The 65989-nt window shown below is 39.8% G+C and overlaps 2 protein-coding genes across 6 annotated transcripts in view; both read left to right on the top strand.

The window, feature by feature from the left end:
* Nucleotides 1–7139, top strand: part of CD5L (CD5 molecule like) — a 10624-nt gene extending 3485 nt beyond the window's left edge. The window contains exons 3-6 of the mRNA XM_007976639.3: nt 1979–2299; nt 3391–3732; nt 4620–4940; nt 6160–7139. Coding sequence (XP_007974830.1) covers nt 1979–2299; nt 3391–3732; nt 4620–4940; nt 6160–6164 — 989 coding nt within the window. The 3' untranslated portion in view covers nt 6165–7139. The remainder of the gene's footprint in view (nt 1–1978; nt 2300–3390; nt 3733–4619; nt 4941–6159) is intronic.
* A 10529-nt stretch (nt 7140–17668) lies between these two features.
* FCRL1 (Fc receptor like 1) lies at nt 17669–42047 on the top strand. Of its 5 annotated transcripts, none has more exons than XM_007976642.3 (11): nt 17669–17806; nt 30983–31003; nt 34013–34279; nt 35459–35746; nt 35930–36208; nt 36542–36658; nt 38025–38052; nt 39350–39432; nt 39654–39725; nt 40466–40497; nt 41421–42047. In XM_007976642.3, exons 1-11 carry the CDS (start codon nt 17770–17772, stop codon nt 41490–41492), a joined length of 1296 nt encoding a protein of 431 aa, XP_007974833.1. In that variant the 5' UTR covers nt 17669–17769; the 3' UTR covers nt 41493–42047. The 5 variants fall into 5 exon arrangements, with proteins under 5 accessions (XP_007974833.1, XP_007974834.1, XP_072864350.1 ...); XM_007976643.3 differs by having other exon boundaries at nt 40469–40497; XM_007976646.3 differs by having other exon boundaries at nt 17717–17806; nt 34093–34279.
* The last annotated feature ends 23942 nt before the right edge of the window (nt 42048–65989 follow it).

A 65989-nucleotide genomic window follows, 5' to 3' on the forward strand; every position in this document is an offset into this window, starting at 1 on the left:
AAATGCCAATCCAAACTCTAATCTCAGATACAATGACCCCAAAATTATTTATGGTTCATGCTACTCATGAAGATAAAAAACATTTTTGGGTAACTGCTCTTAAATCATATTTTTATCCAGATCTATGAGCCTTAAACTCAGTTGTGCGGAAATGAAAACTTTTCTTAGTTTTTTATGGTTTATATAAAAGTCTTATTTTTTTATGGTTAACTTTTAATTGCTATCTATAGCCTCCATTTTTATATATTTTTTTCCCAAAAAAATTTAAGGAAGAAAAGGAAAGAAACAAAAAAACAAATGTATGAACTAAACATAAGCTTCCTGATGTAGTTTAAAATTAGCCAGATTAGAGTTTTCTCACTGAACTACTTCTCTTAGATTGATTCTAAACTCTGGGGAGTTTGTGTGCAGTTGAGACAAGGCAGTCTGTGGGAAATCTGGTCCTCAGCAGTCATGTTCTATCCATGCATGCAATCTGGCTCATCCCATGTGAACCATGTTGGCCCTTATTAAGCTGTTCATCTTCCAATAGGCCATAGACTTCCAGTCCAAATGTGACCTCTCCTGGTGCACCAGAACTCTCTCAGCTAACTGTCTCTCTCCATGTAAACATGGAAAATTCAGCCTCTGCTATATTGCTCTGAGGCTGCAAGAGGCTTGGTGGGATTGCCAAGCTTAATATAAGCTTCTTGAGGGCAGCAATGCTATCTCTCTTGTTCATCACTGTTCTCTGAGTTCACTAAAAACAAACAAACAAAACAGAAATATTGTACTCACCTAACAAGTGTTTGCTGTCTAATAGGCTCTTCCCTGGTCTCCCTACACAGCCATCTCTACTCTCCTTGCATGTCTTGGTGGAAGGAAGAGAATTTCTGTTAGTCTTTTCTTTTTTTCTCTTTTTTCAAGACGGAGTGTCACTGTTGCCCAGGCTGGAGTGCAGTGGCATGATCTCGGCTCACTACAACCTCCAACTCCTGGGTTCAAGCAATTTCTGGCTAATTTTTGTATTTATTTATTTATTATTATTATTATTATTTTGGTAGAGACAGGGTTTCACCATGTTGTCCAAGCTGGTTTTAAACTCCTGACCTCAAGTGAGCCACTTGACTCAGCCTCCCAAAGTGCTAGGATTACAGGCATGAGCCATCACACCCCACTTCTGTTAGTCTTTTCTACTTCCAGAGTTCTAGTCATGAAACTGAACCAAGTCCTAGATTTCTCACAACTTATCTGGAGGTTCCATGGATCCTCTTTTATGCTTCTAGTCCCTAGAATGAGATCAAACTCTTGGGGCTCTGAGACTCTGACTCTTCCCTTTCCCAGTGCTCTGTATTTCTTCTGAGGTGGGCACTCAAACAAGGAACAATTTCATAGGAAGCAGCAAGGATGGGCATGGATTGGCCACTGAGAGTGAGAGATAGTTAGGTTGTTCAGCCTGAATTATAGACACTCTGCCTCAATCTGGCTGCCATGGAGAGAGACAGAGTCAAGAAGGAGAAAAACACAACAGATATTCTCTTTACAGCTCTGTTCGGGCCTGGGACTTCCTCTTTTTGACAATGTAGCCATAATACCACCACTTTCATGAGGACGATTTTCCTCATCTGTGAAATAATGTGGTGGACTTTATGATCTCTTTAGGTCCTTCTGATTCTGACCTCCAGAGAATCTAAAACTCTGCTGGATCTTCAACCAACCTCTTTTCCTTAATCTTCAATCTGAAAATGCCAGCAGTCATGTCCAGGTATCTTGAAGTAGAGTTTCTTGGCAGGGTACCATTAAGGCTGTAGCAGAACCAGAACTCAGAGATGGAGTTCTGAAGCTCCTCTTCCTCACCTTTTCTTCTGATCCCTCATTTCTAGTTCCTCAACACTCTATACCATTTGAATGGTGGAAGAGTCCCAGATTGACTGACTACATGCCTAAGGGCTCTCTGAGCTCCTCTCAGGCCTCTAGCTAACAACCTGTCTCTTTGTAGCGTCTCCATCTGGAGTGCGGTTGGTGGGGGGCCTCCACCGCTGTGAAGGGCGGGTGGAGGTGAAACAGAATGGCCAGTGGGGCACCGTGTGTGATGACGGCTGGGACATTAAGGATGTGGCTGTGGTGTGCCGGGAGCTGGGCTGTGGAGCTGCCAACGGAACCCCCAGTGGTATTTTATATGAGCCACCAGCAGAAAACGAGCAAAAGGTCTTCATCCAAGGGGTCAGTTGCACAGGAACAGAAGATACACTGGCTCAATGTGAGCAAGAAGAAGCTTACAATTGTTTACATAATGAAGATGCTGGGGCATTGTGTGAGAGTGAGTATGGCAGGGGCCCCGGACCACTTGCCAGCTGCCATACCCCTCGTGGCCACTCTTGTTTGTCTTCACTCCCCACCATAGACTTTCATACAATGGCTAATTGGCCCCTCACCCCCCACATTTCATACCTTCCCAATTGTCAGTGCTGGAGATAAACAATATCTTCACCTAGAACTGCTATTTCTACTTAATTGACCAAATACTTTTATCTTAGTTTCAATCTATACGAGAACTTGTTTCTCTTGTTTACACACATGCCAACATACACACCACTAAACATTTGTTGAATAGAGTATCCTGTATCTGGAGCTGGGCATGGAGTTGTGGGGGGAGAAATGAGCTCACAAAGTACAATGTATGCTTTTTAAAAAATAGTCTCAATTTTCCAGGAGTTTATCTTCTAGTCAGGTAGACAGGAGATACTCATAGGAAACTAACACAATCTAATAGACAGGTGGATAGATGATAGAGAAATATATAGACAAACAGGTCTGTGTTCCTTTACTTCCCCCCAGTATACTTGCTTTCTATGTATGAATAGTCTCTTCTTTTTTGTTCATTAGACAGTGATGTGACTGAGGAGCTAGTCCATGACTCCTCTTTCTTTGTCTCCCCACAGAATTTGTTTCTAGAGAAACAGTCACCTTTTGCCTTGACATTGAAGACTCAGTCCTATTTTTTAGAAAGATTGAGGGTTGGGAGCACTAATCTGATATATTTAGTTTGCAACGCCAACAGTGAACCAAAAGGCATTTGGTGTTGGACATATCTTGTATGTTATTGAATTTATTTTTAAAAGTCTATGCAAGATCTCTTGTGAGGATCAAATGACAAGTTGAATGTGAAAACAATTTGAAAAACTAAAATGCTACAGAAATGATAATGATTCAACTTGGAATTTGGAAATTACATTTTCTTCATTAATTCCCTCATTCATTCTTTCAGCAGGCACCTATGAGGCAGTGTTAAGCACTTTAGCATGCCTTGTACTGAACACCAAGAACTGAGAGATGTGTCCATTGGGCCCCCTTTACTGAGAAGACCATGTTCTGGCAGGGAACAGACACACTCTCTTTCTTTCCCTTCAGACCCAGAGAGCCCTTTATCCCCAGTGCCAGAGAATGTCAGGCTGGCTGATGGCCCTGGGCATTGCAAGGGACGCGTGGAAGTGAAGCACCAGAAGCAGTGGTATAGTGTGTGCCAGACAGGCTGGAGCCTCCGGGCCGCAAAGGTGGTGTGCCGGCAGCTGGGATGTGGGAGGGCTGTACTGACTCAAAAACGCTGCAACAAGCCTGCCCAGGGCCAAAGATCCATCTGGCTGAGCCAGATGTCATGCTCAGGACGAGAAGCAACCCTTCAGGATTGCCCTTCTGGGCCTTGGGGGAAGAGCACCTGCATCCATGATGAAGACACGTGGGTCGAATGTGAAGGTAATGCCTGTGCATCCAGAGACTAGGTTTATTCATGGATTTAATTATGTGGAATCTCATCCAAACAGTATTTACAAAGAGCTACTCATGCACCAAAGGACCATTGCAAACTTATTTAATTGGGCAGATAGCTAATTCCTTTGTTTTTGAAATGGATATAATGATACCCAATTTTGTATCTGAAAATGCTTTAAATATTAAGCACTATATTAATATGAACTCTTACTATTTTGAATTCTATATTGTAAGAACAAGGTACATCTTTCTATATATCTGTTAAGTTCTTCAATTTTTAAAACTTATTAGAATGTCATTTATAAATATTAGATTTATAAAATAGATGGGGAAGTGAAAAGATCCTTGTGAGGGAAGCCGACCTGGACAACAGGGGTTAGAACCTGATGGAGAGCGAGAGAAGGAGCTCTAATCACAGAAATACAGGTGGAGAGTTTCAAATGTGCTTATGGGGGTGGTGAGGATGTAGATGATCTTCTCGGCCAGTGCAGTGGCTCACACCTATAATACCAGCACTTTGGGAAGCCAAGGTGGGAGGAGCACTTGAGCCCAAGAGTTTGAGACTAGACTGAGCAACATACATAGAACCCTGTCTCCTAAAAAATAAAAAGAAAAACTGAGCTTGGTGGCATGCACCTGTAGTCCCAGCTACTCAGGAGGCAGAGGTGGGAGGATCACTAGGGCCCTCGAGGTTGAGGCTGCAGTGAGCAGTGATCACACCACTACATTCCAGCCTGGGCAACAGAGTGAGATGATATCTCAAAACAAACAAACAAACGAATACAAAATGAAAAAATTTTTAAAATAAATGATCTATTTTTTCTCCTTTCCCTTTCTGTCTCCAACCCCTGACTTCCTCCCCCATCCTGCAGATCCCTTTGACTTGAGACTAGTAGGAGGAGACAAGCTCTGCTCTGGGCGACTGGAGGTGCTGCACAAGGGCGTATGGGGCTCTGTCTGTGATGATAACTGGGGAGAAAAGGAGGACCAGGTGGTATGCAAGCAACTGGGCTGTGGGAAGTCCCTCTCTCCGTCCTTCAAAGACCGGAAAAGCTATGGCCCTGGGGTTGGCCGCATCTGGCTGGATAATGTTCATTGCTCAGGAGAGGAGCAGTCCCTGGAGCAGTGCCAGCACAGATTTTGGGGATATCACGACTGCACCCACCAGGAAGATGTGGCTGTCATCTGCTCAGGTAAGTCCTACAGATGGAGAGTTCACAAGGGCTGGCGAGGAGGATGATAAAGGAAGAGGAAATGATGGGGGTGTACTCTGGGGAAAAGGGTATCTCCACAAGCGCCATGAAGCTGCTCATAGTCATCACCTGCTCTGTAAGTACTTCCAGGGATATGGCTGGAAGTCCAGGTCCTGTGGTAGGTTTTATTCCTGGGGCTGGTGGGTAGAGGTAGGGCTGACACTATACAGGTATTGATTGTGAGAACATACAGGTATTGAATGTAAAAACAGGTGTTCTGAAAATTATTTGATCAATGTCTTTATATTAAACATAAAGTGAAAGTTGGAGAAACTAAGCAACTCTTCAAAATCATTAAAATTGCTTTCAAATCATATGGCAGAACCATAATAAACAGTCTTTACTCTCAACCCAAGGTTATTCTCTTAGATGACCCTAACCTTGAAACTCTAAGTTAAACTATGAAAGATGGTTCTACCTCATTCTATTTGCCATCACCCCTAGATTTTAAATTAGTCTGTGAGAGTGGAACTATGGTAGGGGGCTTTCTGAGAATGCCCATGAGAGAGTCTTATTAGAGAGACCACAATACCAGCCCTGAACTATAGACTTCTTCAGGGGATTGAAGGAAGAAGCCCTGTCCTAATTTAGTTAAAAAATGCAAGTGCAGCCCCTGGGTGGCTGACTCAAAAGAGCCTCAGGTCTGAAGCCCCATTGTGTAATCCATGTGGGGCTACTTGGTTAAACCACAGACTCTGGAACTAGATAAGAACTGATAGTTGATCAAGGAATATGGGAAGCAGTTAGTGCCCAGAGATGAATAAATTTAGCTGTAGGAGGCTAGGGTTTGACCCTGCTGCTGCTACTTTGAAGCTGTGTAATGTTAATCACTTAACTCCTCTGAACCTAAGTGTTTTCATGGGTAAAACAGAAAGACGCTTGTCCAGTTTACCTCAAAGACTTTGTGATTATTTGAGGATAAGACATGTTAATAGATATCAGTACTGTTTGTGACTCACATGGAGCTAGCTGAGTAAGTCCCTGGGATACTGCCCCAGGTTCTGGCCTGGCTCACATCAGTGTGGGATCTATACATAGCTTAGCTCTTTTTTCTGTGTTGAGCCCCAGACTTCTCCCTTAGCTAATGTGAGTTTCAAGTGAATAATTCCTTCCTGGCCTTTATACCCATCCTTACTGCATTTTCCTCTTCTCTTTACAGGATAACATCCTGGTGTTCTTGATGCTTGACCTGGCCCCACTAGCCCTGCCTGCCCTCTGCTTATTCTCCTGAGCTCTGATTATCCTTGTACTCATTCTGGGGCTCAAGCTTGAGCCACTACTCCCTCATCCCCTCAGGAGTCTGAATACTGGGCTTATGCCTTGTTCTAAGGGACAAGCAGCCCCCATTGCTGCCTGTAGATGTGAGCTGTTGAGTTCCCTCTTGCTGGGGAAGATGAGCTTCCACGTGTCCTGTGCTCACTTCTGACCCCTTGATGTTGGTTCTGGCCTTTCATGCCTCTTCCCAAGCTGCCTGGAATCCTCAGACCTGTCACTTTGACCGAATGTACAGACCATTACTAAGGCAAGATCTATGTCTGCAAACAACATTAAAGAAATGAAACAATGAAAGGAACATTTGAAGGAAAATGTGGGTAGACATTTTCTTGAAACTTGGGGGAAAGCTTAGAATTCTTTTGATCGAACTACTTTTTTTTCTCCTCAAGTTTCAGGTGATCATAATAGCAACACCTCACTATTCTGTTACTTCTTAGTGTAAGTAGACAATTCTTTCAGGAGCAGAGCAGTGTCCTATAATCTTAGACCTTTTCATGACACTTAAAAAACGATGTTTCGTCCTCTGATTGCCCCAGTAAAAATCTTTGTTTTCCATCCCTGTACAACCTGCCAACATGGTTGATGTTTAATGAGAGGTATGTCAAAGATACATTTTATTTTATTCAAATAAAAATAATTGGTTACTGGGAAAAGGTCAAGAAAGAGGCAGAAAGAGGTCAGGGAGGGATAAAGTTGTGTCTTATGCCAAGCAAAGTGAAAAATATCATTTTCACTTTATCAACTGAGTCTTTGGGGCCTGTAAGCTTGAGGCAAGACAGAAATAAGAGAATCAAGATTTGATTGTAAAAATTGACAACTTCAGACTCTGAGGCTAGACTGAGTACTTATTATATGGCTACATTTATATATTTACGCTTATCTAATAAATCAGATTTCACAGTCTCAACAGTTGCTTCTCTGTGTGATATGCTCTTTCTGCACATGGAGAAGCAGCTGTGTCAGATTCTCCACGGCAGTCTCCCATACAGGGTTAAGTAGAAGAGAACTTTCCAGCAAATACAACCATATGTGTAAAAAGCTGTCCTCTGGGTGTGGAACTGTCTCCCAGTCTATTTCTGCTCCAGCCTGTGTTCCCAAAGTCAGTTCTGCTGCTCCTGCACTTCAGGCTAACACATCTCTGATAAGCCAACTCTAATGCCATGCCTGTATCTGACATTTTTTTGTTTTTTCTTCTAAGCAATGTGTTTATATTTCTAACCCAGAATCACACGGGTCTCTGGCTCCTTACTCAATTAACCCTGTCAAAACAGTTCAACAGTCAAGGAAAGACAGAGAGTGGGAGGAGGGGTGCAGTGGGATGGGAGGAGAATGGGAGGGAGAGAGCCCAACACTTGGCTGGGAGTCCGGAGGCAAAACTATGATTCTGTAAGTCACTACCTGTCCTAGAGGATTCATTCTTAAGGCACTAGATTTTAACGAAGGATGAAAAAACACTGAAGAGAGAATGAATTTCTGACACTGTAAAGCTGAAATGGTGGAATAACTGGGTCCTCTGAAAAAAGAGTCCCTAAGGAAATGCATGGAACTGATACTATTTTCTGACAGACTTGTCCATTCATTAGGTTCAGGGCATGCTTGTCATGTTTATTCTGCATTATTCAGATATGAAATGTGAGACAGATTGCCTACAGAAAGAGCTAGACTCTTGAATACTGGCTATGGGATCCCATGACTGCTAATGACACTGGAGTGTGTTTCTGTATCCTAACCCGTGGCTCCATTGTAGTTCAATTTGTTTAATAAATATTTAAAAGCTAGCAGAGGAAAATAGGTAGAGAAACCTAGCTTTAGAGAAGGGAAGAAAATGCTTTACCACATGGATCAGAGAATCAGAGGAAGCCCTTCCACAGAGATATATGAGTAAGAATGAAACAGATGCTCAGAGGGGAACATAGATGAAACACACAGAAAACCCAGAAAGTATTTTTGGTTTCTCATCTGTGTCTCTTCCTGAGGTCAAATGGCATTCTTGGCCTTGGGTTCTGTGACAAACTTCTGTATTGTACATAATAATTTTTTTTTGAAGTTTTTGATTGACTTATGTTGCTTTTTATACTTCCAACCAAAAGAACCCCAGATAATATATTTATTTTAAATTCATAAAATGATAATTCATAATTTTTTGTAAGGCTGAGTAGCTAAACCTAGTTATTACTAATGAATTGACTCTCATTGCATTTGTAAAATCTTGTTTATGGATCTGAAAAGATAAGGACCAGGGGCTATAAACACAGGTCTATTTCTATTTCTATTACTCCAAGATATTACTTTTATGTGGACCTGGTTGTATAAATGCCCGATAATTCTTTTACAAAGGTGACATTTAAAGCTCATGGCCTCCACATTAAAACACAGATCAATTAAAGGTCTAGTGAAAGTGGTTTATAGAAGATAGGCAAATCAGAACTGACAGCGATTCATGCTTCCTGTTTCCTCTGTTGGAAAAGCCCTCTTCAACTTTGTTACCTGATGAACTTTCAATTATTCTTAATGTCTCATTTCTGTGTTAAAACGTAATTTAAATCAGGTTATAACCCTGCTAAAGGGCCTTTGAGAGCTTCTCATTGCACACGAGTTAAATGTAAACTTCTTACTTTGACTTAAATGCCTGCGCGTGATCTGGTCCCTGCCTACTCCTCCAACCTCATCTCATGCTACTCTTGTCCTCTAACAACACATTCCCTCCACATGGGTTTTCTCTCCTTTCCTCTAACGCATCAGATTTACTAAATTGTGGTAAATCTTCCAGAGGAGCAGATTTTTTGGAGAGGAGCTATCAGAAGCTCTGTTTAGACATGTTAAGTCTGATACCTATTAGACCTCCATGTGGAGATAAAAGTTTAGAGGAGTGGTCTGGGCTTGGATACATAATCTGGGAAACCGTTGCACATACGTAGTATTCAAAGCCATTAGACTAAAGGATTTCAGTCCCAAGAAAATGAGTGAGACAGAAAAGGAGAGGAGATCCGAGAACAGAGCCTCAGAGAACCAACATTTAATACAACATTTAGCTTGGATTGCCTTGAAACAAGGATTTAGGTGCAGATTTTTTATTAGGTCATAATTTCAGGAAACACTTGTGAGAGACTGAGGAAGGTTAGTAGGAAAGAAATAAAATCCAATAAAGCGAGCATTAATAAGTTGGTTACTGCTAGGGGCAACTGAGTCTCCATCTCATTGGGGGTCTTCTGAGGCACTGTGTAAAAATTATTTCAAAATATCCTCATCAAGGAATGAGTAAGCTGAAGTATTTATCTACCAAATCTCATATCCCATTGACTGAGAGTTGCTCCTGTTGGTGTTAAACCTTGTGTATGGGCTGAGTGAACTCCTGAGTAACAGTGAAAATTACAGGTACAAAAGCTAAGATACGCGGGCACTTGATGGGGGAAGCTGTCAGCATGCATAAGACCTGTCCATCACAGGTGTAGAAGACAGTGAAGTAGGAGTAAGCATGAGACTGGTATATGTAAACCAAATGAAGAAAGTGTATCAAGAAGGAGATATGTATTGACTGCGTTGTTGGACCAAGTAAGATCAATTGACTATTGGGTTTGACACCATGAAGTCTACATTTTCTAGATGCACCCTAGAGGTACTCCCTTCTGAGATCCCACTGTCTTCCTAGGGCATTGCAAGGAAATGAGACTTAAGTTGTTGCTCCACATAGAACCCAGAACCACTCAATCACTCCTCCTCCACTTACTCTTCATTTCTTCCCTTCCTCCATCAAAGGTTAATTTGAGTTATACTGTGAAATGGTTGAGGCGGAAGCCAAATATAAACCTTCTTCTGAGTTCTAGAAAAAAATAGAACATAAGGAAGAGCTAATAAATTTGCAATGATAATAAACTAGAAGTGATAATGGCACTTTTAACTATTCTACTATGGGAATTTGCAACTAAGTTATGATTGCCTCTGGACCCCACCTTATGCAGCCTACCCAGATACCTCTGGTTGGGCTCTGTCTTGGTTATTTTTCTCCTCCTTAATACTTTCCCTGAAACTACCTGTGATGATTAATTCTGTGTGTTCATTTCACGGAGTCATGGGGTGTCCATATATTTGGTTAAACATTATTTTTAGGTGTGTCTGTGAAGATGTTTCCAGATGAGTTAATATTTGTATCAGTAGATTGTGTAAAGCATGTTGCATTTCCTAGTGTAGGTCAGCATCATTTAATCTGCTGAGCGCCTGAATAGAAGAAAAACACAGAAGAAGGGAGCATTTACTGTCTACATGACTGCATGAGATGAACATTGATCTTCTTCTGCCCTTGGACTGGGACTTATACTTGATGGCCCTGATTCTCAGGCCTTCACAGTTGGATCAGAACTTACATCAGGTCTAGTTCTCAGGCCATCAGACATAGTCTGGAACTACACCACCACCTTTCTTGTGTCTCCACATTACACACAGCAGATTCCCAGCCTCCATAATTGTATGTACCAATGTTAAATAAATTGTAACACACATACACACACACACACACACACACACACACACCATTTGTTCTGTTTCTGTGAAGAACTCTGACAAAATACAGATTTTGGTACTGAAAGAGATTCTAGAGGAATGGAATTTTAAGGATAAATTTTCTGAATTGTTTATGGGGTTTCTAAAATTGGCTCTATAATCTGATTAGATATAAAAATCCTGGTAACTTTATTTACAATAACAAAGATAGCACTGTTTGTTCATGGCTTGAATTGGTAATAAAGATACAAAAATATACACATTAGATATTCCTAATCAACCACTCATAAGAAGCAAGAGGCTGAGTGACTATGTTTATGATACTTTCAAACATTTTTGGAAAACTAGCAAATGCAATGAGATTAGCTGGTTACTCTTAATACTACTGGACAAAGTGGTGAAAGAAAAAGATGAGCTCAGGGATTTGAATTCACAGCTCAATTACCACATTAGTCACCTGAAAACTTTTATATGTGCTCTGAAGGGAGACCCTTATCTCCTGTAGCTACAGAGTTGAGATTACTGAAAATCAAATGCTGGATTTTAATTGTGCAACTGGCTAAACTACAAAACAATTTAACCCCCTGGAACTTCAGCATATCTACGATTAATGTGCAGGCATTGATTGGGAAATAATGAGATCCTGTAAGTTAGGATGGGGATGTGTGAGAAAACTCTAAGGGAGCCTAACCACACCTGGCAGAGTGGCATCCACACCCAGAGGTACTGGCCTCTCTGTTCCATCTGAGGGACTAAACTTGCATTGCCTGAGGAAACTGTATGGCCTCCCCAGAGTCATAAAAGACAATGCTGATTCTCCTCAGGACCCACTCCTACCATCCTACCACTTTCCTTTGATTCTAGATCTATAACTATACTCACATTGTAACAGGCCTCTAAAGGTGAATATAAATTTTGACCCATGAGGAGGTCACACTACACTCCAAAAGAACTGCTTGAGTTTTTCTAATTCAAACAGACAGAAATCTAGGGAACACATGTGAGAATGAATACTAAAGGTATAAGATAATGATGAAAGGAACCTAAGTTTGATTAGGCATAATTTATTGATATGGGCTTACAAAGTATATATTCATTCTTTAATCTTGCAGCTCAGGAAGGTGAAAAGGGCTCTCGCAGTTTGTTTGGTTAGTAGGACTAAACATGGAACAAAAGGTGGCCCACAAAGAGTGAGGCAGCACACACTGCCTTGGTTTAACGTAGAAGAAGAGATTCAATGACTTAGGGAAAGTGGACTGTTAAAGAGGTTTTATCATTTAAGACCTACTTACACATACTAGAATGGTTCGGAAGACATACATTTTATCATTAGCTGTGAGAAATAAATTTCCGAGGGGAGCCCTGGCATCTGAAAAACGGTCATCACTCTTCTCTGTAGGTTGGCCTTGCAGTGGAAATTGCAGTCACTGAATTGGGAAATCAAAATGCAATAGGATCAATTGGATCCCAGGATGGCAGGGGCCAAGTGATAGCATTCAACTGCCAAAAGCTATGTAGGTGTGGTTACCAAAGTGGACAACAAAGTCAAAGCAACCATCAGAATAATCTGACTCACAGAGACCTATCACACTGACTAAATCATCATGTGTTTCTGGAATTGAAATAGACAGGAAGCCTACTAATTTCTTACTTGATCTATATAAACAGAAACATTTTAGGTCAAGCAAACAACAGTCTAACCTAACTAGTAGAAACAGAGAGTCACAGTCCTCAATCAATTTCTAGAGTCGAGTCAATTTACAAAGCTAGAACCTCCTGAACGAAGGAAAGGGCAGGTCCCTTTGAGGAAGAACACCAGTACAATACCAAAAATTTGTTAGTAATCTTTCTCTAAAGCCTCTCCAAAGGGACCTATAGCCTTTTTCCAGGATAATTGTGCACCGGGGAAAAGAAAATAATCAGACTTCTTGGGGACTATTGGATTCTGGCCCTAATTCATTCTGAATAAAGAAGACCTAAAACATAATTGTGCTCCAGAAGTCAGAGTAGGAGCTTATGAAGTTCAGGTGATCAATGGAATTTTAGCTGAGGTCTGCCACACATTGGGTCCAATGGGTCCCTGAACCCATCCTGTGGTTATAACCCCAGTTCCGGAATACATAATTGGAATAGGTATAGTCAGCAGCTGACAAAGACCCAACATTGTTTCTCTGACCTGTGGAATGAGGCTACTGTGATGGTAAAGTCCAAGTAGAATCCAATAGTACTGCCTCCACCTAGAAAAATAGTAAGCTAAAAACAAGACTGCATTCTTGGAAGGATTGCAGAGATTAGTGACACCATTAAGGATGCAGGGGCAGTGATTCTTACAACAATTCTGTTTAACTCACCTATTTGGCCTGTGCAGAAGACAGATGGGTCCTAGAGAATGCCAGTGGATTATCATAAGCTTAACCATGAGGTGACATGAATTGCAGCTGCTGTACCAGATACGGTTTCGTTGCTTAAGCAAATTAACACATCCCCTCATACCTGGCATATAGCTACTGATCTGGAAAATGCCCCTTTCTCCATCTCTGTCAATAGGGCTCACCAGAAGCATTTTGCTTCCAGCTGGCAAGGCTAGCACTACACTTTCACTGCCCTACCTCAGCAGCATTTCAATTTTCCAGCCCTATATCATGACGTACTTCACAGAGATTTTGAGTGTCTGCCTCTTCCACAAGATATAACACTGGTCCATTACATTGATGACATTATGCTGATTGAATCTAGTGTGTGAGAAGTAGCAGCTGCTCTAGACTTATTGGTAAGACATTTTTGTTTCAGAGGGTGGGAAATAAATCTGAAAATAATTTAGGGGCCTTGTACCTCAGTGATATTACATGAAGAGGCGGTTAAAATATCCACAATCTCCACTCCTGCTACACTGCCTTCTCTCTCCCAGCCTGTACCTGTGGCTTCATGGGGAGTTCCCTCCAATCAGTTGACAGAGGAAGAGAAGACTCTCTGGCCTGATTTATAGAGGGTTCTACATAATATGCAGTCACCACGTGAAAGTGGACAGCTGCAGCACATTCCTGAGACATTCCTAAAAGACAGTAGTGAAAAAAAAAGTCTTCAGTTAGCAAAACTTAAAGCAGTGCACCTGGTTGTGTACTTTACTTGGAAGGAGAGATGACCTGAAGTGCAACGCTACAGAAATTCATGGGCTGTGGGCAAGTTTGACTGGATGGTCAGAGACTTGAAAGAAAGATGACTGGAAATTTGGTGAATAAGGAAATTTGGGGATGGGATATGTAGATAGATCTCTTTGAATGAATAAAATAAATGTGAAGATATTTGGGTTCCATGTAAATGCTCACCAAAGGGTGACCTCAGCAGAGGAGGACTTTAATCATCAAGTGGATAAAATGACGCATTCTGTGGAAGTGGGTCAGCCCCCTTCCCCAGCCAACCCTGTTGTGGCCCAATGGGCTCATGAACAAAGTGGCCATGGTGGAAAGATGGAGTTAATGCAGGGGCTCAGCATCATGAGCTTGCACTGTCCAAGGGCAACCTGGCTACAGCCACCTTGGAGTGCTTAATATGCCAGCAGTGGAGACCATGCTGAGTCCCTAATATGGCACTACTTTCCGGAGTAATCAGCCAGTTACCAGGTGACAGGTTGACTACATGAGACCACTTCCATCATGGAAGGGGCAGTGTTTTGTCCTTACTGGGATAGACGCTTACTCTGGATATAGATTTGTCTTTGCTACACACAATGTTGTCTCTATTAAAGATAATAAAAAATTAGTTGGGTATGATAGTGCGCTCCTGTAGTCCAAGCCACTCAGAAGGCTAAGGCAGGAGGATCGCTTGAGCCTGGCAGGTTGAGGCTGTAGTGAGACATGATCATACCACTGCACTCCAGCCTGGGTCACAAAGTGAGACCCTGTCTCAAAAAAAAAAAAAAAAAAAAAAAAAAAAAGCATTAGCCATATGAGAAAAAAAATGATTAATTGGGCTTTACCAAAATTAGATAATTCTGATCTCTTTTCTGTTTTCGTTTTTTGACAAAAATTGGACAAGCAGCCTTATGAATAAATAGGAGAATAATATGAAGAGACATTTCAAGGAAGAAAATATACAAAGGGCTAATAAACATATGAGAAATGTTTAGCTTCATTGGCCACCAAAAGATGCAAATTAAACTCATAAGATATCTCTACACATGCATTGAATTGGCTTAAAAAAAGAAGTTGGAGAGGATATGGAGAAACTGGAATTCAGACTGCTGGTGGGAATGTAAAATAGCAAAAATCACGTAGGGAAGTAATTTAAGTTTATTGAAAAGATAAGCATATTCTCACTCAATAATTCCACACTGGAATATTTACCCAAAATTTTGTACATGAGTGTTTATAGCAGCTTTATTCATACTACATGGATGAATCTCAAAAATATTATGCCAAAGGAAAGAACTTAGAAACAAAAGAGTAAATATTATATGTTTCAATTCATAGGAAATTCTAGGAAAGGCAAATCAAATCTATAGAAAGCAGATGGAGAGTTACCTAGTTCTGGGAGGTTTGGGGTGACTGGGAAGGCACACAAGAAAACCTGTTGAGATGATGGAAATGTTCTAGATCATAACAGTGATTGCATTTACATCAGTGTGTATGTTTGTCAAAAATCATTGAATTATATACTTATGATGGGTTCATTTCCATGTGTATTAATTATAATTCAATAAGCTGATTTTTAAGAAAGAGAACTATAAACAAAATATTGAGAGTGGTAGTTACTTCTGGAGAGTACACAAGGAGTGGATTAGAAAAGGCACACTCAAGTAGATGCAATACTATCATATTAGTTATGTTCAGGTTCTTAAACAGTCTGGGGATAGGCTCATGGTTTTCCATTTCATCATAGTATTTCACAATTTATATTCATGTTACTTTTTTGTGTGCATGCATGAACTATCACATTATAAAGACAGAAGTGTGAGAGAGCTTAACAAATAATGTTACAGCCTTTACATCTGTGGAGGAGGAAACACATTTTAATCTGAACAGCTTGTGAAGGCACTGGAGCAGGACACACAGGAAGAGATGTGATGTGAATCAACCTAAGGCCCCAACAACAGATGAATCCATAAAGAAAATGTGGTGTGTGTATATGCAACGGAATACCATTCAGCCATACAAAATGAAATCCTGTCATTTGTGACAACATGAATGAATCTGTAGGACATCATATTAAGTGAACAAAGCCAGACACAGAAAGACAAATACCACATGACCTTACTTACATGTGGAATCTGAAAAAAATAAGAAGTTGATATTATGGAAGTATAGCATAGAATAACATTTATCAGACACTGAAGAGGGAATGGGGAGGGAAGAGAGAGAAAGATTGGTCAACGGGTACGTACAAGGTGACAATTTGATAGGAGGAATAAGGTTTGGTGTTTTATTGCACAGTAGGGTGACTATGGTTAATAGTAAGCTATTATATATTACAAAATAGCTAGGAAAGAGGCTTTGAATGTTTTCACCACATAGAAATGAAAACTGCACAAGACAATGGATATGCCAACCACCCTGATTTGATCATCACTGTGCAACATATATATGTATTATACTGCAGCGTCAAATTGTGTCCCATAAATATGTACAATTACAATGTATCAATTAAAACATTAAAAACCCAACAGATTAAAAGAAAAAGAGAGAGATGAAACAGCACGGTGTATGCAAAAACAACTTTACACCCTGGATTTAGAGGGCTCTACGTTCTCTTTCAGGAGAATTTTTTGCATTGATCCTGAAACTTTACACTAAGCAAGCGTATCCCCACACAGGCTTTCCCAAACCAATAAATAAATCTATGGGATACCTATTTGTTTTTAGCACTTTCGCTGTTAGCCTGGTTACCAGCATTGCTCCCTTTTCCCTCTAGTTTTGCGTATCACTGACTAGTTTCTTTTCTCAGTCATACTCGTTGAACTGTGTACCTGGACTTAGACATCATTGCCTGATAGCATCTTTCCCCTAATAGGTTACTTTCCACTTGTTCTAGTTATTCTTAATCCTAGACACTCACGGATTTAAGAACTGTTGAAAATTAAGATAGTTTATTCTCCTCCAATCCCTAATCTAGGCTTCACTTGCCTAGAACTGGTAGTCTTAATGTGCTAAAGGTAGCAATGGGAGAGATTACAGGTAGTACCCTGATTTTGAGGGAAAAGAGGGGCAATTTTACAAATCCCAGAGTTAGTACTAACGGTGAACCCTTCTCAAGTGCCCTGAAGCTAATTTGCATATGTTTATTTTCTGTGTTTCATTTTCAAACATCCCCCAGATTGTAATTTGCCATGATTTTATTTTTCAGTGACTTCATGCTCATTTACTGGTACACTGAAAGTTTAAATATCAAAGCGTATATCTGTATGAATAGGTTGACCCTGTACACAAGTCATCATATGCAGCAAGGATCAGACACTACACACAGCCTGGGTGACAGCCCCATCAGTCCCTGGCTTAATGACGTGTTTGCATAATATGACTATACTAGAGAAAGTTGGCGTAGTGGGACCATATTGCTGGACAAGAAGAATGTGCTGATTAGAAACAATCCAGGAGACATCCCTATCAAAGGTGAAAAGTGTTGTAGATGTATCAAAGATGAAATTCAGCAGGACCATAACCTGATGAGACTCATCAAAGTAGGAACCTGCCTTTAGAAAACTTCCTTTGAAATATCCGAATTCTTGAAAAAGTCCCTCAAATATTGATGTGTACTATTATCTGCAACTTGTGGAATTGAATCAAACTGTATTTAAAAAGGAGCATCTTTAATTTTCTCAGCCTTCATAGAAGAGGAAATGGAGACTGGTCATTGGAGGGCTCTTCTTCCTTCTACTTCTGCTGAAGGGTAACTTCTGATCTCAACTTCCTCAAACCTCTGATGAGCTGCTGCTGCTCGACTCTCAGGTGCATTGTTTTTTTGACGAGAGGCATCTCTAGGTACCATCCCTGACCTGGTCTTCATGCTGCCGAGGCTGTTGCTGTTGCTGTTGATCTGTGGTGAGTTGGATGACTCAGAGCAGGGTATGGGATGCATTCACGCTTGGGCTCTGTTTCCTGAAGGGCTGTAAGGACTTCTTAGGATTAAGGTTCTGTCAGGTAATGCTCAGGGATGCTCAGATCTCCACTTCCATTGAGGGCTCAGAGTCAGGCAAAAAGTTGTAGATACTTCAAAAAGCCAGAATTTTCAAAAAAAAACTATCATTTCAGTTTTTATGTCATAGGAAGTGTTCCCTGTCTGTCTTCCTGTCCATCAATAATTGTCTTTGTTCTTAGTGTTTTCAACAGCTGCCAAAAAAAAAAAAAAAAAAAAAAAAAACCTACATAATAAATTGACCTCTGAATTCCTTGCCCTTCTTACTACCAACATTATTTCCTTTTATCCCTCTCTGACTCCCCATTCTCACAGTCAAACCTTAGAACTTATCATCCTATGATCCTTTGTTTTCAGTATACATCCCCTGCCGCCCCCGGTAAGTTGTGTTTCTAGCTCACTTTCTCCCGCACTCTATTTCCAACAATTACCCCAGGACTACTTTTCCATTATCAGTGACTACACTTCATGTGCTCACTTCTCATGGTACTCAGCTCAGATTCTGCAGCTCACCACACAACACTCCCTCGAGTACACCTTCATCTCTTTTCCCCCATAGCACTCTCAGGTTTACACGCCTTTATGCATGCTTCAGTCCCAGGCATAAACAGCTGAATGGGATTTTCTTTTGAAACACACAACCCTGCTGACTTATCCCCTTTTAAGTGTAGGACCCCTGAATCTCAGGTAGCCAGCAGCAATGCCAGGCAATTATCCTACATGTTCATAATCCATGCTGCTCCATGATCACTATTGCATACCTTATCCTGTCACCTCAAACTTCTCTGTTCACTCTCATTGTATAATCTTGCTTCATATTTCATTGAGAAAATAAAAGCAGTCAAAAGAAAACTCTCTCATCTTTCTGTCGCTGTCAACCTACTCACCTCTGCATTCACATACACTGCCTTCTCTTCCCCTACCACGAATATATTGCCCCTCATCCTGTTGATGACAAGACTCTCCACTTGTGCATTGGGCCCAAGACCCTCTTACTTTCTCAAAAACTTTGCTCCATCATCAATATGTTTCTTCGATCTAAATTATTCTCATAAGTATACAAATATGCTACAGTACCTTTTATTAAAAAAATATGTGAAATATTATTCACATATAACACAATTCACCATTTAAGCTATACAATCCAGTGGTTTTTAATTACAATCACCGAGTGGTGCAACTATTACCACAATCATTTCTGGAAAGTTTTCATCACCAAGAAATAACTCCATACCCACTAGCAGGCATCCCCAATTTTTTTTCCAACTCCCTCACCTATACTCACTGCTCTATCCAGTGGCCACATGCAATCATTGTCTACTTTCTGTCTCTCTATATTTGTCTATTCTGGACACCCCCCCCCCGTATCTAACTGTAATTATATACCCATTGAGCAACATTTTCCTCATTCCTCCTTCCCCACTATTACCCAAGCTTCTTGTAACCACCATTCTGCCCTGTCCTTCTATGAAATCAACGTTTTTAGATTCCACATGAGTGAGAGAGTGCAGTACTTGTCTTCCTGTGCCTACCTCATTTCATTTAACATAATATCCTTCAGGCTAACCCATGTTGTTGTAAATGATAGGATTTCATTATTTTTATGGCTGAATAGCATTCCATCATGTATATATACTGCATTGTGTTTATCCATTAATTTTTTGATGAACATCTACGTTGATGCTGTCTTGGCTATTGTGAATAGTGCTGCAATAAATGTGGGACTGCAGATGTCTCTTTAACATGCTGCTTTAATTTCCTCTGGATACATGTCCAGTAGTGGGATGGCTGAACCATATGGTAGTTCCATTTTTTATATTTTAAGAGCCTTCATACTGTTTTCCATAATAGCTGTTCTAATTTACAGTCCCACCAACAGCACATGAAGATTCTCTTTTCTACACATCTTTGACAATACTAGTTCTCTTTGGTCTTTTTGATTATAGTCATTCTCACAGGTATGGGGTAATATTTCCTTGTGGTTTGATTTGCATTTTTCTGATGATTAGTGATGTTGGGCATTTTTTAATATACTTGTTGGCCACTTGCATGTCTTCTTTTGAGAATTAGACCATTGTTAACAGGGTTGTTTTCTTAGTATTGTTTGAGTTTTTATGTATTTTGGATGTTAATTTTTCTCAGATTTATTGACTGCAAGTACTTTTTCCTATTTTGTAGGTTGTCTCTTCACTCTGTTGATTATTTCTTTTACTATGCTGAAGCCTTTTGGTTGTGTGTAATCCCGTTTGTCTATTTTTGCTTTTATTGCTTTTGCTTTTGAGGTCCTAGCCAAAAAATCACTGCCAAAATCAGTGACATAGAGCTCTCCCCCATGTTTTCTCCTAGTAGTTTCAGTTCAGGGTCATACATTTAAGTCTTTCATCCATTTGGAGTTGATTTTTGTCTATGGTGAGAGATAAGAATCTAATTTCGTTCTTCTGTAAGTGGATATCCAGTTTTCCTAACACTATTTAGTGATGTCACTGTCCTTTCCACATTATGCATTCTTAACACCTTTGTTGAAAATCAGTGAGCTATAAATGTGTGGACTTATTTCTGGGCTCTCTATTCTGTTCCATTGGTCTGTCTGTTTTTATGCCTGTACCATGCTGTTTTGACTATTACAGGTTTGTAGATTATTAGAGTTTTGAAGTCAGGTAGTGTAATATCTCCAGCTTTTCTTTTCTTCAAGGTTGTTTGGCTATTCAGGGTTTTTTATTTGTTTGTTTGTTTGTTCCATACAAATTTTAGGATTGCTTTTTCTATTTCTGAAAACAATGTCATTGGTATTTTGATAGAGATTGCATTGAATCTGTAGATGATTCTGGGTAGTATTGACATTTTAACAATATTTATTCTTCCAATCCGTGAACATGTTATATCTTTCAATTTATTTGCATCTTCTTTAATTTCTTCATTAATGTTTTATAGTTTTCGCTATGAAGATATTTCATCTCCTTGGTTAAATTTATTCCTAAGTATTTTATTATTTTATAACTATTGTGAATGGGATTGTTTTCTTGATTTCTTTTGCAGGTAGTTCACTATTAGTATATAGAAACACTACTGATTTATATGTTTTGTCTATCTATCTATCTATCTATCTATCTATCTATCTATCTATCTATTATCCAGCAACTTCATTGGTGAAGTTGATGCCCAAATCAGTGACATAGAGCTTTATCACTTATTAGATGAAATTTTGTTGGTGAAGTCTTTAGAGTTTTCTACGTATAAGATTCTGTCATCTGCCAACAGGGACAATTTAACTTCTTCCTTCTCAATTTGGATGTCCTTTCTTTCTTTCTCTTGCCTAATACTTTGGGTAGGACTTCCATTATTATGTTAAATAGTAGTGGCCAAAGTGGACATCTTTGTCTTTTCTAGATTTTAGAGAAATGCTTTCAACTTTTCCCCATTCAGTATGATATTAGCTATAGACTTGTCATATATGACCTTTATTATGTTGAGGTACATCTCTTCTACACCTAATTTTCTGAGAGTTTTTAGCATAAATGGATGTTGAATTTTGTCAAATGCTTTTTGTGCACGTGTTGAGCATGTGATTTTTATTCTTGATTTTGTTAATGTGATGTATCATGTCTATTGATTTGCATGTTGAACCATTCTTTCATCCCTGAAATGAATCCCATTGATCATGGTAAATGAATTTTTTAAATGTTCTGTTGAATTTGGTTTGCTGGCATTTTGTTGAGAATTTGCACATCTATGTCCATCAGAAATATCAGCCTGTTCTTTTTGTTGTGTTTTTGTCTGGTTTTGGCATCAAAGTAATATTGGCCTCTTAGAATGAGTATGGAAGTGTTTTCTTCTTTTAATTTCTTTGAAATCGTTTGAGAGTAATTGGTATTAGTTCTTTAAATGTTTGGTAGAATTCAGCAATAAGCTATCAGGTCCTAGGTTCCTTTTTGATGGAAGACTTTTTTATTACTGATTGAATTCCCTTAGTTATTATTGGTCTGTTCAGATTTTTTATTTCTTCATAATTCAATCTTGAAGTTATATGTGTGCAGGAATTTATCTATTTCTTCTAAGGTACCAATTTCTTTGCATATAATTGTTCACAATAGTCTCTTATAATCCTTTATCCTTTATAATCTGTGATGTCAGCTGTGATGCCCCCTTTTTATCTCTGATTTTATTATTTGAATTTTATCTCCTTTTTCTTATTTAGTCTGACTAGTTTGTCAATTTTGTTTATCTTTTTAAAAAAACTGACTCATTTCATTGATCTTTTGTATTGTTTTTCTAGTCTCTATTTCATTTATTTCTGCCAAGTCTTTATTATTTCCTTCCTTCTACTAATTTTGGGCTGAATTTGTTCTTGTTTTTCTAGCTCCTTGAGGTGAAACGTTAGGTTACCTATTTTAGATCTTTCTTCTATTTTTGATGTAGGCATCCATTGCTATAAACTTCCCTTTTAGAATTGTTTTTGCTATATTTCATAGATTTTTGTATGTTGTGGTTCCATTTTTATTTGCCTCAAGAAATTTTAAAATTTCTTTTTAAATTATTTTTCATTGACTCATTGGTTCTTTGGGAGCATGATGTTCAATTTTCATGTATTTGTGAAGTTTCTGAAGTACCTTGTGTTATTGATTTCAAGTTTTATACCATTGTGGTCAGAAGATACTTCATATAATTTCAATCTTTTTAAATTTGTTAAGACATTTTGTTTCCTAAAATACAATCTATCCTTGAGGATGTTCCATGTGCAGACGAGAAAAATGTGAATTCTGCAGCTATTGGGTGAAATGTTCTATAAATGTCCATTAGATCTATTTTGTCTACAGTGTAGTTTAAATTTGATATTTATGTGTTGATTTTCTGTCTGGATGATTTTCCATTGCTGAAAGTGGAGTGTTAAAGTCCCCTACTATTATTATATTGCAGTCTATATCTCCTTTTAGATCTAATAATAATTGCTTTGTATCTTTGGGTGCTCTTGTGTTGGATGTATATATGTTTAAAATCGTTTATATCTTGTTGATGAATTCACCCCTTTGTCATTATACAGTGGCCTTCTTTGCACCTTTTTATAGTTTTTGACTTAAATTCTATTATATCAGATATAAGCATAGCTATTCCTGTTCTCCATTTTCATGGTATTTCTTTTTCATCCTTTTACTTTCTGTCTATGTATGTCCTTACAGGTAGAGTTTCTTGCAGGCAGAATATAGTTGGGTTTTGTTTTTAAAATCCATTCAGCCACTCTATATTTTTTAATTGAATAATTTAATCTATTTACATTCAAGGTTACTATAGATATGTACGGACTTACTCCTGACATTTTGTTGAGTGTTTTCTAATTGTTTTGTAGATCTTTCATTCCTTTGTTTCTCTCTTGTTATTTATCTTTGTGTTTTGGTGGATTTTTTGAAGCACTAGGCTTTGATTCTTTTCTCTCTCTCATTTATGTGTCTGCTGTCAATTTTTTCTTTGCAGTTACCATGAGGCTTATATAAAAAATATTATAGTTATAATAGACTACTTTAAGCTGATAATAACTTAACTTTGGTCTAGACATTTTCCATTGCCCCCATAATTTATATTTTTGTTGCCTTATGTTACATATTTTATACTGTATATTTCTTAACAACTTATCACAGCTGTAGTTATTATTGACCATTTTCACTTTTAACCATCATACTAGAGATTTGAAAGATTTACAAATCACCATTACAGTAATGAGATTTTCTGAATTTAATGATCAATTTACCTCTATCAGTTAATTGTATACCTTCACATGTTTTCATGGAGTAATTATTGTCCTTTCACTTCTGGTTGAAACACTCTTTTATGCAGTTACTTTAAGGCTTGTCTAATGGTCTTGAATTCCATCAGCTTTTGCTTGTGTGGGTGAGACTTTATTTCTCCTTCATTTCTGAAAGACATCTTTTCTCCGTATAGTATTCTTGCTGAAAGTTTTCTTCTTTCAGCACTTTGAATATATCATCTTATTATTTCCTGGCCTGCATGATTTCTGGTGATAGATCTGATGATACTCTTATAGAAATTCTCTTATGTGTGACTTGATGTTTCTTCTGTGTTTAGAATTCTGTTTCTATCTGACCTTTAACAATTTGTTTATAATGTACCTGGAGAGGACCTCTTCGGGTTAAATCTATTTGGGGATTTTTGAACTTCATGGATCTGGTTGTTCATATTCATCCCAAGACTTGAGTAGTTTTCAACTACTAGTTTTTCAAATATGCTTTCCATCACTTCCTCTATATCTTTTTCTTCTACTACTCTAATAATACAAATATTTGCTCACTTAATGGTGTCCCAAAAGTCCTGTAGGCTTTTTTCATTAAAAAAAAAATTTTCCTCAGCTATCTGGGGTACTTCAAAAGATCTGTATTCAAGTTTAGAAATTCTTCTTCTTGCCAGGCGCAGTGGCTTAAGCCTGTAATCCCAGCACTTTGGGAGGCTGAGACGGGCAGATCACGAGGTCAGGAGATCGAGACCATCCTGGCTAACACGGTGAAACCCCGTCTCTACTAAAAAATACAAAAAACTAGCCGGGCGAGGTGGCGGGTGCCTGTAGTCCCAGCTATTCGGGAGGCTGAGGCAGGAGAATGGCGGGAACCCGGGAGGCAGAGCTTGCAGTGAGCTGAGATCCGGCCACAGCCACTCCAGCCTGGGTGACAGAGCAAGACTCCGTCTCAAAAAAAAAAAAAAAAAAAAAAAAAAAAAGAAGAAATTCTTCTTCTTTATCTGGTTTACTGTTGAAACTCTCAATTGTAATTTTTATTTCATGCATATAATTTTTTAGCTCTATGATTTCTGTTTGGATTATTTTCATGATAGCTATCTATTTTCAAATTTCCTCTTTAGGTCATAAATTGTTTTCCAGATTTTATTGAACTTTTCATCTGTATTCTCTTATAAGCCAGTGAGTTCCCTTAAGATTATAATTTTGAATTTTTTAGGCAATTAATAAATCTCCAGTTAGTTATTGGAAAATTGTTTTGTTCTTTTAGTGGTGTCATGTTTCCTTGCTTTTTCATGTTTGTTGTGTTCCTGCTTTAACATTTGTGCATCCAGTGCAAGAGTCTCCTCTTTCAATTTTAGAGTAGCTTTTGTAAGAAAAGACTTTCACCTGCAGATTGATCCTAGGGCACCAATGGATCCTTAGTTGAGGAAGGTGCATTGGTGTGGTTCCAGGTGAGCATAGTAGTGTGGTCTCTGTGTAATTTCTTCAGCAGTAATCAATGTCAGCAATGCTTGTGTGTGCCTCAGTGTCCTAGACTGTAGGAGTTTCTGGGAGTGGTGGTTGGCAGGATAGATTGTTACAGTTCTCAGTGGCAAGAGCTTTAGGGATCTTCTTGTTCTTTTCCTCATAGACCCTCATACCTGAGAGGGTCTCTTTTGGTGTTCGTTCTCAGCATGGGTCACAGGCAGGCATGGTAGTACTGTGTTCCAGGGCACAGATGCTCGAGGTGGTTGTGGTCCTGCACTCATTGTCCTGCACACAGTGCCACTGCTGTGGCATCTGTGCCTGGATGTAGATTCATTGTCTTAGGCATAGATGGACACAGCTCTTCCACCAAGGCAAATAATGTGACTCTGAAGCACTCTCCAGTATCTCAGGCCCAGTGGGGAAGTCAAGGGGCAAGTTTGTAGCTGTGACTTTAGTCCTGGGGGGTCAAGATACAGCACTGTTATGACTCTAAGGATAAAGGGCTTTCCAAAGGCTCAGACACTGGGAAGCAGATCACAAGTACAAATCAAATCCCAGAGTCAATGGACACAGTGGCAACTTAGGCACCAGGAGAGAGTGTATTACATAGTGGTGACTCTGAACCCTGGAGTGGTGGGACACAGTAGTGGCCTTGGCTCTATGATGCCAGGTGTAGTAACAGCAAAAATCCTGGAATGGTGATAGGATGCAGTTGTGGCTTCAGCTCTGGAGAGCAGGGAACAGGACAATATTGGGTTCACTCCCCCATATCACATCATCACACCAAGGAAATGGTGTGCCTCAGCAGCTCAGGCTTCAGAGGGCTAGTCCAGATCCAGGCAGGACACTTAGGTTGTTTGACCAGGAAGGGCAGAGTAATACAGATTGGCAGGTGGTGTGTTTCCCCAGGGGTGAGGTGCCAGGCTGGTTTTCACACCAAGGGGGCATGCAATTGGTCTGCTGGCTCAGCTGTGGCTTCCCTAGGGGCAGGATGCCCAACTGGGTCATATGCCAAGGAGGCAAGCACATGGCTGGTTTTCTGGATAAGACTTGACTTCCCCACTGGGCAAGACAGCCTGTTCCTTGGCAGGGCAGACTGTCATCTGGACTCAAGTGACAGGATCACAGCTGTTTCCCTGAGCCTAGATTTTGAGTCCCTGGGGTTGGGGCACTGAAGCCACTAGGATGAAGAAAATGGAGTGCTTCCTAGACAGCTTGTTCCCATGGGTTAGGAAGCAGGGCAGCTTGGCTAGCAGATGGTGTACTACTGTGTGTAAGCATGATGCAATGATGGTGAAGCCTCAAGGATGAATAGATGCAGTGACTACTGCCCCCAAGAACAGAACACACTCTAGTAGTTGCTCTAGTTTTAAGATGGTGCTGTGCAGTACTAGCTTGGGTCATGGGATGGGAGGAGCCACAATATGGGCTCTTACTCTAGCATAATGCAGCCATATGAACTCCAGGCAGATTCCAAAACTGGACTTAGGACCTGTGAGAACTGTAGGATTCTCCAGCAACAAAGACTGCCAGTGTCCACAGATATAATGGGGACTTCTGGGGGCTTCTTTACCTTTTGTTTTCGGGAAAAACACCTTCTAGGCCTGAATCCCAGCCTGCATTCCAAGCTGATCCTGACTGAGGAGACAGGGTTGCAGAGGCAGGGTGTTCCATTGCCTTCTTTATGTAGCCATCCTGAGTTTCTGTGCTCCACAAGGTTTCTGCCACTCCCCTGCTGTACTTCAGTGCTCTCCTTTAGACACTCCAGTCAAAATGTAGTTGTTTCCTTATTGTTTCAGTGTATTTTAGGAGGAAAGGGGATGAGTAATAGACACGTCTAGTCAGCCATCTTGCCAACATCACCGACAATGTCTTTTCCCTTAAAATAATAGAAATATGGCTTCCATTTACTACACCATTTTTCTGTCTCCCTTTATAAAGTTTTCAGTGCACTAGATGTGGTGGCTCATGCCTGTAATCCCAGCACTTTGGGAGGCTGAGGCGGGAGGATCGCTTGACACCAGGTGTTTGAGACCAGCCTGGACAACATAGTAAGATCTTGTCTCTACAAAAGATAAAAAATAAAGATAAAAAATAAACAGTGTAGCATGGTGGCACATGCTTGTAGTCACAGCTACTTGGGAGGCTGAGGTAAGAGGATCACTTGAGCCCAGGAGGTTAAGTCTGCAGTGATCTGACCTCCAGCCTGAGTAACGGAGCAAGATCCTGTCTCAAAAAAATAAAATAAAGCAAAACATAAAGTTTTCAGTGAGTTGCTGTCTTTGCTTCACTTTCTTTCATTCTTTATTTAATATTTATTTTTAATTTACATTACATTAAGATTTACTTTTTTGAAACACCGTCTATAATTTTTGACAAAGATTTAGAGCAACATAACCACCAGCAGAATCAAAATACAGGACATTTTTATCCCTTCAAAAATTTCCTGGCTGGACGCAGCGGCTCAAGCCTGTAATCCCAGCACTTGGGGAGGCCTAGGCAGGTGGATCACCTGAGGTCAGGAGTTCGAGACCAGCATGGTCAACACGGTGAAATTCCATCTCTACTAACAATACAAAAATTAGCCAGGTGTGGTGGTCCATGCCTGTAGTCCTAGCTACTCAGGAGGCTGAGGCAGGAGAATTGCACGAACCTGGGAGGTAGAGGTTACAAATGAGCTGAGATCATGCCACTGCATTCCAGCCTGGGTGACAGAGTGAGACTCTGTCTCAAATAAATAAATAAATAAATAAACAAATAAATAAAAGAAAAAAATTTTCTTATGCCCTCAATCCCTTTTATAGTCAAATCTTCCCCCATTCCTAACCCCTGGTAAACTCGTCTAAGTCCTTGTAGTTCTTCCTCACTCTTCCTTGAACCCACTTAAATCAGTCTTTCATTCTTACCATTCCATTGAATTGTTCTTGCACATAGCATCAACCATCTTTATGTTGCTGCATCCAGGGGTCAATTTTAATTTTTTATTTTACTCAATTTCTCAGGGGCATTTGATCACTCTTTTTTTGGAAATACTTTTCACTTGGCTTCTGGAATATCATAGTCTGCTGGTTTTCTTTCTAATTCAGTATCTGTTGCTTTTCAGGTTCTTTGCTAAATTATTTAATTTTTTTAGAGTTAGGGTCTGACCCTGTTGCCCCAACTGAAGTGCAGTGGTATGGTCATGGCTCATTGTAGCCTTGAATTTCTGGTCTCAAGTGATGCACCTGCCTCAGCTCCATGAGTAGCTGGAACCGGAGACACATGCAACCACACTCAGCTAATTAAAACAATTTTTTGACCGGGTGTGGTGGCTCACATCTGTAATCCCAGCACTTTGGGAGGCCAAAGCAGGTGGATCACCTGAGGTCAGCAGTTCAGACCAAGCTGACCAACATGATGAAACCCAGTCTCTACTAAATAAAAAAAAAAAATTAGCTGGTTGTGGTGGCACATGTCTGTAATCCCAGCTACTTAGGAGGCTGAGGCAGAAGAATCCCTTGAACCCGAGAGGATGCAGTGAGCCGAGATTGTGCCATTGCACTCTAGCTTGGGCAAGAAGAGTGAAACTCCATCCCCCTCAACAAACTTTTTTTTTTTTTTTCATTAATTTATTTGTTTTTTGCCGCCCAGGCTGGTCTCAAACTTCTGGCCTCAATCAATCCTCTCACCTCAGCCTTCCAAAGTGTTGGGATTACAGTCATAAGCTACGGCGTCTGGCTTGGATCCTTTGCTGACCTCAAAATGTTGGATATCCTCAAAGTTGATACCTAGACTTCATCCATACTCACTTCCCCAAATTATATAATTATGTCACCTCATGTGCCACTTAAAGCTTAAATGCAAGCTTATTTCTCCAGCTTTGACCTCTCTTTTAAATACCTCTTACATTCTGGTATCTAATAGACATCTTAATAAACATCTTAAACTTAACATCAGGTGTTTAACAGGCATCTTAAACTCAAACAGATCTCTTGATCTTCCACCTGTACTACTACCACCCCAAAACTTAACCTGTTTTCCCCCACAACTTCTCCAATTCAGGAAATGTCACAACCATTCTTCCAGTTTCTGTGGCCAAAAATCTAAGAGTCATACTTAATTCTCCTCTCTCTCCTTTTGCACTTTCTATTTAATCCATAGCAATTCCTATTAATTCTACTTTTAGAATTTATACTAAAGTCTGACCATTTCATATCACCAGCACTGTCTAATCTGAACCACTATCTTTACTCCCCTACACTAAATTCCCACTAATGTTCTCCTTGCTTTTCTTGCACTTCTATACTGTTTTCCTCACAGTGTCAGAGTGATATTGTAAATTAAGTAAGAACTATCCATAGTTCCCCATCACACCTAGAATGAAATCCAAAACTATTGCCAAGTCCATAAAGTGCCCATGACTGGACCCTTCCTATTTCTCAGACACCGATAACGAACCCTTGCCCCCTTACTTGGTCAGCTCCAGGCGCCCTTGCCTTCTCATTCCTCCTTGTACAAGCGTATTTCCTCCTCAGGATACTTGCATTTGATGTTTTCTCTGCCACAGATGCTCTTTCCCAAATATTCAGAAGACTTGTTTCCTGATTTCATTTAGGTTTTTACTGAATCTATCTAAATCTATCTAAACAGTTAAGACCATCTTAAGATGCTCTGTATCTTATTTCTTTGCTTTATTTTTCTTAGAGCACCAATCACTCTCTGAAAGAATGTTATATACTTATTTTTAAATTGGCTCTCTCCCACTGTACTATAAATTTCTTGACATCAAAGATCATCATTCATGTTCACTCCCATCACTTCAGGGCCATGCACAGTGTCTGGCATACAGTGAGCACTTCAGATTATTTGTTGAATGGATAAATGTATAAAATATGATTTTATAGTATCTCCTATCGATACTTTTCTCTTACCTAAGGAACTAATTATTCAAGTAAACATTTAACCTAAGAAAAAGTAAGTGTCTCAAACCAAACATGGCTAAAATAGATAATAGTAATGACACAATATTTACTGAATAAGTAAATTCCAGGCACTAGTCTAAGCTCCTTAAGATTATCAGTTTATTTAAGCTTTACAAAAACTCTGTGAGGTAGGTGCTACTATTATCTACACTTTACAGACAAGGAAACTAAAGCACAGAGCGGTGAAACATTTCTCCCACAGTCACACAGCTTGTAAGAGGAAGAGCCAGTACTCAAATCTGTGTCATCCAGCTACAAAGCCTGCATTTTCCCCAGAATTATTTTTTCTTCATCATTGAGCCATAATATTATGGTCAAATCCTTTGGATATAAGAGAATTTTTGGAGAAATTTGAATTCCTTTTCTGTACCTAAGCCTCCTTTGATCTGAAATTGGTAAACAAAGGGTCTCTATGCTTTGAGTATGAGGCTTTGCACTCTCCTTGCCTGACTCTGTTGTTCCCATGAAACAGTCAATACAAAGCTGGACCCTCAAGACTTTTGAGAGGAGGAGATGGGAGTGGGAATAAGGAACTTGAAGAGGGAGCTGCTAAGTAATTAGTAAAGACGCCACCTCCTAATCACAGACAACACAAGTCATTGGCAATTACTTTCTGATCATAAAAAAGAGCCATGTGTTGTTCTGTGGGTAGGTGCTCTGTGGGTGATGCAGAATGTGGGGAAAGGAGCAGAGAGAAAGAAGAAAAGAAGCGGGGGTAAGATAAGGAGGGAGGAAGAGAAGATGAAAGAAGGAAGGGGAGAAGAGAGAACGAGGGAAGGAGGGAGGAAGAGAGAGATGCAGGGAGGGTACAAGGGATGGAGGGTGCGGTGCTGGGGAAGCTCTCGGAGGATTTAAACTTTGGAGATGTGTGGGATTTGCTGCTCTGTACTGATCTCTGCTGAATTCTCTCCCAGCTCCACTCTGTGAACCCGCCGGTGAGTTGCACTTCCTTTTCTTCTTCAAGGTCTGTGGGTATTTTGTTACTTAGGTCAGCACAGGAGGCCTGCGGATTGCTGTCTTAGCAGCCCCTTCCTGCCCAAAACATATCAGGGTGACAACTACTGAGGTGTACAAACATCAGTGACTCCCTTGGGCCTGGGCTGCTCTGTCTTCACATCAGTCTCTGCACCTGACACACGTCTGCTCAGTGGAGTGAATAGGTCTTGCTCTGACCTTCTCAAGAACACAGTCTTATTTCTGGGAAGTCCCAGCACAGGGAGGGAGACACTGTTTGCACAAGGAAGGCAAAGGGTGCTGAAGATTCACGCTAGAAGCATCTCTGTCCTCCCAGCCTCAGGAGCTCCAATTCCCAGTTGTGCTCCTCGGCTGGGTGTATCACCATGGGTGATGAAGGAAATGCCGAAATCACGCATCCACGGAGAGCATTAGAGTGAATCCTCCAGCCATGTGTGGAATGAAGTAGTACTGCTGCCTCCTTCCTATTTTTAGCTCTCCTCTGCAGCCACACCTGTTACCCCAACTCATTTTCTCTTTCAGACTCTGGTTTATGCAAACTTACTTCATTGCTCTGATCCTGACTCAAAGTCTTACCTTTACCAGAGGAGGAGAGTAGAGACTTCCTTTCCCCACCAAGGACTCTTCATTAGATCATGCTCAATGTTAAAAATGTAAAAATTGCTATCTTGTGCAGAAAAGACTAGCCACAGAGTTAAAAGAGATTGTCCTGCCACCTCAAGAACATCAGCTGCAAGTGCAACTAGGGAACACAAGTTCTCAAGTACCCTAGCAATTCCTGTGACCAGAAAGATTCAGAGAGATTCAGAGTCAGTCTAGCCTTCCAGGTTCCTTATCTAATGTTTGTCCAAGTCTAACTCACGACTTGTATTAATACCATGCATGCCTTTTGTCTGGTCTCATCTTTACCCCTAAGCCCAAGTGCCCAATCCCAGCCTAAGCAGAAATCCAAAGCCATATTAAAGATGAGGAAACCAAGTTTCTGTCACCAGGTATTTTCCAGATAGTCTCTGCTATCTAAGAATTATCTGAAACAAGTTCTGAGCTATAAGACTGAGTTCCAGACCCTTGCAATCCGCCCTGTCCAGTTTCCCACTTCATCACCACTCTAGCCTCATTGAGAACAGTGGGTTACAGACGCCCAAATACTAAATGCCCCCTCGCTTTTTTTTTTTTCTGAGACAGAGTCTCACTCTATTGCCCAGGCTGAAGTGCAGTGGTGTGATCTCAGCTCACTGCTACCTCTGCCTCCTGGATTCAAATGATTCTCCTGCCTCAGCCTTGGGAGTAGCTGGAACTACAAATGCACGCCACCATGCCTGGCTAATTTTTGTATTTTTAGTAGAGACAAGGTTTTGCCGTGTTGGCCAGGCTGGTTTTGAACTCCTGACCTCAGGTGATCCACCAGCCTTGGCCTTCCAAAGCAGTGGGATCACAGCCGTGAGCCCCCATGCCTGGCCTAAATACCTTTTTATTTATTGCCCTGCCTAGCTCCAAGAGCTGTGCTACTGGTCAGTCTTCTGGGGACCACAGTTTTCCAAGGAAAGACAGTGACTCTAAGATATTCCATGCCTCAGGACAAAGCAAATATTCTAGTACTATGGATGGAACTGATGTTTAAAAGTTTCCAAAAAAAAAAAAAAATTCAGCAGAAAAAAACTTAGAGATTACAGATATTGAACTAGGAATCACCCCTTAGTAATCCAAAGCACTTGTCATTTTCATCTGGTGAGGAAAGAAAGAAGTTTTGTCTTAGGGAAAGTATAATATTTTTCAAGAGGCAGAGGCTCTGAGGGTTGAATAAAGAAATGTCCACACAGCCCATCTCTATTAGGTGTTGTGACATTTCTATGGGCTGCTGCAAACTGGGGAGATGAGGAGAGAGCAGAGCACAACTTTATCATCTTATCACCAGAAAAGAGCCCCAGGCCAGGAGCGGTGCCTCACCCCTGTACTTAGTACTTTGGGAGGCCAAGGCGGTAGGATCACTTCAGCCCAGGAGTTTGAGACGAGCCTGAGCAACATAATAAGACTTTGTCTCTAAAAAAAAAAATAAATAAAATGAGCTGGGCTTGGTGGCATGTGTCTCTAGTCCCAGTTACTTGAGAGGCTGAGGTGAGATAACTGCTTGAGCCCAGGAAGTTGAGGTTGCAGTGAGCTGAGATAGCATCACTGAACTCTAGCCTGAGAGTCAGAACATGATCCTGTCTCAAAAAAAAAGAAAAAGAAAAAAAAAAAAAAGAAAAGAAAAAGAAAAAAAAAAGAAAAAGAAAAGAGCCCCTAATACCCCAAAGGATTAAATTAGCTCTTTAGATCATGGTTTCTACAGAGGTTTGTAGAGAAGCTGTGTGGATGATGGGTACTGGGCATTTCCAAGCAAATACACCCCATTGCTTCTAATGGAAACAGCAATAATAGGGGCAGGACAGAGTCAGCAATGAGGGGATTAGATTCTCCTATGTCTTTCCTGGACAGATCAACCCTGCAGGTCCCATATTCTGTTTTTGAAAAAGATAGTGTGGTTCTGAGATGCCAGGGGAAAGGGAACAGAAGAAGATAATGAATATGGCTTACAAGGATAAAAGAAGCATATTCACTTTGAATAAAACTTCAAGCTTCACCATCTCCAATGCCAACTCCAGTGACAGTCTTCAATATTATTGTACTGGCTTCAAGAAAGGTACTTTTGGTTTATGGATAGGAACTTCAAAAAATAATAAGATCCAAGTTAAAGGTAAGGGTTACTTTCTGCAAGATAACACTGCAAAGGGGCAGGATGTACCAGGCGTGAGCAGGGTGAGTTCATGGAAGGCCCATGGGCCAGTGCGGGGTGGTGGAGGCATGTGGAGTGGCCTGTGTATCCAACTGGCTGTTTCTTTGAGTCTTGTTGGCAAGTGCTGTGACACAAAGTGCCTCTTACCAGAAACTCTGAACTCCGTTAATCATTTGTGTTTAATTCCTCTCTCTAGAGCTGTTGTTGATAGTCAGCCCCTCCCATCCCACAGAGGGGAGCCCAGTGACCCTGACGTGTAAGATGCCCTTTCTACAGAGTTCAGATGCCCAGTTCCAGTTCTGCTTCTTCAGAGATGCCCAGGCCTTGGGCCCGGGCTGGAGCAGCTCCCCCAAGCTCCAGATCGCCAACATGTGGAAAGAAGACTCAGGGTCCTACTGGTGCGAGGCACAGACAATGGCATCCAAAGTCTTGAGGAGCTGGAGATCCCAGATAAATGTGCACAGTGAGTGTCAGTGGGGTCAGTCTGCCAGGATAGGCTGAGAAGAGCAGTGGCAAGAGGCTAATCCTCACTGTTATGGGTTATATCTCTGCAAGAGTAGGAGCTGTTTGAAAGATATTCCTGAGTTTCTCTCATTATTAGGATCCTTAAGGGATCTTCCCTTATTCAGTCTGTTTCCATTCAGGCAAACAGAGAGTATTTAGGAAACCCTTACTGTGTGTCTTCACTGTGCTGGAGGGTGTGGGAGAAGAGCTGCATAATGTTTGGTCCCTGACTACGTGAAGTTGATGCTCAGCCAGCACTCTGAATGACTAGGGTTAAATATGTGACGCTGCATTGTGTAGGACTGGCTGTCGACTACAGACAAGGGGGATAAAGGACTGAGGTACTCAGAGAAGGCTTTGCCGAAGGAATGTGTAGAATAGGTTACCGGAGCAGGGCTTATGGAAGGGCAGTTGGAGCTTGATTTCCAAAATATAGAAAGAAAAGAGTGCTTTGTAATTCATCTTGTTATTCCACGTCAGCGTTGACAATTCCAACATCCTCTGCCATTCTATCATGCCATGAAGCAAATGTCTAATACTTCCAAAAGGCTGTGCTCTCCCACACTTGTTAAAAACTCAATACTGGTGAAACTGGACCACCACCAGCACAATAATCATTGAGCAGTTTATACATGGCAGTCCCTATCTTAATGCTTCACAGATATTGTGTAATTGTGAACCCTCCAACTGCAGGAGATAACTGTCATTACCAGCAATCTTTTACATATGGGAAATTGTATCTCAGAGAAGTTGAGTAATTTGATCAAGCACACACGGCGAGTAAAAGAGTTGGAACCACTCTTCAAACAAGGCAGTTCGATTTACAATTTGGACTTATAATCACTTTACTATACTATTGTGCCTTGAAAAAATGAAAGTTTGAGAGATTAGGGTAGTGGAAGTCACACTGTTCTAAGGAGAGAGCTGATGCTACACCTTCTATAGTAATACTATGGTGTCTTTCTTATCCTATCACCATCACCCAACCAATCAGCAGACCCTTCCCCCTCACCCAAATTAAGCTATATATGTCATTGACTTCACTCATGCTCTTTGCTTTCAGGACTATCACATCTACTTACTGTCTTTGAAACTCTCCCTACTCAGGGTCTTCATATGTCATCTTCTGTTCACACAGGGGTCCCTGTTGCTGATGTGAGCTTGGAGACTCAGCCCCCAGGAGGACAGGTGATGGAGGGAGACAGACTGGTCCTCATCTGCTCAGTTGCTATGGGGACAGGAGACATCACCTTCCTTTGGTACAAAGGGGCTATAGGTTTAAACCTTCAGACAAAGACCCAGCGTTCACTGACAGCAGAGTATGAGATTCCTACAGCAAGGGAGAGTGATGCTGAGCAATACTACTGTGTAGCTGAAAATGGCTATGGTCCCAGACCCAGTGGGCTGGTGAGCATCACTGTCAGAAGTAAGTTCCACTACCCTCCATTCAGCCAGCCAGTCACAAACTGGGCTCCACGTTTCCCTGGGGCACACAAAGTTTCCCTGGGGCATGCTGAGGAAGTTCAATGGGGCTGAGCATCGGTGGGCAGGGATTATGGGTTTACTGCATTGTCAGAGACTGTCTCTTACAGCCTACTATCTCCCTTAGTCCCAGTGTCTCGTCCCATCCTCATGCTCAGGGCTCCCAGGGCCCAGGCTGTGGTGGGGGATGTGCTGAAGCTTCACTGTGAGGCCCTGAGAGGCTCTCATCCGATCCTGTACTGGTTTTATCATGAGGATGTCATCTTGGGGAGCAGCTCAGCCCCCTCTGGAGGAGGAGCCTCTTTCAACCTTTCCCTGACTGCAGAACATTCTGGAAACTACTCCTGTGAGGCCAACAATGGCCTAGGGGCCCAGCGCAGTGAGGAGGTGACACTCAACTTCACAGGTATAGCTCAGGCTATGGAACTGTGTTGGTCAATGTCTCCTTCCCAGCATCCTGGGAGAGTTTTGCTGGTTCCACTATGCTTCCGGCGGTGTGCTACCAACGGTGGGGCCTCTGTGTGAGGTGCTGTCATGAGTGATGTATCGGAGGGGCGTGGAGAACTCAAGGTTGGGTGCCTCTCTTCTCTTTTCATAAATGTGATAAACCACAAGTCCCCAGACAAATAAATCGCCACTTGGAAGAGCAGACCTTGGGTACAACCCACACCCAAGATGTCTGCTCTCTAAGCCCCAAGCCCTTCCTCTGAGCAGATCATGCACAAGTCTCTCCCTCTAGTGCCTACTGGGGCCAGAAGCAATCATCTTACCTCAGGAGTCATTGAGGGGCTCCTCGGCACCCTTGGTCCTGCCACTGTGGCCTTATTATTTTGCTACGGCCTCAAAAGAAAAATAGGTTAGTTTTTAAAAAAGAATGGCATTTTGTTACTGTGATCTTTGTTTTCACTGAAATTGTGACATGTATACCGCAAAAGATGTATATGCTGTTAACCACCTTGCCTGTGAATCTGCCAAAAACCCCAGCAGATAGGAACAGTGCCTATTAACATAGTGTAACATTTTTGGTAAAGTTCTCCACCCCTCATGTGCTATCAATTGAGGTTCGAGTGATATTTTGTGCTTCTGTGATTTAACTTTTATACAAAAATGTAATGATTTGGCCAGGGGCGGTGGCTCACGCCTGTAATCCCAACACTTTGGGAGGCTGAGGTGGGCAGATCACGAGGTCAGGAGATCGAGACCATCCTGGCCAACATGGGGAAACCCCGTCTTTACTAAAAATAGAAAAATTAGCTGGGTGTGGTGGTGCATGCCTGTAATCCCAGCTACTTGGGAGACTGAAGCAGAAGAATCACTTGAACCAAGCAGTCGGAGGCTGCAGTGAGCTGAGATCGCACACTGCACTCCAGCCTGGTGAAAAAGCAAGACTCTCTTTCAAACAAACAAACAAACAAACAAACAAATGTAACTATTTAAAATAATTTGCCACAAAAGAGAAATATGGTTAGCAGTTCCAGCTATCCTGACTATGTCCCAGTACTAAAGTCAGTGCATCAATTCTTAGTCACCTTCAAGTATTGTCACATGCTTTTTCTTCTCTCTGAAATGCATGTTCACACGTCCACATGTTCTACTTATTGCTGGAAATTTCTCAACTTTCCTCTGAAATGTCATTTTTTCCAAGAGGCTTTGCCTGGCCTGCACAGCCTGCAATTGTCCTCTCCTGTTATGAGTTCCAAGTTATTTAGATTCACATGTTATCACAATTGGTAATTACATATTTATTTATATATTTAACCTTGGTCTCCTCTTCACTGAGGAAGTTGGAGACAGGGCAAGAGAGGACACTACGAGATTCTCATTTAAATTCCAAGCTTTTCTGACATCTTTGGGTACCTCACACCATCTATAGCATGGTTATGGCAGCACCTGCCTCCAAGGACTTTTGTCACAATAAGATTGGGTGGTGTGGTTGTAAAACAAAACCAAAACATACAATAAATGTACAAGTTTAGAGACTTGGGTCCCAGATCCTAGATCTGGTACTAACTGGCTTTGGGAATCTCACTTAATTATTCAGGACTCGAGTTTCCGTCTGTGAAATGAAGGCTCTGGAAATAATTGCCAGGATGTCTGCTGGGCACACAGTGGCACCCACAATGGGCATCTAAGCATGAGGCATATCCCTGTGCAGGGTGTATAAGAGCACTGACAGTGAGGGTTCTTCCATTTATGTGTATGCTCATTTGTTTGTTTTGCAGGAAGACGTTCAACCAGGGATCCACTCAGGTGAGGCCTGTTTTCGCTATATGTGCCAATAATGCGGAAAAATCTATTTTAAAAATAGATTTAGATTTGTTCTCTCCTGAACTTTTTTTTCTGTTTTGTTATACCCAGAACTCACTCCTGAGTTCTCCTACTGGCAGCTTTGAACAATTCATCGTCACTTCCCTTCTTTTAGATTTCGTACATTAACAATTTTAAATCTTTTTGTCATTTTTCCTATTGATCCCTTTCAATACCACTGCAGAATATTAAAATCACATTGCAGCTGGGCACGGTGGCTCACACCTGTAATTCCAGCACTTTGGGAGGCTGAGGTGGGTGGATCACCTGAGCTCAGGACTCCAGACCACCCTGGGCAACATGGTGAAACCCCATCTGTACCAAAATACAAAAAATTAGCTGGGCATGGTGGTGCATGCCTGTAGTCTTAGCTACTCAGGAAGCTGAGGCAAGAGAATCCCTTGAGTTTGAGAGGTGGAGGTTGCAGTGAGCCAAGATGGCACCACTGCACTTTAGCCTGGGTGACAGAGCGAGACTCTGTCTCATAAATAAATAAATAAAAATAAAATCACATAGCTTTCACCAGGATCATGCATTCATTCAATCAGTCAACCAATATTTGAGGATCTGTAAGCCATTCCGTTGAGTGCTGAGAGGTGTGAAAATATAAAAAACTCTTGAAAGTTTTAAAGTATTTTAGGGTAGGTAAGATACATGTACATTTCTGGAATGTAAGACAGACAGGAATAAACATACCGAACAGTTATTGGTGAAATTCTTTAGATGTTTAGAGGAGGAAAATATTTTTTAAAATACTCCCATCTAGAGATACCAATGTTTAGTTGTCTTTTTAATATAATGTATTATCATTTATGCCAACAATAAACAGATTTTTTTTTTTCAAATGAGAGTAGCACTCTTTCACTGGTACCTGCACAAGAAGAAGCATTTTCTTTTGCCCCTTCCTCAAGTTGCTTGTTCTGCCAAGCGAAGTGTTTTCCATCTGGAGTGAGTCAATATTTATTCGTTCAATATTTAGGGAGCACTCATGATGCAAATGACACTATTCTGGGAATGGGCAATACCATGCCTTACGCTCATGTGCTTGGTCTGCAGTGCCCCACAGCCTGTGCAGAGGGCCATGGCTCGTGCCACACTGCTGTGCCTTCTAGCTGCTCATTTCCCCATAACTCAGTATTCTCCTCAGGACCATTTGTCGTAGGCTTCTCTCCTTCAGTGTGATGTCTGCATTATCTGGGATGTAATTTCAGATAAGTAACATGTGTCTCTGTGTTTGCAGGAGCCTTCCCAGCCCTGTACCCCAAGAGTTCCCCTACCTCAACTCACCTACCCCAGGACAGCTACAGCCTACATATGAAAATGGTGAGCCTTTCCAAATGACCCAGGCCAAAGTTGGTACAGCAGGCTTGGGAAGTGACAATGGGATAACATCTGCTAGCCAGACCTGACTTTGCTGTGCCCCAGCCTCTACTGCAAACAAATGACTCATCTGTCTTCATGGCTGTGACAGGTGGAAGGTATGGAGTAATTTTAAAGACAGGAATCAGGAGCTGTGTCATGAAGTCTCCTTCCTTCTCTTGCAGTGAATGTTGTAAGTGGGCACGATGTTTATTCGTTGGTGTACTATAACCAGCCGGAGCAGGAATCAGCAGCAGGTGAGACACGGGGGAGTAAATTCGTCTCTAACTTTTGTCTTTCCTAGAACCAAGAGAACAATCACTGGCTGTGCATGGCAGACAACAGCATTCCTCAGAGCAGAAGGCTGTGAGCATCACTGTGTATACTTAATGGCTGTCCTTGGGTCTGGAGCTACCTTGAGTAGAGCCCAGAGCTAATGCTAAGGTTCTTTCTTTTCTCTGGGGCTGGGCTTTCAAATTTCTTAAATTATAGTCACTTAGAAAGAGCAAAAATCCCATTATGGCCTGCCTCTTCCCAACCTCCCAACACAATGGAGGTAAAAACATGTAGTTAACAATAAGGTGTCATTGTAAGGCCTACATTTTATGCCTCACTCCTCAGTCATGTGGCAGCATCAGAGGTGATGGCTTCTGCCTGCCCTCTTTGAGTAGCCTGACACGCTCCTCATAACCCCAGCACAGCTGCCTAGCTGGTGCTCTTGTCCCATCCTACACATGGTCGGCCCAGAATAGCTGAGACGTATAAAGGCCCTTCCTGGCATAGGGGCTCTACTTACCTTCCCACCCCCAGGCTGCCAATTTTCCTCTGGCTACTAAGGGAATCACACTTGTGATAAACAGAAAAACAAGACAGAAAATATTAATGGAAATCAATTAATGGGAAATAGATGGGAGAGGAAGAAGCTTTTCTTAACACAAGTTTAATGAAGGACTTTAAATGTAAGTGGAATGTCATAGCACTTGCCTTTTCTCCGCAGCAGAAACCCTGGGGACACATACGGAGGACCAGGTAAGAGTCTCTATTGTTCTCTTCTCCATGTTCTTTCTTTCTTCTGGGGACTGGTTCTCAAACTTCTTAAATTGTAGCCACTTAGAGCAAAAATCCCATGGTCTACCTCTTCTCTATCTCCCAACGCAATTGAGGTAAAAACATGTAGTTACAACAATAAAGGGTCATTGTACAAGGAAATTTTGGAGGATTACAACTTCACTTACTTTAGCAATGCACACATGAATGATTTTTAGTTAAACTAGAGTGCATACCTAGTCTCAAAATTCTATTTATTGGAAAATCTTTATCCTCAAATATTATTGAGCCATACATCCATCACTTTGTATTATAAGGTTAACCAAACAATCTACAGCAACTAAATTAATATTGAACAAACCTAAGTTAATAGTAATTTGTGTCACTAAAAATTAGCATTTGGTAAACTTTGAATAATTCAAGATATCGCTGATACAAAAACACTTCCTTAAAACTGCAGAAATTCCAACTCTGTGCATGTGTGCAAAAACAGTAGGTGCTTTGCAGTTTTGTCTAGTGTAGTGTGGCAGCCAAATATCTCAGGACAAAATTCAAATCCTTGGTAAACTCCAGTGACATGCTAAATTTAATTTATGAACATAAAATTCTGACAACCTTTTAAAAGATGACAGCCCATGGGGCTGCCAAACAATGGCCCATAAGAATGAGGAAAGGCATTTTATGTTTGCATCAGTTTGCAGCTTATCAGGATCATCTCTGTAGTCCACCAGTGGGATACAGGCACTCTGAAAATGCTGGCCTTGGACCACAGTTTTTCAAGAGGCCCTGATTTTTGCATTGTGTGATGAGCCATGATAAGATGCATCCAAGCTGACTGGGGAAGAGGACCAGCGGAGGCATATTCTGCTTGTCTTCCCTGTTCTAGTCTTAACCTTTGCTTCCAGGTTTCCTTAGACATCTATTCCAGGCTGAGGAAAGCAAACATTACGGATGTGGACTATGAAGACGCTATGTAAGGTTATGGAGGATTCTGCCCTTTGAAAACCATCCATGACCCCAAGCCTCAGACCTGATATGTTCTTCAGAGATCCTGGGGCATTAGCTTTCCAGTATACCTCTTCCGGATGCTATTCTCCGTGGCACTATTCCTTCATCTACTGATCTACTGTGAAGTGAAGTTGGCGCAGCCCTAAAGAAACTACCTAGGAGAACCATAGACACAGGAGTGACAGGAACTTTGTTATCAGAACCAGATTCCTGCTGGCTCTTTTGAGAAAGGTCAACTTGTGCTCTTCTATTTACAAGAGAAAACAGGATGGAATAAAATAAATTAGGATCTTGGGGTGGAGGGACAGTGAAGCTTAGAGCACATGAACTCAAGGTTAGTGATTCTGCAGGACTTCACCGAGAGAGCTGTGACCATCATCATTCAGTCCAAGTGCTTTCTCTGCCCAGACAGCACAGAACTCCAGCCCTGCCACTTACATGGGTCATCGAGTTTCCTAAAATATGATTCTATTTATTTTGAGTCACTGTTACCAAATTAGAATTAAAACAAAGTTACATAAAAAGTTATTGTGATTACACTTAATTTTAGTCACATATTCTGTATATATAGGCCAACCTATACCACATCCAAAATTATGTATCTACTACAGCCCCTAGAAGTTTTATGAATATAGTGTGTCTTTTTTTATTCACAAAATTTTTGAAATCTTGGTAATATGGTTTGAAGTCTGTATCTTATTTTTTCTTTTTTAAATTTGAGACAGGGTCTCACTCTGTCACCCAATTTGGAATGCAGTGGCACAGTCTCGCCTCACTGCAACCTCTGCCTCTCAAGCTCAAGCAAACCTCTCACCTCAGCCTCCTAAGTGGCTGGGACTACAGGCACATGCCACCAAATCTGGCTGATTTTCGTCTTATGTACAGACCAGATGTCACCATTTTGCCCAGACTGGTCTCAAACTCCTGGGCTCAAGCAATGTATTTTAATTTTAAAACAACCAGACACTCATTCTTATGAATGAATAAACATTTGGAGGTATATAAAGTAAAAAGTTAAAGTCTTTCCTGTAAGTTAACACAAATGTTTACTATTGCTAAAACCTTTACAGGTAGCTCTCTAGATAATTTTCTATTTTTGTGTACATACTTCTACATACATGTAAGTATATATAAACATTTAGAAGTCTACCTATCTAACAAACTATCATGAAATATTTTCAAATAGATCTATTATACTGTTTTAAAAGTCTCAATAGTAGTGTGTTATATAGATAAATCATAACTTTTTTCTTTTTTATTGTAGTAAAGATACATAACATAAAATTGATCATTTTAACCATGTTTAAGTGTACAGTTCAGTGGCATTAAGTACTATCATAATATATTTTAATCCTTCTCACCACTGGTGGACATTAAAGAGGTTCCAAAAAAATTCATATTATAAAAACAAAGTTCAAACAAATGTCTTTGTACAAGCATATTATGCACTCCTGCTGGACTATCTGAAGGATAAATTTGTAAATCTAGTATTGCTAGATTATGCATATTAAATATTCTTGTTAAATAGTCTTCAATGTCTCTAAGGTAAGCCTGTGTCAATTTATATCTCCACCGATAACATCTGGGAAATCAGTTTGTGGGGTGTGTTCGTTAGTTCTCACATTGCTAACAAAGACATACCCAAGACTGGGCAACTTACAAAGGAAAGAGGTTTAATTGACACACAGTTCCAAATGGCTAGAGAGGCCTCCGGACACTTACAATCATGGCAGAAGAGGAAGCAAACACGTCCTTCCTCACATGGCAGCAGGAGAGAGAAAGAGTCCTGTGTTCAGCCTTTGCCCATTTTCTATGTCATTTGTGTTTTTCTTACAGTTTTTATAGGAACTATTTATTAAGGTATAATTTATAACAGTGAAATACACAGATTTTATGTGCATAGTTCCATCAATTTGACAAATGTATGCATTCAAGTAATCCAAACCCTTATCATGATTTAAAGTATTTTCATCACTCTAGAAAGTTCCCTCATACTCATGTCCAGTCTATTTATGCCACTCTGAAAACAACTACTGAACATTATGCTTTTGACCATTTCTCCATTGTACGTGATGCCAATGTTTTTGTACAATCTTTCACTTCACTTTTTGTTTACAGTGAATTTTAAAATATGGAAGGTTAGTTTTTGCACAGCTGAACTCAATTTTTTAAAATCTTGGCTTCTAAGTTTCCTATATTTCTGTCATTTTCTATGAGATCATGTTGCCATGTTATAAAACATTCTAATATTTTCTTACAATGCCTCCATAGTTTTATTATATATTCACTCAATACATTATGTGTATATGTGCTATGAGGTAAGAATCTAACTTTTACTGTTTTTATCTTTATGTATTTTTTTAATTTAAAATGAGAGGTAGGGATTTAACTTTTTTCCAAACACATATAAATTGTTCACTACTGTTTATTTAAATAGTCTGTTCTTTTCCCTTTTATTATTATTCTATTTTATCTCACTTAAATTCAACCTAAGCCTGTTTTGGACTCCAGCTAATACTACAGATCTTCCTACCACTCTTCCCCTTTCATAATTCACTTCAAACACATTAGCCTCAGGTTTCCTCAGGCACATCAAATTTAGTCCCAGCTCAGAACTCTGTACTTTCTATTTCCATACTTTCATGTTCTTTCTCTTGATATCCTTGCTTTCTTATTTTCTTCATTTACATTTTCTGTTTTGATTTTCTGTTTCTGGTCCATGGACATTTTTATTTTCTTTTTATAAAACTAACACCGCTTTTTTACATTTTATATTTTGCCTGCCAGTGCCATGTGCCTGGAGCTCATGGAGGGCCTCAAAGGATGAAATTGGAGTATCATGTGATCAGGAGTTTGAACTTGTTTGTATTGTATGATCATCCCTTCTTTACCTTAATACTCACATTAAACATTATCTATGGCTTCTTACATTCCACTTCTTCTTAATCAATTTCTTTCTTTAAGAACTTAAACTTTCCCATCATTTCTGATAGGGTCTGTGAGTTTATTTGTCCAAAAAGTCCAAAAGCAGAATTTAAGATCAATAGCATAGCTTTGTGCATAACAGTTGTCATATTTTATTCTATGGTCTTCTAGCTTCTACTGCTTTCTTTGAGAAATCTATTTAATTGTTGTTTCTTTATAATTAATCTATCTTTTCTCTCCAGTTGCCTTTAAGACTTTTATATTTGATATTATGCAATTTCACTATGATTTGTCTAAATGTGGATTTATTTTGCTAGAGATTAATAACTCAAGTCGAAGGTATCATGCCTTTTTTCAAGTTTAGAAAATATTCAGTTATTATCTCTTTATTATTATGCTGCTGCAGCATTATTTGAATCCTTTCCCTCAGAAATTTATGTTAGAAATTTCCCAGACTTCATTCTATTCTCATGACTCTTAATTAGTCTTGCCAAATTTTCATTTCATTATCACTCATTGCATTTTAGGTAATTTCTTAATCTCTATCTTCCAGTTTGCTAGTTCTTTCTTCAACTGTTTGTCTATTTTATTGTTTAACCTATTTATTTTCTATTTCAATGATTACATTTTTTGAGATTTTATTAGCAAAATGGTTGAAAGGATGGTTTCAGAGGATTGTCTGGATTTACATTTTGCCTCCATTATTTACTAGCTCTCCAGTTTTGGTTAAATTAATTAACCTTTTGTGCTTCTTGATGTGTAAAATTGAAATAACAATTGTATATAAATAAATATAGTGTTGTTTTGGTAACTCAGTAAAATTATTTGTGTAAAATGCTTAAGACAGTGCCTGAAATGACATTGAGTCCTCAAAAAATAAATTATTATTAGCATTATTATCATTCCTTCACAGAGTTTTTTGTTATTTGTTGTTGTGTTTTACTATTATTGGCTTAACACTTGATTTTATGATTTTTAACAAGCTTAAAGTTTAAATACACTGTAATTCTCAGATAAATCTACTACTTGAAGTTTTAGACATTTAATCCTGAGTTTATCACATATTTTATTTTATTTATATTTATTTATTTAATGTATTTATATTTATTATAATATTTTTAGAGACAGAATCTCACTCTATCACCCAGGCTGTAGCACAGTGGCATGATCATAGTTTTGCTGCAACCTCAAACTCCTGGACTCAAGCAATCCTCCCACCTCAACCCCCCAAGTAGCTGGAACTAGTGGTGCACCGCCATCCCCAGCTAAGTTTTAATTTTCTTTTTCTAGAGATGGGGTCTTACTATGTTGCTCAGACTGGTCTTGAACTCTAGCCTCTACCAATCTGTCTTCCTCTCACATATTTAAACCTTGTTTATGGTAGTTTGGTAGATTTTGTGATTTTACATTGAGAAGTGTCCTGTACAATGTGGGGATTCCATGTGGCCTGGGTTCCTTTATTTTTTGCGTGTGTGTGAAGGCTATTATGGTATTATTGGCAAATAAACATTGTATATATTTATGGTACACAATGTGATGTTTTGATATATGTATACATTGTGAAATGATTAGATTTGGCTAATTAACATATACATCACTTTGCATACTTACCATTTTTTATAGTGGGAACATTTACAAGGTAATCTTTTAGCAGTCTTCAAATATAGAATACATTACTATTAACTGTAACACCATGCTGTATAATAGATCTCCAAAACTTTCTAACTGAAATGTTACATCCTTTGTCCAATAACTCCCCATTGCCCCGCAATCCCTGGCAACCACCATTGTACTCTTTGCTTCTATGAATTGGAGTTATTTAGATACCACAGGTAAGTGAGATCATGTGGTATTTGTCTTTCGGTGCCTGACTTACTTCACTCAACATAGTGCTCTTCAGATTCATCTACATTGTCATTAATGATATAAGTTCCTTCTTTTTGAAGGCTGAATAGTATTACATTGTGTATACATACCACATTTTAAAAATCCATTCTTTCGTTGATGGACAGGGAAGTTGATTCCATATCTTGGTTATTGTAATGCTGCAGTGAACATGGGAGTGCAGATATCTTTTTGACATACTGATTTCATTTCCTTTGTATGTAAACCCAGTAGTGAGATTGCTGGGTCATATGGTAACTCTATTATTATAATGTTTTCTATAATGAATGTTTTAATTTACATTCCCACAGACAATTCCCTTTTCTCTACAACCTTGGCAACACTTGTAATCTTTTGTCTATTTGATAGTAGACATTCTAACAGGTATGAGGTGCTATTCCACTGTGGTTTTAATTTGCATTTCTCTGATGATTAGTAATGTTTAATATATACCTGTTTTATATACCTGCTGGCCATTTGTGTGTCTTCTTTTGAGTAATATCTATTCAGGTTCTTTGCCGACTTTTTAACTGAATTATTTGTTTCCTTGTTTACATGAGGTTCTTATATATTTGGCATACTAACTCTTGTCAGATATATGGTTCGCAGATACTGTCTTTGTTTTTTTTTTGTTTTTTGTTTTTTGGTTTTGCCGATAATTTTGAGAACAGATACAAAAAAATCTTTGTCAAGATTGAAGTCAAGAAGTTTTTCCTTATGTTTTCTCCAGTATTTTACAGTTTCAAGTTTTAACATTAAAGTCTTTAAGTTGATTTTTGTGTATAGTGTAGGATAAGCATCCAATTTTATTATTCAGCATGTAGATACCCAGTTTTCCCAACACCATTTATTGAAAACACTGTCCTTTCCCCATTGTGTGTTCTTGTTCCTGTTGTTGTGTGTACTTTGCCAAAGATCAATTGAGCATAAATTTGTGAAATTATTTATGGGCTTTCTACTCAGTTCTATTGGTCTATATTTCTGCATTTATGCCGTTGCCATTCTTGTTTGATTATTAAGCTTTGAGTACATTTTGAAATCAGGTAATGCAATACCTCTAGCTTTGTTCTTTCTGCTCAAGAACAAATTTCACCATGTCAAATTAAATGGCATTAAATTTTAGCAGAATTAGTTTGCTAAATTGTTTTTTGTATTGGGGCCTTTTGTGGTTCCATACAAATTTTAGGATTTTTTTCTGTTTGTTAAAAATTTTATTCAAAATTTAATAGGAATTACATTAAATCTGTGATCTCTTTGGGTAGTATGAACATTTTAACAGTACTAATTCTTTCAATCCATTTATTTGTATCTTCTTCAATGTCTTTCACCAACATTTTATAGTTTTTGGTATAGAGACTTTTCATTTACCTGGTTAAATTTATTCCTAAGTATGTTATTCCATTTTATATGGGATTGTCTTCTTGATTTCCTTTTTCAGATAGTTTGTTGTTAGTGTATAGAAATGCTACTGATTTTGTATGTTAAAGTTATATCTTGTATACTACTGTATAACAGTTTTTTGGTGGAGTCTTTATGGTTCCCTGTGTGTAAGATCATGTCATCTTCAAGCAGAGACAACTGTACTTCTTCCTTTTCCATTTTGATGCCTTTGGGATTTTTTTCTTGCTTACTTGCTCTAGTTTGAACTTCCAGAACTATGTTGAAAAGAAGTGGTGATAGTGGACATCCTTGCCTTGTTCCTGAGCTTAGAAAAAGAGCTTTAAGTTTTCACCATTGAGTATGATGTTAGCTGTGGGCTGTGATATATGGCCTATATCATGTTGAGGTACATTCCTTCTATCCTAATGTGTTGAGAGTTTTTATTATAAAAGGATGCTAAATGTTTTACAGTGCTTCTTTTGCATTTATTTGCATTTGCATTTATTGAGATGATTATATAGTTTTTGTACTTCATTTTGTTAATGTGATGTATCAATTTATTGATTTGCTTATGTTGAATCATCCTTGCATGCCAGGGATAAATTCCACTTGATATTATGGTGAATGATTCTTTGAATGTGCAGTTGAATTTGGTTTGCTAGAATTTTGTTGAGGATTTCTGCATCTATGTTCATCAGGGATTTTGGCCTGTAGTTCCTTTTCTTGTAGTGTCCTTGTCTTGTTTGGGTATTAGAGTAATGCTTACCTTATAAAATGAGTTTAGAAGTATTCTGTCCTCAAATGTTTTGCAATAGTTTGAGAAGGATTGGTGTTAGTTCTTTTTAAAAATTGTTGGTAGAATTCAGCCCTGAAGGTAACAGGTCCTGCGCTTTTCTTTGATGGGAGATTCTTTAAATTGCTGATTCAATTTTCTTACTCATTTTTGGCCCATTCAGGTTTTCTATTATTTCATGTTCAATCTCAGTAGATTGTATGTTCCTAAGAATTAATCTGTTTCTTTAAGGTTATCCAATTTGTTGGAATATAATTGTTTATAGTAGTCTCTTATAATCTTTTTTATTTCTGTGGTATCAGTTATGTCTTCTCTTTCATTTGTAACTTTTATTTATTTCAGTTTTGTCTATTTTTATGTTTGTCTAATTAAAACTTTGTCAGTTTTATCTTTTCAAAAAGCAACCATTAGTTTCATTGATCTTTTCAATGATTTTTTTCTAGTCTCTATTTTATTTATTTTTACTCTAATCTTTGTTATTTTCCTCCTTCTACTGATTTTCAGGCTTAATTGGTTCTTCTTTGTCAAGTTTCTTGAGGTATCATGTTAGGTTGTTTATTTGAGGTATTTCTTATATTTTTTAATGTAGGCATTTATTGCAACAAATTTTCCTTTTAAAACTGCTTTTGCTGCATATCATAAGTTTTAGAACATATCTTCATTTTTGTTTGTCTTGAGATTTTGTTAATTTTCTACTTGATGTATTCTTCAAACCATTGATTGTTCATGTGTTGTTTAATTTTCATATATTTGTAAATTTTCCAACATTCCTCCTATTTTGATTTTTAGTTTCATAATGTTGTGGTTGGAACATTGTGGTTGAAATTAGCAATATGATTTCAATCTTCTTAAATTTGTTAATAATTGTTTTGTGTCCTAACATGTGATCTATCTTGAAGAATGTTTCATGTATACTTGAGAAGAATACCTATTCTGCTACTGTTCGATGGAATGTTCTGTAGATGTCAGTTAGGTCCATTTGCTCTAAAGTGTAGGTCAAGTGTGATATTTCTTTGCTGATTTTGTGTCTGAAGCATATAGAGGTGTCAACAGCAGAATTGAGAATCTGAAGAAAGAATGTGTGAATTCAAATACAGGTTATTTGAAATATCCAATCAGAGGAGAAAAAATAATGGAAAGGAATAAAGAAAGCCTATGGGATTTATTGATTTTGACAATCTATTCATTGTCAAAAGTGGAACATTCAATAATTTTACTGTTATTATATTGCAGTTGATCTCTCCCTTAATATCAATCCAATTTGCTTTATATATTTAGGTGCTCTGATATTGAGTGGTTATAAATTTATAATTGCTATATTCTCTTGAAGAATTGACCCATTTTTATTATTAATAATCTTCTTCATCTGTTTTTATAGTTTTTGAATGAAAGTCTATTTTGTGTGACATAAGTATAGCTACTCTTCCTCTCTTTTGGTTTCTATTTGCATGGGCTACCTTTCTCCATCTTTTGACTCTCTGTCTATGTGTTCCCTTAAAGGTGAAGTGAGTCTCTTGTAGGCAGCATATAGCTTGGTCTTTTAAAAAAGTCTATTCAGCCATTTTATATCTTTTGATTGGAGAATTTAACACATTCACATTCAAGGTTATTGATAGGTAACAATTTACTACTGTCTTTTGTTAAATTATTTTCTGATTGCTTTATAGATCCTTCGTTCATTTTTTCCTCTCCTGCTGTCTTCCTTTGTGATTAGATGATTTTCTGTAGTGGTATGTATGCTTTAATTTCTCTCTTTATCTTTCATATACCTATTATAGGTTTTTATTTTTATTTTGTGGTTACCACTATGCTTATGTAAAACATCTTGTAGTTATATCAATGAAAGCTGATAACAACTTTATTTGGATTGCATACAAATACTTTATACTTTTTACCTCCCCACACATTTTATGTTTTTGATGTCATAATTTACATCCTTTTATATTGTATATCTATTAACAAATTATTATAGCTATAAATTATTTTTAATACTTCTGCATTTTAACCTTTACACTAGAGATATAAATGACATCCATATCACAATTACAGTACTAGAATATTCTGAAATTGACTATGAGTTAATATTTACCAGTGAGTTTTCTACTTTACATGTTTTCATGTTATCAGTTAGTGTCCCTTCTTTCAGGTTGAAGAACTCCACTGAGCATTTCTTATAAAGTAGATGTAGTGGTGATAAACTCTCTCAGCTTTTGCACATCTGGGAAAGTATTTCTTTCATTTCTGATGCACAGCTTTGCTGTATAAAGTATTTTTTTTGCTGAATATCTCTTCTTTATTCTTTTTTTTTTTTGAGACGGAGTTTTGTTCTTGTTGCCCAGCCTAAAGTGCAGTGGTGCAATCTCAGCTCACTGCAACCTCCACCTCCTGGGTTCAAGTGATTCTCCTGCCTCAGCCTCCTGAGTATCTGGGATTACAGACACCCACAACCACACTTGGCTAACTTTTGTGTTTTTAGTAGAGATGAGGTTTCACCATTTTGGCCAGGCTGGTCTTGAACTCTGGACCTCAGACAATCCTCCAGTCTCAGCATCCAAAAGTGCTAGGATTACAGTCATGAGCCACTGCGCCTAGCCAGTTGGACATTTTTTTTTTTCTTTCAGCACTTTGAATATATCATCCCACTGTTTCCTGGCCTGCAGAATTACTGCTGAGAAATCCCCTGATAGCCTTTTAGGGATCCCCTTATAATAGGATCTTCTTTTCTCCTGTTGCTTTCAAGATTCTTTTTGTCTTTGACTATTAACAGTTTGATTATAAAATGTCTTGGTGTAGCCTTCTTTGGATTGAATATGATTGGAGATATTTGAGCTTTCTGTACCTGTATGTCTATATCTTTTCCTAGATTTGGAAAGTTTCCAGACATCATTTCATCAAATAAACTTTTGGTCCTTTTCTTGATCTCTTCTCATTATTAAATTCCTACGATGCAAATGTTAGCTGCCTTGATGCTATTCCATAAATTCCATAGGAATTCTTTCTCATTTTCTTTCAGTCTTCCTTATCCACTGACTGGATATTTTTTAAATAATGTCTTCAAATTCACAAATTCTTTTGCTTCTCAATTCTGCTACTGATGTTTCTATTGCCTTTTTTTCATTTCATTCATCATATTCTTCAGCTTTAGAATTTATTTTAAAAAATGATTTAATCCCTCTGCTAAATTTTCCATTTTGTTCATATCTTATTTCTCTAATTTTGTTAAATTGTTTGGGTGTTCTCTTGTAGTTTACAGAGCTTTCTCCAAACAATTATTTTGAGTTATTTGTCAGGCAAATTTGGAATTCAATTTCTTTGGTGTCAGTTACTGGAAGATCATTGGGTTTTTTGTTTGTTTGTTTGTTTTTGTTTTGTTTTGTTTTGTTTGAGACAGAATCTCACTAAATTGCCCAGACTGGAGTGCAGTGGTGGTATCTCAGCTCACTCCAACCTCCGCCTCCTGGCTTCAAGTGATTCTCCAGCCTCAGCCTCCCGAGTAACTGGGATTACAGGCATGCAATTTTTGGTGGTATTTTGTTTTCTTGTTTTTTTTTCTTGTTGCCTTTCTTTGATGTCTGCACATTGATGGAGCAGTCATCTCTTCTAGACTTTATAGACTGATTTTAGCAGAGAAAAATCTTCCCCTTGAGATGGGACAAAAGGTACCAGCTGGGGGTGAAGGAGTGCAGCAGTTCTAGCTCCACTGAAGGTGCAGAAGTTTAGTCTCCATGCAGCTCTGTCAGCTGAGATTAGTGTTGACAAAGATTGCAGGTATTCTCAGTGGCCAACGCAGTAGGTGTCCTTAGCAATAGTGAGAGCTGTTACGGTCTTCAGTGGTGAAGGCTGTTGTGGTCCTTTCAATCTCTTTTTGTTCCACGGTGGAAGTCATGGCTAAAGGCTCTCTTTTTTGCCAGGTTCATCTTGAGGGCATGCTTGCAGTGGTAGTGGCACCAGTGTCTGATGTATAGTGTCCATGGAAAAAAGGCACAGAGTTGGGGTCTGAAGCATGGTCAAATGTGGAGGAACCATGGCTTGAGTCTGGCATGGTGTGCTTAGGGCACAGGCATCCTCATTGCTGCACTGATAATGGTGTGCAAGGTGGCATGCAGCAGCATCTTCTCCTTGGGAGTCTGCAGCAGGGATGACTGTTGGTTGCCTTAGTGGTGAAAGATGCCCATGTTTTCTGCAGAGCCGGCCACCTACTGCCTGGCTGATCTGAATAGCTCCTGCCTGTCTTTGTTTCTAGCCATCTCCAGATGTCTTAGGTACACCATTCTCCCCAGAAATTATTCCTGTGTAATCATTCTTCTTTTTTTTTCTTTTTAAATCTAATCTGTTGCTGTAAATTCTTAAATGGACCCTAGAGCCCTCTTAAGGCTATTATCATTCATAGATAACTATCTTTTTTGTGTGAGAGGGAGGATGAAGCCTAATATCGTCTAGTTTGCCATCTTGCTGGTGTCACTGTGGCCTGGGCTTCTGCTGTGTCCTTCAAAATCCAGTTTGCATTTGTTTCTGCTAAGCCCTGGAAATTTCACTGGCCTAGGAACAATTTTTATGGTAATTCCTTCTTTGGACTTTCCCAGAGCACGCACATTAATGTGGCATGGTCCTGGGCTTTAGTTATTTCAGGGGAAATTTTATGTTTTTCCCAGAACTCATACAAAGACAAACTTGCTTATCATCTGTCTGTGCTGATGGGTGGATTTTTCCCCCCGACCCACCATTCATTTATTAAAAGGTAGTCTTTTGAGGGTTCACACTTTATGCAGGTGTTTTAGTTTCAAGTTTCTTCCTTTTGAAGCCTTAAGGTTTTGTTTTCTAGTTCCACATGGACTTTAAACACTAAGCCTATAAAAAGTATCTAGTGTTGGCTGGGCATGGTGGCTCACACCTGTAATCCCACACTTTGGGAGGCCGAGGCTGGTGGATCACTTGAGATCAGGGGTTCTAGACAAGCCTGGCCAACATGATGCAACCCCATCTGTACTAAAACACAAAAATTAGCCGGGCATGGTGGCGGGTGCCTGTAATCCCAGCTACTTGGGAGGCTGAGGCAGGAGAATCGCTTGAACCTGGGAGGCAGAGATTGCAGTGGGCTGAGATTGCCCACACTGCACTCCAGCCTGGGTGACAGAGCAAGAGTCCATCAAAAAGAAAAAAAAAAGAAAGTAGCTACTGTTTAATTTCCTCCCTTACTCCTCCCAGGGGAACAGTAATGCCAATTTACATGTTTAACGCTCTGCTTTCACTTCCTCATTTATCTATAACGGGGGAATTTCTCTTCTTTCTTACATATCTAGTTATGTATTTAAATAATGTGTAATATTTATTCATCACTTACAAGCATTTAAGTGGGAGAATTCAAAGTGGGAGAATTTTCAGGTGTTTTAGTCTACCCAAACCTGCCAGAACTAGTATTCCCCACTTCTTGTTTTCCCAGTGGTGGTGAATTTTGTTTTGATTTTTAAATTTTTTCATCATGTAAGGGGATTTTGAAAGTAAGAAAATTTAAATACCAGTGCTTAGTTTGCCATCTTGGATCATGTCTTCCATTATAAGTAACTGATGATCCAATTGGCTAGAGTCAGAGACTTTCTGATAATATTGATGACCCTTAATTTTCTCTGTATTTGTGGAGAGCTATTATTCTATAATCATCTTTCCCTTGCAACCAAAACCTTTTTCTTTCTCCCAATATTGTATCCACCAATACTACAATTATATCTTTAAACTATTTTTCTTTATAGTTTCCTATGTATCTGATGCCAGATAAAAGTGAAAAATTTAATTAATTGAGAAGCACTGGAAGAAAATCCTATTTTTAGTTATGCACAGACACTGAAATTGTTAGAAGTTAGCTCTAGAACTGATCCCACCCTTTGACTTATCCTTGTCTCAGTTCTGGGTTCCTTCGTCAGTGGGCCATTTATAGGTTTGCCATATACCTTCTTATGACTAGTTTTCCTGGACAGATCAATAATGGTAGTTTTTTGTCACAAGGTGTGTAAGTTTCCTGTAAGACACAGACAAATCTGCCGCCATGGCATTGAGGAAATGACAGTGCTAAATTTGAGTGAGATGGTTAAAGAGAGAAGAAAGAAGAAAGGAGGCTAAAGCTGAGACAAAATATGAGGAAGCAGCTCATCTGGCAGATCCCTGCAAAATTCATATAATGAGATTGCAATGAGCTTGGTCACAGGAAGTGTGGGATAGCTTCTAAGAGAAATCTTGGGGATAAAGGATTATGAGGGAAAAAAATAAGACTTCAATCCAGAGAAGCAGAGCAGGCTGCCGTAAATAAAATTGAAGCAGATTTGTCACTCAGTAAAAACAAAGTCCAGGAACATAGATATCTTTCTGGATTCTGGTTCCACTCTTACACCCCACACCTAATCAGTCATGAAGCTCTGCAGATTTTGACTCTGGTAAAATTTATCTCCTCCTCTTCATCAGAACCACCTTAGTTCAAACTTTCGTCTTTTCTATCCTGGACGGTATCAGTGGCCATACATCTCTTCTATTGATCTCTAGCTTTATTCCCTCTAGTCCACATACACCCTGCTGTCCCAATTCAAAATGATCATGTTCTGATCATGGTTGAAATGCCACCATTAGTCTTGAAATATTTAGGAGTTTATGGGTGCTACTCACCTTATGTCTCTTCTCCAGGTTTGGAACTAAGTTGACAAAGTCAGATCGGAGACAAAATATCAGCTTTAATAATGACCATACCAGACTAGATCATGTGATTTATATTTGAACCAAATGGAGATTTTCTCTACTTTTCTATCAATAGGCTTTGGGACTTACTGTTAGGGGAGTTGTGTTCAGATAGCAGAGGATCCTGGCTTCTGTGACAACTCATTGAGATAATTACACATAAGTAAATGAGCAGGAAGAGATTATTTTCTGTTTGAGAACAAGTGAAGAAAGAGAACAAGGTCATGAGCTGACATATTCAACCCAACTCACCAATCAGATGAGCCTCTCCTCCCACGCAGAGGAACAAATAGTAGGAATAAAGGGACAATGGTAAAAGGACCAAAAGAGTTTTATCTAATGGTGTTCTTTCCTGGGAATGGAGTGGGTGTCTCCTCTAACCTATGAAAATATAAAGATCTTCCCACCTTCCCACCTTTGGGCCTTACCTCTTGTGATACTCCTCCTCGTACCTTTGGATCTGCCATTCTAAAGTGCCTGTGGATATCTGAGCAGCCTGAATGGGTCCCTGACCTCTTACCGTGCTCCTGATGCTTTCTAGGCCTGGAACTTCTACATCTTCCTAAGTCTTATTTGCTTGATTAAAATTTACCTATCTCTCAATATTCATTTCTTCTGGAAGCCTTTACTCCTTAATCTCCACTGTGTCCATTCACATACTGTACAGAGCTCCACCACAGCAGTGGGACACAGTGTGTTTACTCTTTTCTGTTAGTCTTCTGATGCTAGAATGCAATTTCCATAAGGATAGGGACCATATCTTTTTATCTGGGTATGTCTAGTGCCAAGTATATTGCCCATCAAGTAGAGGACATTGAATAAAACTCAACTGAGTAACTGAATGCATGGCTTCATGCATGCATGAATGAATGACTGAATGAATAATGATTCTGCTTGGGAATCATATCTTTATGAACTGTGAAAAAGTTATTAGCAGAGTGTGTTAGAAGAGTGAGCAAAAAACAAACAAACAAAAAAACGTGGTAAAACAAGACAGAAAGCCATCAGTGTAATCTGGATCTTGGTTCTTGCTTTCTTCTTCTACTACAACACAACTGATCCTCACCAGTCTGCCAGAAAGACACCCACAGGAATCTGCTGTGGGTGATTCTACTAAGGGTTGGTGTAGTTGATGACCCATGGTTCACAGCTCCCCTTGGTCATTGGCCTTCTTGTCTGAAAAGTCATAACCCATCCACCTTCTGGAAAACCCACACATTTACAATTAAAACAGAAAGTAGAAAGCTGTGAACTGAATTTGACCTCTAGGCATCCTTCCCCACCTGCTGTTCTCAGAGGGCCCAGGCCACTTGCTAGGAGGTATTTTCACACGTGGAGAGAACGCTGCTCCCCACCACAGATATTGCTCTGATGTCTTCTATGAGCCTCCCTAAGTCTTCCTGCATCTCTGCCTCCCTTCAGACACCAAGGCTGGGTTCCCCTCCACTTCCACCGTAGGAATAGTAATACCTTCTTTAGTAAGGATTTACCATAGCTTCTATTGCTACTAAAGGAACTGCTAATCTTCATGAAGGAGGAAAAAATCGAACTTTGTTAAACTCCAGTCCCCTAGAGATACACTATCTAAAACTTCAACTTACTCTTGTCTTCTCTGATTCTCTGGGGTATCATTATCTTCATATCTTCCATGAAGGTAATGACCACTAGCTTCCAAGCATTTAAACAGTCTGAATTCTCTTTCATGCTATTTGCTCCATGCAGAGCCCTAGTGGACTTCTAGAAATAATAAATTTCATTGTAAAAAATCTTCTGGGCAGAAGGGCCTGGCTCTGTCTAAATTACATTGGAGAGTGTCTGCATAGACAATATTTGGTCTAACCAGTTCTGTCCCAGAAGTTCTTCAACAATCAATATCACCTCCATAGAACTCAGAAAGTATCTAGTTACTATCTTGGACAGGAAATTATTAGGGAAAGCCCCGCTCAGCAAAGACATATCATGCTGCTCAAGGTAATTATAGTAATGATTAAAACTGCTACTACCACTGCTGCCATAACAATGATGATGACCATGACTATGACTACTTCTACTGCCATGTATGGAGCAATTACTATGATAAGTAATTCACATATATTATGATATTTAATTCTCTCATAGTGACCTGGGAACCCCAAGCTCAAAAGATGTTATCTAGGGATCTTGGAAGTTAACCTGTTTCATTTTTTAATTTCCCACTCTAACTGTCCTAGTAATCAAATTCATCAAGTAAGAGGTGTGATTTGTTTTATTCTGACATATTTTTTGAAGGCTCCGTTTGTCTCTGTCTCAGTTCTGGCATGCCCCAACTAGGCGCTGTACTTTGTGTTCCATTCAGGACGTTGAACATGGTTCACAGAGATGACTGTTGCTCTGCGTCTGGCAGAATAGGCTTCAGTATGTTACCACCTGTGGAATCTCCATGTTAAGGGTTTACCTGGTTGATCAAGAGGCATTTATATGTATGTCTAATGCTGCTTCTTTCTGATACCCGTGACTCCCTCCTGTTGGTGGCAAAATATCCTTGCACAAAAAGTATTGTTATCTCTCACTTTGATCAAACCTCCAAACACATAATTTTATTTCTGCCACTGTTGCCTTAATTTTTACGTTACTTTCCCCCGCCCCCGCCTCCCCCGTTACCCAAGTGTCTATTAAGCCTCTTAATCTCTGGTCACAGTGCCTACTGTGCATTCAAGTTTAGCTATGCTTCCAGGATATGCCCTATTCACATGTAAATTACTGCGATCTGTCAAATACAGAGTAGCACCCACACGAAACATGTTAACCATCTTAGAGGATATGTTGCCACCTCTGTGGCCCACCCACCTCATTATTGCTGCTTTCCACCTGCACCTTTTATACCAACTGAATTTTACCTCATACCATTTGGTAATACCTTAAGAAATATTGATTCTTAACTGAAGAGGCCACATTTCCATAGAGGTATATAGAAATCAGTGAAGGGATACGGATATTTTGAAAAATCTCCTTGATGTCTATGAAAAACTTGTACCTACCACCAATCCACCACCATCCTTTTTATGATCCTCTCTGTACTCCTTTCCTTAATTCCCTCCCAACCACAAAATTTCTATAGCTTCCAGATTGGTCAGAATGGGAAGGAATTATAGGCCACCTAGAAATCCATTCAGTAGGCAAGACCTGATGATAAGATCAGTGACTAGCTTTGGTCCTGAGAAAGAGCAACTTGCACTTTCAAACACATGCAAACCATTTGCCTATGCAGAAAGTTAAAGTAGTATTGTTTTCAACACTTTAAGATGAGAGAGGCCATAAAACCTAGTTTTTAATGAATCTTTAAAAAGTACATAAATAGCATATGTTTATTGTAAGAATACTAGAACACACAGAGAAGCAAAATGAGGAAAGTAAAAATCAGCTTTAATTAGATTTTTTTTATTTAATTACAGTAACTCTGTGGTGCTAATTGTCTCAGACGTTTCTTATTGGAGAGCAGGGGATGATGTGCAGCAGATAAAGTGCACTCTATAGTCACTTTTTCCTTTTTTCTTTTCTTTCTTTTTTTTTTTTGAGATGGAATCTCGCTCTGTTACCCAGGCTGAAGTGCAGTGGCACGATCTTGGCTCACTGCAAGCTCTGCCTCCCGGGTTCACGCCATTCTCCTACTTCAGCCTCCCGAGTAGCTGGGACAACAGGTGCCCGCCACCACGTCTGGCTAATTTTTTGTATTTTTAGTAGAGACAGGATTTCACCGTGTTAGCCAGGATGATCTTGATCTCCTGACCTCGTGATCCACCCACCTCCGCCTCCCAAAGTGCTGGGATTACAGGTGTGAGCCACTGCACCCGGCCCACTTTTTTTTTAATCATATATCCTAGACATCTTGCTATTAAATATTATTCCACAGAATTATTTTAACAGCTGTTTGGTTCTCCACAGCATTTTGACATGTAACTTATTTTTAACATACATCTCTCCTTGTGAGATATTTTTAGTATTTTCTTTTAACATTATTATAAGCAAGGCTTTAATGACCATCACATATAAGTATTAGCATTTCTCAAAGTAAAACCATGATAATATAATAAAATGTTAAATATTCAATTGTTAACAATTCAATGTTAAGTATTCAGGTAAATGTTAAGTACCTGAACAGGTAACACTGAGTCTATGAATATTTTCAGTCAGTCCCTCATTTATAAGCACTTGTAATTCTGTGGTTTAGAGTTTCATCCTGCATAAGGTTCATTTATGAGACAACATCCACCAGGACTACATCTGATCAAAGTGAGCGTGATAATAGGTGTTGATGTAACACACGCTTTGCTTTGTGTGAGATAACTATATTACGATCAGCCTGGGGTACAAAAAGCAATGCAGTTTAGAAATAGGCAATATTTTGATTACAGATTAAAAAAATAGCAATGTTTTCAGCAACATAGTGCAAGTGTTCTGAAGTTTAGTAAAATCTCATTCTAGAAAGTCAGCGATTGACTAAGAAAAATTTTACTTAAGAAATGTGAGCTATTGAAACAATGGTCTTATTATTTTAAGAACATTGAGAAGCAATATACCAAGATAATAGGGTACAATGTTTAAGAGCCAGACTGTGGAACTGGGCTGCCTGGGTTTGAATCCCAGATCTGTTACTACTAGAAATTGACTATGCTGATCTCGGTCATTTCACTTGCTGCTGTGGTCTGAATGTTTGTGTCCTGGCAAAATTCTTATGTTGATACTTAATCCTCAATGCAATAGTAATAAAAGGTACCCACCTTTTATTACATGACCCTTTAGGGGTCATGAGGGTGGAACTATTACAAAAGGGATTAGTGTCCTTGTAAAAGAGGCTTGAGGGAGCTTGTTTGCCCCTTCCATCATGTGAAGACACATAGAAGTCACCATCTATGAGAAACAGGCCCTCATCAGACACTGAATCTACTGGTGCCTTGATCTTTCTCTTTCTTTCTTTCTTTTTTTTAAAATTATTATTATACTTTAAGTTCTAGGGTACATGTGCATAACGAGCAGGTTTGTTACATATGTATACTTGTGCCATGTTGCTGTGCTGCACCCATCAACTCGTCAGCACCCATCAACTCATCATTTACATCAGGTATAACTCCCAATGCAATCCCTCCCCCCTCCCCCTTCCCCATGATAGGCCCTGGTGTGTGATGTTCCCCTTCCCGAGTCCAAGTGATCTCATTGTTCAGTTCCCACCTATGAGTGAGAACATGCGGTGTTTGGTTTTCTGTTCTTGTGATAGTTTGCTAAGAATGATGGGATTGTAAACTAGTTCAACCATTATGGAAAACAGTATGGCGATTCCTCAAGGATCTAGAACTAGATGTACCATATGACCCAGCCATCCCGTTACTGGGTATATACCCAAAGGATTATAAATCATGCTGCTATAAAGACACATGCACACGTATGTTTATTGCGGCACTATTCACAATAGCAAAGACTTGGAATCAACCCAAATGTCCATCAGTGACAGACTGGATTAAGAAAATGTGGCACATATACACCATGGAATACTATGCAGCCATAAAAAATGATGAGTTTGTGTCCTTTGTAGGGACATAGATGCAGCTGGTGCCTTGATCTTAAACCTCCCAGTCTCTTGAACTATGAGTGATAAACTTATGTTGTTTATAAATTACTCAGTCTAAGGTATTATTTAGAGCAGCCCCAATGGACTAAGACACTTACTTTTACTAGTGCCTTAATTTCCTCAGTCATGTGAAAGGGGATAGTGCCAACTTCAGTAACTTGCTGAAGGTAATAAATAACTTTGTAAGCACGAGGCACTTAGAATTGTGTCTGACTCATTACGACCCATATGTAAATGCCAGGTATTATCATGAGTGTCAAGATACAAAATTTCTCTGGCATTGAGAGGATCAGCTATGATTGATTTAGCCCTTCCAGGACAAAGATAATGGTTAAACATTGTGGCACTATTCTACTTCCTTTTTTGCTAATTATACAAAACCTATTCTGAAAGGCACATTTCATCGCCTGCTCAGAGGCTCCAGTTGGCGGCCAAGAGTACATCTCCTTTCAAATAGCTGGATTAGGTCCTCATGCTGCTGTGGTCATTGCTGGTCATCTTTGGTGAGTTCAATAATTTGACTGAGAAGTGAGGTGGCAGCAGAATGAAGTCTACTGCTCCCGAAAGGTCGGAGGTTTTATCAGAGCCCCGGGACTGGTGGGGATGCTCAGGTTCTGCCTGCAGCTTGGGCTTCAGAGGCAGATGCAAAAAAGTAGGCTGAGGACAGTGAAATTGTAGCACATCCATTAAGCATTAAGCACAATGCTTAATGTTCAAGGTGGACCACTTTACCATTTGCTGGTCATGAATTGCTATTTTGATATCTTAGATCTCATTGAGTAATATAATATTCTCATAGTAAAATGTTCATAATATTAGCATTTAGCACTGCCCTTCTCCTCTATGAACACCGATTATTCAATTGTTATCGATAAGATTTGGGTTCAGCAGATGCATTGAGACCCCTTGCTAATATTCCTCTGTTTAATCGTGGACGACGAGGGAGATGACAGCTGCTGCTAGAAAGTAAGATTCCTGGCTGGGTGCGGAGGCTCATACCTGTAATCCAAGCACCTTGGGAGGCCAAGGCAGGTGGATCACCTAAGGTCAGGAGTTCGAGACCACCCTGGCCATCATGGTGAAACCTCATCTCTACTAGAAATACAAAAATTAGCCAGGCGTGGTGATAGGCACCAGTAATTCCAGCTACTCGGGAAGCTGAGGCAGGAGAATTGCTTGAACCTGGGAGGTGGAGGTTGTGGTGAGCCAAGATTGTACCATTGTACTACAGCCTGGATGAGAGAGTAAATAAGATCCCTTTCTCTATGCTGTGTAAGCACTAAATAAATATTTGTTATTGGAATAAAAGGGCCCTAACATGAAATATGGCCATAGGAAAAAGACTGATTTATTGATTTCTTGGAACTCTCACAGTGTATGTTTCCTGATGAGCCCTTTGTCATCATGTTGTCATGTCTATCTACTACTTGAAAAGTCTGAGTGTGAGACAGAGTGGTGGGGATGGTGGAAGGAAAATGAAATCAAGGAGAGTCACTAAATATCCAATGTGGGTATTCTCGACAATCCCTTTAGTCAAGCGTTGGGTTTGCAACTTGCCTTGTGACTACAATTAATGAGTTAGATATGTGCTCGAAGGAGATTGAATTATTAGTAATGAGAGATCAGGGAAATAGAAAAGAAAGGAAAAACGGAAAGAAGTTTTTGAGCAATTTACCACAGTAATGTAAATTTATAAATTATGAGGGCAAATGCTGTGTGCTAATCTCTGGCTTTTGATCTCCTCACAGCTACAGTCACTGAACAGGCAGGTGAGTCCTCCTTGTCTTTGTTGTTCTTGGTCTCTGGCATATCAGTCACCCAGCTACCCCAGGATTCTATAGAGATGGCTCTGGAAAGCCTATGAAGATGTCCTAATATTACTGCCCTCTAGGCTGACATATTCTGAGGTCACGCAACCTGTTTCCAACACCGCTTGCACGTCTGGGTGACCAGGTACCACCTAGCCTTCTCAAGACCCTGCATGCTTGCCTCTTCTTTAAAAGCCTCATTTTAAGAAGGGCAGTAACATCTGAAAGAAAGCATGCAGATTGAAGAAAAGAACAATTTGGAGAGAACTACTTTCCTGCCTATAGGACTGTAATACCTCATTATTGTCTGGCTGAATGCTGAATGTTTTCACAGTTCTTAAAACAGTTATTTATAGAGGAATATGTCAGAAATACAAACTTCTGCAGAGCCAGAATAAACATGTGTCCTCATTGCTTCTCTAGCTCTAGCTCAGGAGTCAGCAAGCTTTTCCTGTAAAAGGCAAGAGAGTAAATAGGCTAAGCTTTTCAGGTGTGTGCCATAACTACTCAATGCCATTGATGTGGTAGCAGGAAAACAACTATAGACCATATGTAAATGAACGAGGATGTCAGTGTTCCAATAACATTTTATTTACCAAAACAGTGTTGGCCAGCTCACAGGCCACAATTTGCCAACTGCTGCTCTAGAATTAGTATTTAGTTTTGATTTTTAAAAAATACATGTATTACTGTTCTAATCATAAAGAGTGAAATAAAGCTAATTTTATTTCACTCTGTCTGAGTTAAATCTGTGCTCAGTGAAGAAAGTCAATAGGAAAAATATTCTATTCTATATACAGAATCTTCACATGAGCCAAGACAAAATCTAAGGAAAGGGAGAATTGTTCCCTTGCCCATTGAATGCTGGCTACGAAGTGGAAGGGGCTCTTTTTGCTCTAAGGAACAGTGTGGGGAAAAGCAGATCCCGGTCTCACCTTGAATGGAACGAGAGTGTCCAGGGAGACATTCAGGGGTCCTACCTGGAGCTTGCTCAGGAGAAAGTTTGGTCTCTTGCATTCATTCAGTCCCACATACGGTCCCGGAGTCCCACCCTGTGATACCCATCACTCCACTATCTGTCTGGATGGAAATTAGAGGAAACCTTTATTAATACTCAGGAGGTTTCTGACCATTAGTGGAATCATGCCAAGGCAGCAGGCTCCCTGAAGTGAATCACCTACAACCGTTCAGAGAACAGGGAAACAGCCACTTCATTCTCTTTCCTTTCCTTTAGCAAGAGTTTCTCAGAAAACTGAGATGTTCTTCAGAAGTTTGAGATCTTTTCTTTTTAAAGAGAGTAAGAGAAAACTTAGTTCAGCATGATGTACTGGAAAGAGCAGGACTTATATAGCCAGAAAGAACAAACTGAAATCATGGCTTTGCTGCATACCTGCTATGCAGGCTGGGGCAGTCACTTGGCCTCTGAACCCCAGTCTTGTCTCCAGAGAAAAGTCTCTGGTCTGTTGAGAAATACACTCCCTTCCAAGGTTTAAACATGCTTTTCAGCAGAGCAGCTGAAAAGGTCTTTCTGTCCCCATCCATTGCCTCAACGCAGTCTTCTATCCCATTTCCTCTTTTCAGCCCCACCTATACACTGCACTTACCACCTGCGACCTTGCCCTCACATGCAAAGCTCTGAGAAATACCATTTGCTTTTTGTTTTTGCTGTTGCTCTGGTAAAGATATTTTTCACTGAAATACTTGTGAAAAAACTCTTCAGTCCTGTACATCTTGCTCTGAGTTAAATCTTTGTGCTCCTATTTACTTGCTCTACAGAGAACTTCTCTGTTCTCTCAGCCCCCTACCGTTGTCCCTCCACTGCAGTTCTCCTCTGTACTCTCCGGGGATCAGCATGATTCTACTGGGCACCTCTGCAGGTAGAGCCACTCTCAGCCAGTTGCTGGAGGATTTGGAACTCCCTGAGGATGAACAAGTCAGCCTTGAGACTTGTTGCCCTCCCTTTCTAGGGCCTCTGACTCCTTACACTCTGCTAATGGTGCACACAGATTAGAACTCTTGAGGTTGTACCACAATGACAGCCAGTGTAGAGCCAGCACTCTTCTGCTGAGGCCTCCAAACTGCCAGGTGGTTGGCATCGGAGCAGTCACAGTCATGCTAGAAGCAAGTGGATACAAACTCTCACACAAACCCTATTCTGACTCTTTGGGGTTCCCTGATATGAAACTATGGACCAACTTATGTCTGTCCCATAGGTAGGACATCACTCTCAGGGGGTTTGACTTCAAGTCACCTTCATTTATTCAGTATCCCCGAGTCCACCCCATCTCACAGACCTGAAACCCATTATTTTAGTTGCTCTTGAAGTGCAGTTATGATGTCCTCTTATTCCTCCTCAGCCATCATTAGCTTCTGCAACAAAGACATCCCCCCCTACGGTTGTGAAGATTTGTGGCTCACTGTGTGGTCCATAAATGCCAGCACCATTGTGTGCTTCTCTCACAGAATCCTTAAGGCAGCCTGATGAGAGGCAAATGCTCTTTGTTGTTCCATCTCTTAGATGAGAAACTGTAACTGAACACAGGTCCAGCTGCTCACTGCTTGCAAAGTCCAATGAATAAGAGAGAGATCTGGTAGAAAGAAAGTGACTTTTTAATTCCAAAACTTAGCTGAGGGGAAGTAGTACAGGCTTCTGCCTTGAGGGTACCACTTCTACTTCTGGGGCAGAAGGCAAGGGCTTTTAAAGGGGGACTTGGTGTGAACAGCATGCAGGGGAGGGAGCGAGGTGGTGCCAGTCTACGTGACTTGCTTTGGATGTCATCTGTCAAGTGATTTGGCTGGCACCAGTGTGGGCAGAACTAGGTTGTAAATTGAGGCAAGCTTCTGGTGGGAGAGAGTTCTAGAGGCACCTGGTTCTCTGGAACCTCTGAAGTAAACACATAGCTAGATACGCATTCAGTGCAAGGAGTGAATGATGGAGAGAAGGTAAAAATTATAATTGCATGAAAAAGGTAAAAATACTTCTTTTTTTGTTTCTTAGAAAAATAGGAAACTTGGTTATAAAACCAAGGTCCAAAGAATAAAGTGCTTTGTCCAGTATCACACAGCCAATAATAGTAGACTTGGATTCAAAACAGTGTGATCTGGCTCTTCACCATTAGGTTAAACGTTGTGAGAACTGAAATCAAGCAGTATCTCCTGGTGGTGATGATGACTCTTTCTGGCTGCATGTTCACTTCCAGGCCTCCGAGCTTTAGCGTCTCTCCCCAGCGGATTCCTCTCAGAGCTGCAAGTCGGCTCACCCTGCTGCTCCCACTTGCTAGTCTGCCATTATGGACTCAGGATCATCCGCTCCTCACTGCTCTGCATCCTCTGGCTTGCTCTTGGGGCAGTCTG

The sequence above is a fragment of the Chlorocebus sabaeus genome, chromosome 20 (genome assembly GCF_047675955.1).
Source record: "Chlorocebus sabaeus isolate Y175 chromosome 20, mChlSab1.0.hap1, whole genome shotgun sequence".
NCBI classification, from domain to species: domain Eukaryota; kingdom Metazoa; phylum Chordata; class Mammalia; order Primates; family Cercopithecidae; genus Chlorocebus; species Chlorocebus sabaeus.

What these genes read in the sequence shown, in the direction of transcription:
- FCRL1 (XM_007976642.3), top strand. Translation starts at nt 17,770, where the DNA reads ATGCTGCCGAGGCTGTTGCTGTTGCTGTTGATCTGTG. An exon ending in TCAACCAGGGATCCACTCAG is followed by an intron (nt 38,053 to 39,349) that starts GTGAGGCCTGTT and finishes CTGTGTTTGCAG; the next exon opens with GAGCCTTCCCAGCCCTGTAC. An exon ending in GGAGCAGGAATCAGCAGCAG is followed by an intron (nt 39,726 to 40,465) that starts GTGAGACACGGG and finishes TTTTCTCCGCAG; the next exon opens with CAGAAACCCTGGGGACACAT.